At 48.8% G+C, this 60,948-nt stretch overlaps 1 protein-coding gene across 4 annotated transcripts; it reads right to left on the reverse strand.

Moving 5' to 3' along the window:
• Positions 1 to 36,823: 36,823 nt before the first annotated feature.
• On the reverse strand, positions 36,824 to 54,197 carry SLC52A3 (solute carrier family 52 member 3). 4 transcript variants are annotated; one of them, XM_059896994.1, is made up of 6 exons: positions 54,177 to 54,197; positions 43,966 to 44,055; positions 42,859 to 43,471; positions 40,700 to 41,205; positions 38,525 to 38,648; positions 36,824 to 38,017 (listed from the first exon to the last, which is right to left on the reverse strand). In XM_059896994.1, the coding sequence occupies exons 3-6, from the start codon at positions 43,423 to 43,425 to the stop codon at positions 37,805 to 37,807; spliced, it is 1,410 nt and encodes a 469-aa protein (XP_059752977.1). In that variant the 5' UTR covers positions 43,426 to 43,471; positions 43,966 to 44,055; positions 54,177 to 54,197; the 3' UTR covers positions 36,824 to 37,804. The 4 variants fall into 4 exon arrangements, with proteins under 4 accessions (XP_059752977.1, XP_059752978.1, XP_059752979.1 ...); XM_059896995.1 differs by lacking the exon at positions 43,966 to 44,055 and having other exon boundaries at positions 54,177 to 54,191; XM_059896996.1 differs by lacking the exon at positions 54,177 to 54,197 and having other exon boundaries at positions 40,700 to 41,046.
• Between the last annotated feature and the right edge of the window lie 6,751 nt (positions 54,198 to 60,948).

Here is a 60,948-nt window from a genome sequence, read left to right on the forward strand (position 1 = left end):
TTTTGGATAGTTTCTCTTTGCTATGTCTTGAAATTCACTAATCTTTTCTTCTGCTGTGTTTAGTCAGCCATTAATCCCAGCATATTTTTCATTTCAGACATTGTAGTTTTCATTTCTAGAAGTTTAATTTGGATCTTTTTATATCTTCCATGTGTCTCTTTAACTCTAGAGTATATAGAATACAGTTTTTTTAAGCTTATTATTATTATTATTATTTTATTATTTATTTTGGTTGCGCTGGGTCTTAGTTGCGGCCGGCGGGCTCCTTAGTTGCGGCTCATGGGCTCCTTAGTTGTGGCATGCGAATTCTTAGTCACGGCATGCATGTGGAATCTAGTTCCCTGACCAGGGTTTGAACCTGCGTCCCCTGCATTGGAAGGTGGATTCTTAACCACTGCACCACCAGGGAAGTCCCTAGAATACAGATTTAATAATTGTTTTAGTATTTTTATCCACTACTTCTGTGTCAGTTCTGGGTCAATTTCAACTGATTCATTATTCTCTTCATGATGGGCCATGTTTTCTTGCTTCTCTGCATGACTGAAATCTTTCTTTTTTTTTTGCATGCCTGTAATTTTTGTTTGGATACCAGACGTTGTGAATTTTACCTTTATTGGATGCTGTATATTTTTATATTTCTTTATATCTTTTTGAGTTTTGCTCTGAGATTCAGTTAGGTTACTTGGAAATACTTTGATCCTTTCAAGTCTTGCTTTTATGATTTGTTGAATGTGTCCAGAGCAGTGCTCTGTTAAGGGCTAATTCTTTACCAATACTGAGAGAAGACCTTCCTGAGTACTCTAACCATCTCCCCATGAATTATGCCTTTTTTCTATTTGGCACTATATTTGATCCTGTGTGACTGCTAGGCACTGCTCTCTAATCTTTACCCACGTTTTTCCCAGCCCAGAGTAGTTTTGTCACAGAAAAGCACCAACCAGTGCTCAGCCTAATATTCTAGGGGAACTTCCTGCAGATCTCTGGAATTCTCTTTTTGTGCAGCTCTCTCCTCTCTGATACTCTGTCCTGCAAACTCTGCTCTCCTTGGTATTCCTGGACTCTCAGCTGCATTTCCTTAACTCAAAGTGTCTGTTGGGCTTCACCACCTCCCTGCACTAGGATCTGGAAACTCCTCCCAGGCAGTAAACCTGGGCAATCATGGGGCTTACATTGTTTGCTTCCCATTACACAGGGATCACTATTCTTCATTGCCTGATACCCAGTGTCTTGGAACTGTCATTTCATATATTTTGCCTGGTTTTCTTTGTTTGTGTGTTTGCTTTTTGTTGCTGTTGTTGTTTCAAGTGGGAGAGTAAATTCAGTTCCTGTTACTCCATCTTGGGTGGGAGCAGACATCAGAAGGGAACCTTTGAACACAGACTTGAAGGAGGTGATGGAGTGAACCATGGGGATATGGGGGTGGGGGGACGAAGAGGATTCCAGGTAGTGGGAACAGCCAAGTACAACGGTCCTGTGTATGTGTGTCTGAGTGTTTGAGGAACAGAAAGGACTCAGTGAGGCTGGAGCAGGGGATGCTGAGGGAAGGGAGAGGGAGAGAGGGGTTGAGGTGCCAGCTTGTGTAGGACCTTGCAGGCTATGGTAAGAGCTTTGGCTTTTATGCCAAGTGAAATGGGAGCTATGGCAGGGTTCGGGCAGAGGAGGAACATCTTTTGACTTACACTTTACAGGATCTCTGAACTGACTGAATTGACTGAATTAACTGAAAGGGGCAAGAGTGAAAGCTTGAGATAGCCAGTAACTGGTGCACTGAACCAGGTGAAAGATGATGGTGACTCAGACACATAAGAGGACAAGGGGGTATTAACTAGAAGGGGGTTAGAGGGAGGCTTCTGGGATGCTGTTAGTGTTCTGTATCTTGATCTGGGTGGAGGTTACATCATGTGCTTACTGTGTGAAGATTCATTGAGCCAGGTATACATCTCTGGTTGTGTTCTCGTCCACATGAATGCAATACCTCAATGAAAAAATTGAATAGAGAGATAAGGGTGGTTTGGACCAGGCTGTTATCAGTGGATGGGGGGAGATGTGGGGAGATTCTGGATCTCTTTTATAGGTAAATCCTACAAGATTTGAGGATAGGGACTTCCCTGGCAGTCCAGTGGTTAAGACTTCACCTTCCAATGCAGGGGGTGTGGGTTTGATCCCTGGCTGGGGAGCTAAGATCCCACATGCCTCGGGGCCAAAAAACCAAAACATAAAAAAAAGAAGCAATATTGTAACAAATTCAGTTAAGACTTAAAAAAAAAAAAAAAGATTTGAGGATAGATCTAATGTTAGATGTGAGAGAAAGAAAAGGGCCCAGGATAATGCCATGAGTGGGTTTGAGACTGTAGTATGTGTGATGGATTCTGGAGCTACTGGTGGCCACCCTTGCCTCCATGAGGCTAGAAACTCCATGAGAGTGGAAAAAACAATGAAGAAATCAAAGTCAAGATAGCAAGAGAGACACGGTCCTCACAATAACTTGTCAGCACCTGGATCCAGCCATACCTGAAGTCAGTGCTCTGGGTTTCTCAGTTATATAAATCAATAATTCCTTTCTTTTTCTTCCTTTCATTTGTAACTGAGGAGTCCAGACTGATACAACCTTTTCACTTGCTTTCCTCTGTCTGTCTACACCATCCCAGAGACCCTGTATAGAAGCTATATCCTTTCCTTACCATTTTCAACACCTGCTCTGCACTTTCTTTCCTCTGGACCTTTGTTCCTGTGGGTCCTTCTTCCCAGAATGACCTTCTTTCCCTTGCTTCCTTCATTCCCATCAAAACTGTCCTCCTGTTCAAATCTATCCTGACTCCACCAGCTGAAATTTGGAGCTGGCAGGGCCCTTAGACACCAACTCTTTACCCCCACTCCCATTTTGTGGATGGGAATACTGAGGTCACTCTGTTAGATATGGGCAGATTTGGGACTTCAGTATCCTGACTCCCTCAGGCGTGTTTCATGATCCTCCTTGTTCAGCCTTTTCTGTCCCCACCCTTGCTCAGGACTGAACCGAACTCTTCACAATGGTTTACACTCTCTTTCACACTGCTGGACTTTGCCCATGCTCTTTCTCAATCTGGGATGCATTATGCCCCCCATCCTTCTGGAAAAGTTCCCACTTGAACTTGAAGACTCAACTCAAGGATCGGACTTCTGGAAGCCTCCTTTTATTCCCAGGGTGGGTCAGCGTCCTGCCAGGTACTGCCACAGCTGCCTCTGGTACCTCCATGAACCTATTCATCCCTCAGTATTGTGGGCGTCTGTTTCCTGTCTGCCTTACCTTTTGGGCAGGTTGTTCTGACAAAGAAGGTTCCCAGCCAGTGTTTGTTAATCAACAGACATGGAGTGAGAAAGAGCACTGCTGGGGAGGAGAACCAGCACTGGCTTTGGAGGCAGGAGGTCTGAGCCGCTGTCCAGCCGCCCCCTCCTCCCCACTCTCTACCTCTGAGGCCTCAGGCAAGTCATGTCCTCTCTTTGAGCCTCGGGTTTTTCAGCTGTAAAAAGGACGGGACATCATAGTGGTTAAAACCTCAGGCAGCCTGAATTTGAATCCTGGCTGTGTGACTTTGGGCAGACGACTTAAATTCTCTGGCCTTAGTTTCCTCTTTTGTAAAATCAGGATAATAAATGCACCCACCTTGTAGAGTATTTGTGAGCATTAAATTAGTGAATATAAAGTTTTCAGAATTATATTGGCACATCATATAAAAATCCCCAAATGATAACCATTAAGCAAAAGAAACCCTTGTCTTCCTGAGCGGGGATGAGAGCTTGGCAACCATCAAGTGCTGTATGAGTGGGCTAGGATTACTCTCATTAGGTAAGCTGCCTGGGAAAGGCTGGTCCTGACACTAACTAGCTGTGTGTCCTTGAAGAAAGCATATCACCTCTCTGGGCCTCAAACCCCCTATTTACGAAATGGAGGGGTTGGGGAATTCCCTGGGGGTCCAGTGGTTAGGACTCCGTGCTCTCACTGCCAAGGGCCGTGGTTCAATCCCTGGCTAGGGAACTAAGATCCCACAAGCCATGTGGCACAGAGAAAAAATAAAATAAAATAAAATAATAAAATAAAATAAAATAAAATAAAATAAAATATAAAATATAAAATATAAAATAAAATAAAATGGAGGGGTTGGTCTAGGGCAGTTAGAGTTAAAATATGAGCCTCTCTGAGGCCCGTCACCGCAGTGGGCCAGATAACTGCATATCTGTCGTGGGTTCCTGGGGAGGATTACGTAGGACAGTGCCTGCAGAGCACATGCCAGCCATGCCTGCCACACAGTGAGTGCTCAGTAAGTGTGCCTGTCTTTACTGCCACTGTTATTCTGGCCCTGACAGTCCAGGGTTCTCTGAGGTGGGGCTGGACAGAGGATGAGGTAGGCACCCATAAAGTACCACCCTACTTCCAGTTTAGAAAAGCGAAAGCAGCTGTGTGACCTCTGGCCAGTGTCTGCCTGTCTCTGAGCCTTATCTGCTGGGCTGTGACGTCAGCGAGAAGGATGAGGATCACACCCACTGGAGAAAGAAGAGCACAGCGCCACCATGCCACAGGGATAAGCTGTGGCTGCTTTTGTGAGGCCTCGGATCTTCCAGGGCCAACAATGTCCCTGCCACATGTGACCATCTCAAAATTGTCACCTGCCAACTCTGGGGGCCTGGGAGTGGGAGGCTGAGGTGGGAAGAGAGAGCAAGGTCCAAATTCTGGCTGCTCCTCTTTCTTGCTGTGTGATCTTGAACAAATCTCTGTGCCTCTCTGTCCCGTTTCCTCACTTGTCACGTGGAGATGCTTTGAGTGTCTTAGATGGGAGAGTATACTCCAGACCTGGAGGGGTGGGGGGCGAATGTTGGCCTGGGCTGGGGCAGGGAGGCCAGGAGTATGAACTGTTCCCCTGGACATTTCCCCAGGGTGAGTGAGAAGCAATTGGGAGTGTAGAGGCCTCTCTCTGGGTCCTGTAGGTAGAGCACAGACTGGCTGGTGGAGGCCCAGGGCTCATCTTGGGATGGAGACAGATTGGCAGACAAAGGGGAGGTAGGCGGGTGGGGCTGGGGTGCCCCTGCGGAGGGAAGGAAGAGAGAGGGGCGAGGAGCAGGAGAAAAGAAGGCAGGGCTGTGTGTAGCCTCACAAACCTGTGAAGTCTCCAGCTGGATGTTGGACTGGTCCCTTCCCCAAATGGGGTGGAGAGAGATCCTTGTTGGTTCAGCCCTCTGGATTCTTGGAATAAATGAGGGAGGGACTTGGCGGGTGGGGAATTGCTGAGACTGTGATAAAACATTCCCCCCTTCCCGCAGACCCACCTGCATCCCTATCCCCCACCGCACTGCCACTATGATGTCTGAACAATAGCTCTCCTCTCTTATGGCAGTTCTGAAAGTGGAGTGAGGTTGCTGGGCCCCACCCCCAGGTCTGGGGTGAGGCCTGAGAATGTGCACGTCTTACAAGTTCCCGGGTGATGGAGATGCTATTGGTTCTGGGGACACACATTGAGAACCACTGCTCCATTCTGAGTGCCCTGTCAGTTTGGGTCATTTAGGTGCAGACACTGAGATGGAGCCAGGAGAGTAAGAGGTTTATTGGGGCTTGATGCCTATGCCAGACAAGGGGGAGCAGAACTGGACAGGGAGAACTTGAGACCACCACACAGATCTGGCACCGCCAACCCAGTGGGGAACTCCGGAGAAGAGTGTGCCCATCGGAGGAGCCCCACGCTGGGCAGAAGCTTCCCCTGCTGGTTTGGACACTGGCTGGGATTGCCCGGGAAGGGTGTGGCCTTGGCTCAAAAGCTGAGGTGGATCCTGAAGTTGCCGCAGCTGGAGGCTGTCAGCTCACTGCTCTCCTGGTACCCGAAGGGCAAGTTCTCCCTTGAAGGGAGACCGAGCACCCTGCCAAGGCTGCCATGGTGTCTACCATGTGCCAGGCTCTGGGCAGAACATTTACTTGGATGAGTGCAGTTTCAGACCCAGAGCAATCTGACAACTCAAATATAATTGTCTCTATTTAATAGATAGGAAGAGTGAGGCTCTGAGGAAGGAGGTCATCTGCCCAGAGGTGGAGCCAGGATATGAACACCTCTCGTGCCATAGTGCTCACTCCTCTCCACCTAGGAGGTGAAGAACATTAGTGCCTTTTACAGCTGGGGAATCTGAGGTGTGGCGAGGTCAACGACTTGCCTGACCTTGAAGATGAAGTAAGTGGAGGCTCTGGGGTTTGAGCCCTGCTCTGACCTGTCTCTTCTAATTGCAAGGTGCTGTCCTTGGATACTTCCAGGAGGATGTAAAAGCAGAATCTTGGGGCTGGAGGGGATTTGACCAGTGGGGACACTGAGGCCCAAGGAGGTCATCAGCCATGTCTCAATTCCTCCCTGTGCCTGTTGTGTGTGGGGTGTTACCATCGTTCATGCATTCAGCATATAGCATTGGGCACCTGTGGGTCAGCCTTCCAACCCAGGGCACTTGGGGTGGGGGAGGCAGAGGTGTACAAAGGGCTCTATACAGCCATGGAGGATGCACTGGGGATTGGGCAAGGTGACTGACTCATGTAGGGATGCATTTAGGGAGGCTTCCTGGAGGAGGTAGCTTGAGAGGAGAAGTGAGAAGGGCATTCAAGGCAGAGGGAAGAGTAGAAACAAAGGCTTGGAGGTGGGAGAATTCATGCTGCTTTTAGAGAATTGATCAAAACCCAGCAAGTCTGGAACGCTGAGATAGTGGGGGGAAGGTATGGCCAGAAGTGAGGCAGAGAGTGGAAGACTGGCCTTGGGAGTGTCGTCAAGCTCTGGACCCAAACTCTGTTCAAGGCAGGGCTACTCTCTGCAAGAGACTTCTGATCTCCAGGGCTCTGAATTCTCCAGATTTTCCTCTCACCTCTCTGACTCCTCTGTGGCCTCCAGCCCCTAAGGTGGCCCCCAAGGATCCTCTTCTCCTGAGATTCACATCAACTTAGAATTCTAATAAAGCTGACCTGTGTAACCAGTAGGATTTTGTGGAAATGGTGGAATGTGACTTCCAAGGCTAGGTCATGATATGTATTGCAGCTTCTGCCTTCGTCTCTGGGTTTGGTCACTCTGGGGAAGCCAGCTGCCACGCTATGAAGTCACTCAAGTAACCTGTGGAAAGGCCCACCTCCAGCTGTCACCATCTTGCCAGTCATATGAATGAGCCACTTTGGAAGCAGATCTTCCAGCCCCAGTCAAGCCTTCAGATGAGTGCAGCCCCAGAACCACCCAGCCAAGCTGGTCCCAAACTCCTGACCCTGAGAAACCATGAAACCATGAAATTATGGTTGTTGCTGTAAGTCACTGAGTTTTGGGGTGATTTGTTACACAGCATTAAATAATGAGGGTCCTCCACACCCCTTCTTGGCTCCTCCTGTTTGTTCCTCTGGTGGCCTTCTGTAAATTGTTCACTCATTCATTTATGAATGTTTAATGTTTACTGTGAACTGGAGACACAGGTTACAATAGACCAGGTCCCTGTCCTCAGATTTCCAAGATTCAGGCCTCCTGTTCTACTATGATTTTCTAAATTCATCTGCATTAAGTCACAGACTGTTTGAGCTGAATATCTCTGAGTGACTCTTAACCTTTTGGGAGATTTAACCCTTTTTGAGAATCTGATGAAAACCAAAGACCAGAAAAGTTAATCTATACACAGAATTAAATTGGGGTGCACTTTCAAAGGGATCCTAAGCCATCCAAAACAGAATCTTGGGCCCCCAGACTCCAGAGGCCCCAACTGACCCCCAGTGGCCACGTCACCTGAGTGAGGAGTAAGCAGGACCTCAGCAGCTGAGCTGATGTTTGCTTAATGACGCAGCCTGTGCTGACTGCAGCGGGCCTTCAGCTTGGTCCAGGCTGAATGTGAGTAGCCTGGGCTCCCTTCTCTGTGCCCTCGGCTGGGGCTGCTGAGTAGGTCACTTTAAGAGGAAGAGGGTGAGCGTGCCCATAGGATTGTGTACAAGCTGGCTTCTCCAGCTGAGCTCTGCCTGCTGCTGAAGCTGGTAGTTGGCTGGAGACTCCACCTTGTGAGGACAGAGGCTGGAGACTGTGGAGTCTGAGAGTGAAGCAGCCTCCAGGGCGGACTGTGGGCTCCAGCCCTGCACCAGAGCTTTACCAGCCCTGTGCCCTGGGGGACTTAACTTCACCTTCTGACTTTGGCTTCTTCAACTTTGAACTGGGGACGAGCCCCCCCCTGGAGGGTGGCTGTGGGGTAGAAACAAGCCCTCCAGGCCAGGCACACAGGGGCTGACAGGCCCTCCAGTTCTTAAGCCCTCAACTTCCCCTCGCTGGCTCTGGGCCCCTCAGCCCCTCCCAGGAAAGCCACTGTTTCCAGGGGCCCAATTCTCCTGGTGTGCCTGTCAGGAAGCAGCTCGTGCAGCGGGGTGGGGGTGTGGGGGGCGGCCGGGGGGTGGGGTGAGGGAGGTGAGGGAGATGGGGGTGTAGGGGGAGGGGGAGGGGGAGGGCTGGGGCAGGCAGAGGGCAGCCTCCCTCCCCCAGGCCCCCAAGGAGGGGCCTCCTTCCCTCCTGAACGTTTGCTTCTCTCTACTCCTCCACCCTTTCCACTTCTCTCTTCTTCCTCCTTCTCTCTCCTTCCATCTTCGTTTTTCTTTCTTTCTTTTTCTCTTTTTCTCCTTCCTCTCTTCCTTTTCCCTTCTCTCCTTCTCTCTGCCTTTCTAGTCATTCTTCTCCTTCCCCTCTCCTTTCCCTCCTCTTCATCTTCATAATGATTTAGAGCGTGGACCTTGGCAGCCTTGGGTTCAAATCCCAGCTCTGCTACGTACTGGTTGTGTGACTTTGGGCAAGTTACTTAATCTCTCTGAGCTTTGGTTTTCTGAGCTGTAAAATGTAGTGCTAACTAATGGGCATCTCTCTTGAGGTTGTTATGAGGAGCAACTGAGACCAGGGCCCAGCCCCCTGGGTGCTCGTGAGCGTCAGCTGCTCGCGTTAATATTTTTCCCTCCCCTCCTTTGCTCCTCACTGCGCGGGCTCCCTCCCTCCCTGCCGCCAGGCCCTGCGCTCCAACTCTTGCCCCTTCTCTGCCCGGATCTTGGGCCTGCCTCCTGCCCGTGCCTGCCCTGCTGCCACATCTTTCCTGGCCGGGAGAGGCGAGGCAGGGAGCACAGGCTTGGGGCCAGGCTGCCCCGGGAGCAGTTGCAGAGCCAGGTGGTTGGAGCTCTTCCCCGGCCCCGCCCATGACGTGCGGAGCTGCCTTTGTGCCGCCGGGCGACAGCCTCTCTCAGCGCCTCACTTGGCAGAACCGTGCCTCTGGCCTGGGTACAGCTGAAACGCTCAGCCTGGGAGGCAGCAGCCTTGGAAGGCTGGGGGGGCTCCGGGGCTCCCTTGTCATCCACTTGCTGGACCACTGGGCCCACAGGGACCCCCCCCAGTGCCCAGCCCGCTGCCCACCGCACAGCAGGAGTTCAATCAATGGGCGGGCATAGAGGGTGGTATCAGCTAAGGCTTCCCGAGTCCTTGCTTTGGGCCAGTCGCTGCTCTAAGTGCAGATTTCTTTCATCATCACAGCAATCTTATGCCATAGGGACTGTTCTCATCCCCATTTTAGAGATGAGCAGACTGAGCCACAGAAAAGTGTAGGAAGCTGCCCCGGGTTGAATGAGTGGATGAAATGACAACCTCGGGAGGGAAGGCATTTTACTGAGGGGGAAACCAAGACGAGCGACTGATCCACAGTCACACAGGTGGTGAGTGGGAAAAATCAGGACTTGAACCCAGGAATCCAGCGCTGCTTTTCACCTGCCTGTAACCACTAGAGGACAGTGTAGCTGGCGCTCAGACATGGCTCCCTCCCCAAGCTGGGCCTGAGCTAGGAGGAGCAGCAGTGAGCAGAGCAGCAGTGGAGTGAAGCACTGACCAGAGGGCCACCACCATGCTGAGGGCAGCGCAGCCAGTGTCCCAGTCCTTGCCACACTTCTTTGAGAGTACTGTCCTTATTCTCCAGGTGAGGAGCCTAAGGCCCAGAGAAGGCAAGCAACATGCCCAAGGTCACACAGCCAGTGGGTGTGACTCCCAAATCCCACTTTCTGTCTTCCAGGAGTGAGGCCTGGGGTGAGAAAACAAAGAAAGAAGGCCTTGACCGACACCAGCCCCTTCGTTCTGTTTCTGTTGCCAAGGCTACATCTCGGTGACCCTCTGCCTGCCATTTGCAGAAAGGTCTGGGCATGGGCCTCTCCCCTTTGTCCCGGAAGCCAGGCTTGGCAAAGGTCATTATGCTCATCTTTCTTCCTTCTCTTTGCTTTCCTCCCTCCCTCCCTCCCTCCCTCCCTTCCTTCCTTCCTTTCTTCTTTTTTACCTTTTTATTAAGGTATAAAATATACACACTAAAGTACCTAGAGCACACACATCTAAAGTGTGCAATTAAATGAATTTTTATGTAAGTATACACCTGTGTGACTACCATCCAGATCTATAGAACATTTCCACCACCCAGCAGGCTCCCTCCTGCCCAACCCCCAGGTAACCGCTATTCTGATTTTTATCACCATAAATGTTGCATGTTCTCAAAATTTGTATACGTATACTCACCGTGCCCATTTGACAGATGAGGAAAATATAGACCAGAGACCTGCTGGCAGCTCAGAGCCCAGCACTTGTGTGCACAGTTTTGAGCGAAGAGACATGGGTTGTAGGCACTGTCCATTCCTCCCTGGCACGCTTATGCTTTATTTATCTAGTCAGAGGGAATGCAACTCCTAACTCCCTGCTGATAGGATGGTCAGACGCTTGATACTGCTCATCCAGAGGGTCTCACAGGAATCCTGGGGTTTTTTGCAATCCAGAAAATGTGGGGAGGGTCAGTTTCCTTCAGGATCACCAGGGAGATGCTTGTTGAGGTTGAATAACATCCCCCTCCCCCAAATTCGTGTCTACCCATAACCTCAGAATGTGACCTTATTTAGAAATAGGGTCTTTGCAGATGTAATCGTTGAGATGTGGTCATAGTGGAGTAGGGCAGACCCTAATCCAATGCCTAGTGTCCTGATAAGAAGAGGGAAATTTGGACACAGACACAGACATAGAGAGAGAATGCTGTGTGACAATGGAGGCAGATATGGGAGTGATGTGTCTACAAGCCAAGGAATGCCACAGATTGTGGACAAGCCCTGGAAGTCAGGAGAGAAGGCTGGAGCAGATTCTTCCTCAGAGCCCCAGAGGGAAGATGGCCCTGCTCACACCTTGATTTCAGACTTCTAGCCTTCAGAACTATGACACAATACATTTCTGTTGTTTTAAGCCATTCAGTTAGTGGTGCTTTGTTACAGCAGCCCCAGAAAACTAATACAGTCTCCAAGCCTGAGGTCTCGGGAGCTGCCACCTTTGACCCCAAATTTGGGTGGGCTCCATTTCAGGAAAGAAAACGCTAGACCCATAAAGAAGCTGCCAAGGACCCCCTAGCAAGATCCTGGAGCTCAGGGCACAAACAATCATTGTGTTGGGGTGGAAGGTAGAAGAATACCCCTCCTCTCAGGTGCTGGCTGTAAAAGCAAGAGCCAAAAGGCATCTCAACAGATGATCTGATGTGTGACATAAGCACATTCGAGCTTTCACACAACCATGAAACTAAGTTTGCAGCTGCCACGACAGCTGACCTCTCTGCCAGGCAGAGTCTGCTTTCATCTGGCAACATCCCCTGGAGGTTTTGTTATTCCCATTTTACAGATGTGGAAATAGTGGCTCTGGGACATTATGTGACCAAGGCAGCAGGCGTGATGGCCCAGGCTTTGGGACCTTGTGACTTTGGGTGGTACGTTACTTCCCCTCCCTGAGCTTCCGGATGCTGAACCACAAGTAACACAATGCACTACTGATGGAGCTGCGTTCTCAAGCATTATCCCACTACACCTTCACACAATCCTGGGAGGCAGCTATCACCAACCTCGCCTCATAGTTAAAGCCCTATGTCTTGAGGAAAGTGATGCACAAAACTGGAAAATGTAAAAGCAAATCTCCTCTTGCAGTGATGTCATGCAATTTGAGTTGAGTAAGAGATAAGAATGTGGATGAGTCTGGCACAGAGACGGTGTTTACCTAGGTCTGTCACCCTAGAGTCAGCCTCTAAGCTCCTTCTTCCTAGTGAAGCCCTGAGGAAGGTGCCTGGCACAGAGAGAGGCTTCAAGAAAGGTTAACTGGTTCAAAGTATTATTTTCAGAAAATTGAAAACACGAAGCTCATGCAAATATATAGTAAGCACATGTCAAAGCTTTATTTAACTCATTAATGGGGGAACCAGCAGGATGGTAAAGCTGGTTCAATGGAGGACAAGACGGCCAAGTTAGGTGAATGTCTTACAGAGCAACAAAATCACAAGCTTTTGCGTTATTTTTACTATAGGACAGAAATCATTTGCAACTGTGCTTATTTATTTATCTATGTATTTATTTGTTTTTTGGCCGCATTGGGTCTTCGTTGTGGTGCCCAGGCTTCTCACTGTTGCAGAGCACAGGCTCTAGGTGCCTGGGCTTCAGTAGTTGTGGCGGGCGGCTTCAGTAGTGTCTCGCAGGCTCTTCAGTGCAGGCTCAGTAGTTGTGGCACATGGGCTTAGTTGTTCCGCAGCATGTGGGAATATTCCGGGACCAGGGATTGAACCCATGTCACCTGCACTGGCAGGTGGATTCTTAACCACTGCGCCACCAGGGAAGTGCCTGTGCTTCTTTTTACAAGATAACTTGTAAGTTCACTGAGTAGGGACATTGATCAATAATAAACAGCAAAGTCAAACAAAGGTGTGTCGCCTAGAGAATCAGGTGACCCAGGCAGGCTGATCAGGCAGGCTGATCAGACAGTGCTTAGGATGACATTGAAAAGACACACAGACTTCCTTTTGTCTCATTTCTTATGTTTTGGATATTTCTGCTTTACAGTTGCTGCTGCTGTTGTTGTTATTATTATTATTTTTCCACTTCTCTCTGCTGAAAGGCAGCTCACAGACCTGATAGGTTCCCAGAAGCCCAGAAACACACAGATCCCACCCCACCCCCATTCACACACGGACGCAAGGACAGAACCTTCTCCCACAGGGGGAAAGGCACACAGGCCAGGCAGCAGATCACACCCAGGCTGAAGGGGGGTGGGGGTGGGAGCTGACAGAGGGGGCCTTCGGTAGCGTTGTTCTGTAAACAACCCAGCCACGGAAAGATCTCTACCACATTCCTTGTCAAGTAAAGTAAAGCGACCCGTAGATAATAGGTAGTGCATGATTCCATTTAGGGTAATACATGTGTGTATATGCAGATACATTTATGAGTGTGCATGCAGAGAAAGCTCTCTGGAGAAATAACCCCAAACTGACAGTCGTGGGGAGGGGGGTGGTGAGGATGAAGGGGGAACAGTCCTGTAAAACCTACTGCATTCTTTAAATTGGTTACCTCCAGCTTGTTTTCCTGTTACTTGTATCCTCTTTAAAATATATTCCTATTAATTAAAAAAAAAAAAAAATATATATATATATATTCCTATATGTACCTATATATGTTAGAAGGTTTCTGGAAGCTTTTCTTGGGGAACTAGGAACGGGGGTGCGCTTTCCCACTGGTTCCCTCTGTACTCTTCGGCTTCTCAGCATTATTATTTCTGACCATGAACGCACCTCCACCCGCGCCGTCTTTGAGGACAGACCGCAGGCTTGCAGGAGGGATCCCCGGCGCCCGCTCTGCGGGTCCCGCGGGCCAAGGCGGAGGAAAGAGGTGCGGGCTTCGCAGGCAGCCCTCGCCGGCTCCGGGCTGGGCCGGGTCCGCAGCTGACGGCGAGGGCGGGGGTGGGGAGCAGGAGCAGATGGACGGGGCGCCGGACAGCTCTGGGTCCCCCGGTCCCGTCCAGGTGGCTCGGGCCGACTCCGGGCCAGCTGCGGGGGCTGGGGAGGGGCCGGCAGCCCGGATGGGGAGGGGACCCCGTTTACCATGACAATGCCGAGGCGGCGGGTACAAAGGCGCCGCAATCAGCGTTTTATTGGTTCGAGTTAATTATCTGAGGCGGGGAGGGGGCGGGCGGGGCTGGGCGATTCCCTCTTGGGGCTGGGGGTGTGTGTGTGGCGAGACCCAAAGAGGAGGGGCGGTGGGAAAGCGGCTCTTCCCAGTCTCTTCCACTCGGTGCTCCGCGGTAAAGCGCCACCGCCCCCTGGTGGGTACTTCATTCATTCGTTCACTCATTCATTCATTCGTTCACTCATTCATTCATTCGTTCGCTCACTCGCCCATTCACAGTGTTGCTTTGAGTTAGGCAAGTGTAAGTGCTGAGAATAGCGCCTGACAAGTGGGTCACGTTTTTTTAAATGCTGCGTCCTGGGCTGGGCCCCTCTTGGTTACCCCCTCACCAGCCAAAGGCTCTCCAGTGCTGCAGGGTGACTTCTATACAATTATAACACAGCCTGGAAAATGCTAGAGGAAGGGCAGCAACAGGGCGTGGGCTCAGAGAAGGACTTTCGGCAGAGGAGGGAGCCCGAGAGGGCTTGCTGGAGGAGGCCCAGTCTGAGATAAGGCCAGAGAGGCAAGGGGAAATTAGCCAGGTGAGGGGGTAGAGGGATGTGGCAGATGAGGGCTTTGCCCATAAAAGGTTTCAGCAGGTACAAAATGTTGCAGTAAGAGCAAGTACGGTGTACCTGGGAAGATTGGCTCGCTGGGGAGGGGCCTGGAACTTACTGTGCAGGGGGGTGGCCAAACAGGCTGGGGTCAGATGAAAGCGTGGGCTGTGGGTGGGGTGGGGTGGGAGCACCTGTCTTATCATTTCTAGTTTATCATTCTCTCCTTTAGATTTGGAAAGAATTTGGCTGTCCCACCCCATCACCCCCCCCCCCTTCCCCACCTAAACTGCTCTCATGAGGGCTTAGGCCTTATCATTCTTCCCCTTTACCACTGTCCCGGTGTCTCCCTGATTTCCTTAGCCCTTCAGTCTACTTGCACTCTGTCCCTCAAAATGACCTTTCTAAAAGCAAAGCTATGTGGCACTACTTTTCAAACTTACAAATGCATAGGATCTATAACCCAGTGGCTGCTTGTGACAGAAAACCCATATTAATAGTGATTTAAACAAAGTAGAGGCATTTCTCCCTCATGTAAATAAAGTCTGGTGGCTGGCAGTCTAAGGCTGGCAAGGTACTCCATAATTCAGAGAACTAGACTCCTTCTATCTTTTTACTCCACCACATTCAGTATATGGCTTCTACTTCATGGCCCAGAATAGTTGCTCAAACACCAGCCATCACATCTGCATCCCAGAGGGAGAGACTTCCGGTCATTAGAAAGGAGTCAAAAAGGGAGGGAAGTCCCTTTAAAGACCCTTTCTGGAAGTCAAATGTGATCCTTTTACTTACATTCTTATGGCCAAAACTTGATTCCATGGCTACAGTAAGCTACAAGAGAGGCTGAGAAATACAGTGTGTGTTCCAGGCATCATGTGTCCAGATGAAAACAGTAGGTTCTGTTTCAAAGGAGGAAGTGAAGCCTGGATTTTAGAGGACAACCATTAGTCTCTGTCACACTTAGGACTTTTACTTCTAGGAGTGTGTCCTACAGGTGCACTCACTCATGTGACATGTGACATATCTACAAGGTTATTCACAGCAGTATTGTTTGTAACAGCAAAGGACTGGAAACAACCTCAATAAGGGACTGGTTAAACACATTTTGGGACATCCATACACTGGAGCACTACACAGCCATAAACACAAACGAGGACACTCATGGTGCACTGACATGAAACAACATTTCAAATATTCCACCTTGGAAAACAGTTTAGCAGTTTCTTTCTTTCTTTTTTTTTTTTTTTTTAAATACATTTATTTATTTATTTATTTATTTTTGGCTGTGTTGGGTCTTCGTTTCTGTGTGAGGGCTTTCTCCAGTTCCAGCGAGCGGGGGCCACTCTTCATCGCGGTGAGCGGGCCTCTCACTGCCGCAGCCTCTCCCATTGTGGAGCACAGGCTCCAGACGCGCAGGCTCAGTAGTTGTCGCTCACGGGCCCAGCCGCTCTGTGGCATGTGGGATCTTCCCAGACCAGGGCTCGAACCCATGTCTCCAGCATTGGCAGGCAGATTCTCAACCACTGCGCCACCAGGGAAGCCCCAGCAGTTTCTTATAAAGGTAAACATACACCTACCTATGACCCGGCAACTTCACCCTTAGGTTTTTGCCCAAAAGAAATAAAAATATATGTCCCCACAAGGACTTGTACACAAATGTCCATAACAGTTTCATTTGTAATAGACAATAAATGGAGGCAGCTCAATCTCCATCAACAAACTGGCTACCCCACATCGTGAGATGCTTCACTGTGGCACAATCACTGAGGGATCGTGTGATCTGAAGTCCTGACCCCTGGCACCTGTGAATGTGACCTTCTTTGGAAATAGGGTCTTTGCACATGTCATCAAGTACGAGGTCATATTGGATTAGGGTGAACCCTAATCCAGTGACTGGTGTCCTTATAAGAAGAGGGAAATTTGGACACAGACACAGACACAAGAAGGGAGAAGGCCATGTGATGATGGAGGCTGAGGCGGAGTGATGAGTCTACAAGCCAAGGAACACCAGGGATTGTGGGCAACCCCCCAAAGCTGGGGAAAAGCAAGGAAGTATCCTTCCCTAGAGCCTTTAGAGGGAGCATGGCCTTGCTGACACCATGATACTGGATTTCTAGCCTTCAGAACTGTGAGAGAATAAATATCTGTTGCCTTAAACCATCTAGTTTGTAGTAATTTCTTATTTCAGTCCCCGGAAACTAATATTCATACTAGACCAGTCAACACCTGAGAAAATTCTAGGTAGTGACAAGTGCTTTGGAAAAGTGAAACAGCTTGTAAACAGGGCATGTATAGAGAGTGACTGGGAACAGCAGCACCGCGTCAGCCAGGGTGCTCAGGGAAGGCCTCTTGGAGGAGGTGGTGTTTCTAGATGAGGAGTCTACCACCTGAGGATCACGCAAAGGTGCTGAGGGCAGGGGGTGGGCTTGGGGGTTTGTAGGCTACTGGCTGCAGCCCTGACAATGGAGGACACCATGCTGGGGTCTTTGGGGGAAGTCCCCAGAAATGAACTAGGAAGAGACTGTCCTCTCTCTGCCTCTGTAGGTCTTAGAATCTGCTGCATGGCTGGTACTGGTCGTCCCTGGCCTGGGCCGGCTGGCAGTCAATGAAGGAGGCCAGCCTCACAGCTGACACTCTGCGCAGTAATTGTGATTAACTACCGGGTCCTCTTCCCTGCTTGGGCCTGAGGCTGCGGGTGTGACAGCTGCAGAGTGAAGCAATGAGGCCAGGAAGGGGTTAATGGGCTGCCCCTCCATCTGAGCCCGTCAGACAATGAGAGGAGGTGGGGAGGTCTCTGGTGGGGGGTGTGTGGCATCAGCTGGGGTGAGTGAATGGAGAGGACGGAGGCCTTGTCCCGGGGGGAAAGGGCATGAGTGCTCTGTGGGGAGAGGGGTCAGAACCCTCCCCCTGCTATTATTTTCATCCATCCCCAGCATCCTCTCCCCTCCCCCACCCAGCCAGCGCATCCCAGACAACTGCCCTCTTGGCTCCAAAGTGGGCCGCATCTTCAGCTTCACAGAATTTTGAAGGAAAGCGTCTGACAGCCAGAGAACTGGAGAATCGTGAAATGTCATCACTGGAGGGAAGCTCATCCATTCTCATCATTTTCAAACTTTTCTGCTTAATTATTAGCAGTGGAACGCAGAACGCCCACCCCACCTCATTTTTCTCCCCATGTAATAAATAGTGCATTGATTACCTTGAGAACAGTCTCAGTGCCAAGCCTGCTTCATTCATTCCCAGTTCTGCCACTTACAACTGGGGGAGGCATGACAAATGTATAAGTTATGCAACTGTCACCACAATTGATATATGGAACATTTCCATCACCCCCCAGAGTCCCTCATGCCCCTTTGTAGTTAACCTCTTTTCCCCTAATCCCTGTATAGTAGGTTGAATAAGGACCCTGCAAAGGTCCGAAATTCTAACCCTGAATTTCATAAATGTACCCTTATTTGGAAAAAGGATCTTTGCAGATGTGATTAAATTAGGGGTCTTGAATTGAAGATTACCCTGGATTATTTAGGCAGACCCTAAATGCCATCACATGTCCTTATAAGAGAGAGGCAAACATGCAGAGGAAGAGCTGATGTGACCACAGAGGCAGAGATTGGAGTGATGTGGCTCCAAGCCAAGGAATGAGCCACAGAAGCTGGAAGGAGCAAGAACAGCTTGTCCTTGGGAAACTGTGGAGGGAGTGCAGCCCTGCCAATACCTTCATTTCAGACTTCTGGACTTGGAATATTAGAGAACAAGTTTCTGTTGTTTTAAGCCACCCAGTTTGTGGTACTTTGTGTTACAGTAGTCCTCGGAAATGAATACGCCTAATAACCATGACCTGTTGCCTGTCTGCATAGTTTTGCCTTTGCAAGAATGTTGGATAAATGGAATCTTACAGTATGTAGCCTTTTGAGTCTGGCTTCTTTCACTCAGCATAATGCATTTGAGATTCATCCATGCGGTTCCATCTGTCAGAAGTCTGTTCCTTTTTATTGCCGAGTAGTATTTCATTGTATGGATACACCATGACTTATTTCTCCATTCACCAGTTGAAAGGCATTCGGATCAGTTCCAATTATTGGTGATTATACATAAGGCTGCTATGAACATGTACATGCAGGTCTTTGTGTGGACATGAGTTGTCATTCCTCTAGGGTAGATACCTAGGAGTGCAATTAATGGGTCATATTATAACTGTATTTATAATTCTATAAGAAATTGACAAACTGTTTTCCAACATGACTGTACCATTTTGCATTCCCACCAGCACTTAGTATTGTCAATTAAAAAAAAAAAAATTTAGGGCTTCCCTGGTGGCGCAGTGGTTAAGAATCTACCTGCCAATGCAGGGGACGAGGGTTCGAGCCCTGGTCTGGGAAGATCCCACATGCCGCGGAGCAACTAGGCCCGTGAGCCACAATTACTGAGCCTGCGCGTCTGGAACCTGTGCTCCGCAATGGGAGAGGCCGCGACAGTGAGAGGCCCGCGCACCGCGATGAAGAGTGGCTCCCGCTTGCTGGAACTGGAGAAAGCCCTCGCACAGAAACGAAGACCCAACACAGACAAAAATTAAATAAATAAATAAATAAAAATTAAAAAAAAATTTAGCCTTTTTAATAAGTACCTAGTGATCTTAGGGTCACAAGTTTATTGTGAGGATTAAATGAGTATATCGCTGAGAATAATGTCTAGAACATGAGCACGTGGTCCCTGACTTGGAAGCATTAGCACCTCCTTTTGTTATCACTATGGGGAGGCCAGGACACAATCAAGGATGGAGAACTCAAATGCCAGGTGGGCTAGGCCAGGGCCTTGGGGAGCAGGCAAGCACATGCCTTTCTTCAAGGTCAGGGTTCCCAGGAAACAGACCACGAGATGGAAATTTGGGTGCAGGTGGATTTCCAGGGAACGCTCTTCAGATATTGGGGGAGTGAAAGTAGCAGGGTTAGGCAGTTGCAACTGCCTTGGGCAGTCCCATCAGGAGCTCTAGAGTGGGGACAGCCTAGAAGGGGACAGCCCTTCAGAGATGTCACAGTCTGAGACAGGCATGTCGGGCCGCTGTGCTCTGCACTGACCAGTCTTCGGAGTGAGTGCCCCTGGGAAAGGTGAGCCATCAGTAGCCAACACTGTAGGCATGTGGGGGCTGGTACCTTGATCCAGGTGATGTCGGCCAGGTGGGAAAGCAGGCCCAAGTGGTCAGAACTTCCAGTTTTTCAAGAGTAGCAATAAATCTACATTTTGATGTTGTCTCCCAAATTTTAAAAACGCTGGAAACTCTTTCAGACTTTTAGAACATGCTATGAGGAGCTGACATGCCAGGCGCAAGGGTTGAAAGGGGCCTGGGGCTGCCTGCTGCTCTCCCCTGAAATAAAAGCCACTCTGTCACCAGCTGACATCTCGTTAGTGCCTGGTTCCCCATGGAGTGAGCTCCATGGGGCAGGAAGCTTTGGGTTCTGCTCCCCATTGCATCCCCATCATAGGGCAGGGCTTGGCATGGACTGAGAGTGAGTGGAAAAAGGCAGAGCCAAAATGTGTGGTTTGCTGCAGCGTGCAGGGTATATACTTGCCAAGAAAGGAGAAAACAACAACAGAAACCAAACAACCCAATGAAAAAATGTCCAAAAGGCTTTATTAGACGTTTTTCCAAAGAAGATATACAAATGGTCAATAAGCACGTGAAAAGATGCTCAAAATTACTGATCATTAGGGAAATGCAAATCAAAATCACAATCAATGAGATACCACTTCACACCCATGAGGATGATTATTATTAAAAAAGAAAAACACAGAAAATAACAAGTGTTGATGAGGATGTGGAGAAAATGTAATCCTTGTGCATTGCTGGTTGGAATAGAAAAGGGTGCAGCTGTTGTTGAAAACAGTATGGCAGTTCCTCAAAAATATTAAACATAAAATTGCCATATGATCCAGTAATTACACTTCTGGGTACATAGCTAAAGGACTGAAAGCAGAGACTTGAACAGATATTTGTACACCCGCGTTCATAGTAGCATTATTCGGAACAGCCAAAAGGTGGCAGCAATGCCAGCATCCATCGACAGATAAATGGGTAAATAAAACGTGGTATATATAATGGAATGTTATTCAGCTTTTAAAAGGAAGGAATTTCTGACATATGTTGCAATATAGGTGAACACTGACGATGGTAGGCTAAGGGAAATGAGTCACCCAAAAGGACAAACGTTGTATAATTTCGTTTACGTGAGGTACCTAGAGTCATCAAATTCATAGAGACGAAAAGTAGAATCGTGGTTGCCAGGAACTTGGGGGAAGGGGAAATGGGACATTATTTTTTATCAGGTACAGAATTTCAGTTTGGGAAGACGCTAAAGTTCTGGAGATGATTGGTAGTGATGGTTGCACAACAATGTAAATGTATTTAGTGCCACCGAACTGTATACTTAAAAATGGTTAAAATGATAAATTTTATGTTATATATATTTTACCACAATTTAAAAAAAATAAGACCAAAAAAAAAAAAAAAAGAAAAGGAAAGGAGAACAGGTTTCTTCTTATGCGGTAGCCAGCTCCAAGATGGTGCCCAGGGATCCATGCCTGCTGCCATTTATGCCTTGATGGCTGCCTGTGAAGCCAACAGGTAGTGCAGGAATGAGAGAGTGTGACTTCTGAGGCTAGGTCATAAAAGGCCCTGCATCTTCCATCTTGTTCGCTTGGTCACTGGCTGGGGGCCCAGCAGCCATCGTGTCATGAGGACGCTCGAGCTGCCCATGGAGAGGAACTGAGACTCTTTGGCAACAGCCAGCACCATGTGAGTGATCTACCTCGGAAGTGAATCCTCCAGCACCAATAAGCCTTCAGAGGACTGCAGCCTCAGGAAAAATTCTGAGCCAGAGCCACCCAGCTAAGCCATTCCTGAATTCCTGACCCACAGAAACTGTTTGAGATATAAATGTTTATTGTCATCCTAAGCCACTAAGTTTTGAGTTCATTTGCTATGCAGCACTTGATAACTAATACCTTATTACAAAATGTATGCAATATATTTTATTACATATCATAACAATTTCTCTCACACCCACATATCAAATTCATCAAATTCTGTGAGCTCGTCCTTCAAAACAAATCCAGACTCCAAATCCTTCCTCCCACCTCCAAAGCTGCCACTGGGGTCCAAAGCCGCCATCGGGGTCCACCGCCACCACCTGGGTCATTGCCACGGCCTCCTCACTGGTCTCCCTGCTTCACTCCCGCTCTTTGCCAGCCTGGGCTGCCGCAGCAGCTAGAGAGATCTTGCCTTCAGTGCATAAGTGGAGCTGCCACAGGAGGGGTGACCTCCTGGTGTCTGGGGGGCTGCAGGAAAATTTCACAGAGGAGGCTCCCTAGGGGAAATGGGAGCATTTAGCAGAGTCCTTCCAAGGGGAGGTCTCCCCCTCACCGCCACAGAGGAGGGGCTCCTGATGTGGCCAGACAGGGAAGGTGGTGTCATGGCCAGGTGAGGCGTGCGTTGTGGCCCTGTTCACTTCATAGCACCCAGGGACCTTGCACTCTGTACAGTTTGGAGCCGCCCTGGCTGAGAACGTGAGTACGAGAGGAGGGTGTGTCCGTGCATCCCGTGTGCCTCAGCAGGCCAAGGAGTGCAGTGGTTTAAAGCAGAGACTCTGGAGTTAAAATCCCAGCTCTTTTGCTTTGGCTGTGTGGCCTTGGGCAAGTTGCCCAATCTCTCAGTGCCTCCATTTCCTCCTCTGTAACCTGAAACTAAAAATGCTAATGCCTACCTCATAGGGCTGTTATGAGGATTCAGTGAGTTAATGTGTACAGAAGGCCTTGGGACAGTATTAACACATGTAGAAGGGTTGGCTGTTAGTATTATTATGGGCAAAGATCAAATCCCAGCTCTGCCATGGACTTGCTGTGTGACCTAGCACAGTTCACTTTGCTTCTCTGGGCTCATTTTTTCTCACCTGTAAAATGGAATCACGTTGGCACTACCCATAAGACAGTTGTGAGGATTCAAGGAGATCTTGTATGGGAAGGCCTCCTTCCCGTGCAAGGTCGATCCTTGGTTATGCACATATGCAAGATGCTGGGTGTGTCTGCCTGTGTGGGCATGGGAGGCACTCGTGTGGCCTGGACTACCTTCCCTCTGAATGCCCCCCAAACCCCCATCTGCAGGACCCCAGCTGATCAACCCTCCAGGCACACCCTTTTCCTGCCTTTTCTCCTGCTTCTTGGGCTGCAGCGCCACCTGCTGGCTCAAAGTTATGCATCCAGAGCCCACCACCTGTACGGAGGGAAGGGAGTAAACACGAGAGCCCTTGCTGCGTGCAGAATACATACATATAATGTATGTACTATATATGTATACACATGTGTATATACACATGTTGATGTAGGTGTCAACCTCTATCTATAGAGACTGAGCCTCAGGGAGGTCACACAGAGCCAGCTGTGAAGCCGGGATTCTAATCCACACTCCCTTTCTCTCCACTCCAAACACCCTCCCTGGGTGAGTTCAAGCTCTGCAGACGAACCCGTCCTCCCCTCCGCTCAGAAAGGAGCCAGAAGTGGAGGTCGGGGTCTTTGGGAGAACGTCACAGTTGTCCCCCAGGGCCCAGATTGAAGAAGAAAGAGCACTGGCCTGTGAGTCCTCAAGCTGGGGTCTCGCTCCGGCTCTCCCAACCACCAGCTGAATAGCCTTTGGAAAGTCCCCACTGTTTATTCTAGCGCTTGTCATTTTGAAACGATAGTTACTGCAGGGAGATCATTTAACGTGGGTGTTAGGTTCTAATGTGAGGAGAAAATTATAAAAATAAACATATTTTTTAAAACTCTGAAAAATTCTTTCAATCTCTCATAAAGAAAGGTATTGACAGTCTTCTGAATATAGTCCTTTGCAGTAATAAATACACTCTGAACATAAAAAGTGACAGTGTGTGGTAGCCATTGCATTGGTTTGCACACTGTAATTTTAGGTTCGGCTCTCACTCAGATGTGTGGGATTCTGTCCATGCCCCCAGCATCTTGCTCACAGCTGGGCTCCTGTCCAGGTGGAATCGCCCACACCATGTACTCATTCTCCCTTCTCTCTCTCTTTCTGGGCACACAGAGTTGCATTTCTGAAGTTACATAATAAAAACAGCTAACACTTATTGAGCATTTATTATGCAGCAGGCACTGTTCTGAGGCCTTTGTCTGCATTAATTCATATCATCCTCCTAAGAATGCTATGAGGTAGGTACCATTATTACAGATGAGTAAACTGAGGAGCTGAGAGATTAAGTAACTAGCCCAAGATCACACAGCTAGTAAATGGTAAAGCCTGGACTTGAGACCAGGGAGTCTGGGACCAGAACCCACCATCTTAACTGTCATGCTACCCGTTTGAAGGGAGGCCCTATGGGAGCCACGTGTATGTGTCTGTGTGTCTGTTGTCAGTCCACAAGCTCCGTTAGGCAGGCTAGAACCTGGTCTGGGTCATCTTTGCATCCCCAGTACTGGTCCGGTTCATCTGGGGCCCACTCAGAGTGTATGCTCAGTAACTGTTGAACCAATGCATCAGGCTCACTGAGCCCCAGCTTCTTCATCTGTAAGACAAGAATAAGAGTCAGCACTTCAGGGCTTCCCTGGTGGCGCAGTGGTTGAGGGTCTGCCTGCCAGTGCAGGGGACGCGGGTTCGAGCCCTGGTCTGGGAGGATCCCACATGCCGCGGAGCAACTGGGCCCGTGAGCCACAATTACTGAGCCTGCGTGTCTGGAGCCTGTGCTCCGCAACAAGAGAGGCCGCGATAGTGGGAGGCCCGCGCACCGCGATGAGGTGTGGCCCCCGCTTGCCGCAACTGGGGAGGGCCCTCGCACAGAAACGAAGACTCAACACAGCCATAAATAAATAAATAAAAATTAATTTAAAAAATGGATTATAAACATAAAAAACATCATTATCTATTAAAAAAAAAAAAAAAAGAGTCAGCACTTCAGATTGCTGAAGGGCCCAACGAGCTCCTCGGTGGGAAACCTCTTTAAAGATCCTCTGTCCTCCCTTGCCCACCTCCCGTTGACCCCTTCCTTGGGCTTTCAGTTTGCACCAGCCTGGGAGAGCTGATTGTGTGCATCTTTTCCCAATGCTGCTTTCAGTAACATATTTGTAGCTTGAAATCGGCAACAGTGAGAGTAATTACACCATGGAAATTGGCAGTGGTACAAACAGGGGGATTTCCCTTTAGAGATGTTAAACATTTACCACTGCCAGGAGGAAACGGATCCTCTAATGACTACTTTCAGGGAGCGGCACAGTGGAGTGATCTCACCTGTTGGCTCTGGAGCCACACTACCTGCATTCAAACTCTATTACTTACCAGCTATGTGACCTGGTTCAGTTACTTAACTTCTCTGAGCCTCAGTAGTCTCATCCATAAGATGATTACCTATTTCATTAGGGGTTTCATGAGAGCATCCATGTTACTCCATAATTATTGCTCTCTTTGAACAATAAATGTTACTTATTAATATTATAAATCAGCCTAGGAGGTGGAGGAACTTTCTTGTTTCCCCACTCTAGGAAAGGGAGTGATGGGAATGGGACTTGCCGTGTCAAAGAGGGAACTTGACAGACTTCCCTGGTGGCACAGTGGTGAAGAATCTGCCTGCCAATGCAGGGGACATGGGTTCAAGCCCTGGTCCGGGAAGATCCCACATGCTGCAGAGCAGCTAAGCCCATGTACCACAACTACTGAGCCTGAGCTCTAGAGCCCGCGAGCCACAACTATTGAGCCTGCAAGCCACAACTATTGAGCCTGCGTGCCACAACTACTGAAGCCCATGCACCTAGAGCCCGTGCTCCGCAAAAGAGAAGCCACCGCAATAAGAAGCCCGAGCACTGCAACAAAGAGTAGCCCCCCCTTCTTGCCGCAACTAGAGAAAGCCTGAGCGCAGCAACGAAGACCCAACGCAGCCAAATAAATAAATAAATTTATTTTTTAAAAAAAGTGGGTGGGGCGGAACTTGACCAGGGCAATGTGTATCCTCAGGTCAAGGCCCCTGTGTGGCTGAACCACACTGATTCCATTTGGCAGTTCCATCTTAGACCTGCAGTCCTACTCCCTCCCCTTTTGTGTGACTGACCTTTAACCTACTCACAAAGAATGTGCCCAAGCCAGAAAAGTTCCTTATCAACTTTTACCCTTTCCTTCATCTGATACGAAAACTGAAAGAATGCCTTTTGCTGACACAGATGGTTAATGGTCTGCAAGGAATAATGGCCATGAGACCCCCCGGGAGAGGAAAAAAACCCCGGTTCCCATCAGTGCAGACGTGCTTCTCCCTTGCTAGTCAAGATTCTGTTTTTAACTTTGGCCCCTTTAAATCCTCCTGTATCCCTTTTGGCTGCGCAGAGTGCCTCTGGATTGCTGTCTGCTCAATTTTGCCTGTCTGTAAGTTACCCACAATAAACTTCATAATTGCACTTTATGGAGTTGCCAGCTTCATTTTTAGGTCTCAAAGTTCCTTCTCAGTTTGGGGGATATTATTTAATATTCCTGCTATCCAATAGCCCTAATGGAGGGTGTCTTGAGGCACCAGCAGGCCAGATTTTTATGAACCTTTTTGGCTGTGTGCATGGCAGTTGGGGGATAAGGAGACTCCTCGAGTTCCTTGGAGGGAAAGCTGCTATTAGCTTTGGAGCCTGGAACAGATTTTGGGGGAAGCAGGTGATCTAACCAAATATTCCCTCCTCTTGCCTCCCTTCTTGCTAGTGAACACTCCTAGAGGGAGTGTTGTGGGCTTTTTAAACATATGAGATGTAATGCATATAACAAGAATAGTACAAAAAGGGGGGAAAAGAAATAGAGCAATAGAGGAGTAACACTTCTATATCTCACTGTGATTAAGTTAGTGTCAATCTGACATAGATTCTGATAAGATGTATATAGTAAACCTAGAGCAGTCATTTTAAAAAAGTGAAAAAACTATTAAAGAAGATAAAATGTTATAATAAAAATTACTCATTTAATATAAAAGAAAGCAGTAAGGAAGAATAGAGGAACAAAAAAGACATGAGACATATAGAAAACATAAAGTAAAATGGCAGATGTAAATCTAGTTCTATTCTTAATAGCATTAAATTTGAATGGATTCGATCAAAAGGCAGAGATATTCTGACTGGATAAAAATACCAAGCTCTAACTATATACTGTCTACTGGAGACACATTCTAGATTCAAAGGTACAGACAGGTTGAGAGTTAAAGGATGGAAAAATATATATCATGCAAACAGCAATATCAGAGGGTCAACCCATCAGGATGATTTTTAAAAAACTATAAACACATACACACCTAACAACAGAGCCCCAAAATATATGAAGCAAAAATGGGGACTTCCTTGGTAGTCCAGTGGTTGGGAATCCGTCGTGCAATTCAGGGGATGCCAGTCCGATCCCTGGTCAGGGAACTGAGATCTCACGTGCTGTGGTGCAACTAAACCCACGTGCCACAACTACAGAGCCTGTGTGTCACAAGTAATGAGACTGTGTGACACAACTAGAGAGAAGCCCATGCACCACAATGAAAGATCCTGCACGCCACAACTAAGACTTGACGCAGCCAATAAATAAATAAATAAATATTAAAACAAACAAACAAAAAAACCCAAAACCAAAATGGACAGAACTAAAAGGAGAAATAGACAATTCAATAATAATAGGTGGACACTTTAATGCCCCACTTTCAATAGTGGATAGAACAACTAGGCAGAAGATCAACAAGGAAATAGAAGACTTGGACAACACTGTAAACTAACTAGATCTAAAAGACATTTGTAGAACATCCCACCCAACAAGAGCAGAATACATTCTTCTTAAATGCACATCGGAAGTTCTCTAGGATAGACCATATGTCAGGCCACAAAATGAATCTCAATAAATTTTAAAAGATTGAAATCATACAAATATCTTCTTTGACCACCAACTCTAAGAAGTCTCTGAAATGGTTCCACATGAAGATTTAGCCAGAGGATTTCATGGTGGTTGTCTGAAAGCTGGAAGATTCTAGAAAACTTTCAGGGCATCTGTCTAAGCATTACCTCATGTCACCCTGTTGTGAGCATTAAATTAATTAACTCTTGAGAAGCACTTAGAAAAGTGCCTGGCATGCAGTAAGCACGTGATAAATTTTAGATGTTATTATCCTCACAATAATGTTATGGTGCAAGCTTCGTTATTTCCCGTATTTTACAGGTGAGAAGATAGAGACTCAGAGATGCACGGTATGTTGCCTGAGGTCACACAGTGAATAAGCAGGGGAGCCAGATTAGAAGCTTCAAAACTCCACACAAGTGCAGGACTGGTCTCACTGTGTTGTTTTCAGTAGCTTAAAATTGGAAACTGCAGAGGTCCATCAACAGAGCTTTTCTGTAAACCTGGCATGCCCAGCCAGGGAGTGCTTTGTGCTGGTTACAAGAAATGAGGCCACCCTACACATAGGGACATGGAACCATCTCCAAGACATTTTGTTCAGTAAAAAGAACATCTGAAAAAAAGTTCCACAACCCACAGGAAACAAAACCAAATATTCTGTAAAATCTTATGTTCGTGTGTGTGTGTGTGTGTGTGTGTGACCTATGAAGGCTCATATGAAGCAAATGAAGGTGATTTAAACAATAGGATCTATTTATAGGATGCTCCCTTTCTTTGGGCTTTTCTTTATTTTTGTCAAGTTTTGAAATAACACATGCTCAAAGAAAAAATTCAGATTACAGCAAAGTGTCAAGAAGAAAAAAGAAATCACCAGAAATCCCTTCCTCCAGAATTAACTAGGCTAACATTTCAGTGTATATCTTTCCAGGTCCTCTCCTCTTTCTGTGTGACTGACTGTGAGCGTGTGAGTGTATGTATGCATATACTCACACACACACACACACACACACACACATATAGAGAAACATACATATACAAATATGAGAATTCCACTGCTGTAACAAAATGTCCCCCACATTATAGACGCTTAAAAAACAGAAATTTATTTCTCTGTCACGTTAAATCTGGGTTCCAGGCAGAATGGTAGCTCCACAATCATCATGGTTTCAGCCTCCTTCTATATTCTTGCTGTATTATTCTCAACTTGCGGCTTCCTCCTCTTGGTCTGAGGTAGCTGCTCCAGATCCAGTCATCACATCTGCATTTCTGCCAGCAGGAAGGGGGAAATGGGAATTGGAGGTCCTGCTCTGCCTTTTAAGTATACAACCTGGAAGTTATAAGCGTTATTCTTGTAACATTTGTCTAAACTTAGTCACGTGGTCATTCCCAGCCACAAGGAAGCCTGGGAAATGTGGCCTTTATTCTGGGCTACTATGTGCCCAGCTAAAATCAGGGGTTCTATGGACTTCCCTGGTGACGCACGGGTTAAGAATCTGCCTGCCAATGCAGGGGACATGGGTTTGAACCCTGGTCCAGGAAGATCCCACATGCCGCAGAGCAACTAAGCCCGTGCACCACAACTACTGAGCCCGCGCGCTGCAGCTACTGAAGCCCACATGCCTAGAAGAGCCCCGTGCTCTGCAACAAGAGAAGCCACCGCAATGAGAAGCCTGCGCACCACAGCGAAGAGTAGCCCCTGCTCACTGCAACTAGAGAAAGCTTGCGTGCAGCAACAAAGACCCAATGCAGCCAAAAATAAATAAAAAATAAAAATAAATAAATAAATAAAATCAGGGGTTCTATGACTATGAAAGAGACAGGAGAATGGACATTGTAGCAACTAGCAGTGCTATTTGTTGCTTATCTTTGTTCTCTTAATAATAGTATCTTTCCTATCAAGAGAGAAAGCTATGTATCTTACATTCTAACCACTGAGCCCTGTGAGAAGACACGGGTCTGGGCCAAATTGCAAGTTGTAATAGAGCAGCCTTTCTTTCTTAAGGCACACCCAGAAGCCAGTTGATCACCCACCAGTTTCCAAATGAAAGGCAGAGTCCTGGAAACACCAAAAATTGTCATGGCACTTCCCCCAGGTTTTACCTCTATAAACATCATGAAGTGAATCAGGAAAGGCCATGCAATGGCAAAATCAGAATTTCAAGGCGTTGTATGTGATAAAACTCTGGCAACTTCTAGCGCCTCTGCTACTCATTCTTAAAGGGATACCACTAGTCTCTGCATGTGTAAATCACATCCTGCCTACAAAAGCACTAATTTCTTCTTCTCACTTCCAGAGGAGTTGGAGTGTGCGTGTGTGTGTGTGTGTGTGTGTGTGTGTGTTGGATGGTGATGAAGTTGGGGCCAGGTGGATTGGAGTTTTCTGTTTCTATTTCAAACCAGATGACCATGAGCCCGGGAGGGGCTGTATCTCTCTGTGGCCCAGTTTCCTCATCTGAAGCCAAGGTTTTCCTGACGAGTTCACGTGCTTTGAGACTCATGTCGCTGACACAGAAAGATCATGTAATACAGAGCCTAGGAATTCTGGGTCCTGGTTCTGCCACTCACTGGCTGTGTGACCTCATGTAACTTAACCTTTCTGTGCCTCAGTTTCTTCATGTGCAAAATAGGACTGATAATAATAGAAAGTATTTCATAGTGCTTCTGTGAGATTTAAATCAGTAAAGGCTCAGGAGGAGCCCAGGTCATATGGAGGCCCTTGGCAATGGCCCTGTGCCCTGGCATCTGGACCACCAGGAAGGGCAGCAGTGGGAAGCTCTTTATAGCCACTAAGTTAATGGTCACCATGGTGGACATGAGTGGGGGTAGACATGGTGGATGCTTCTTTTTTGGGGATTCCAGTGCTGACCAACCCCGAGGAAGCATGCTGGAATGCCTCTCAATTCCCTTTCAGATGACTCTGTGGGTCTCTCCTCAGAGCAGTCCTGATTTTATGCTTCCAAGTTCTTGGGACCCCCTTTCTCCAGGATAAAGCTGAAGTGTGATACCTCAGTATTTATGCCAACAGCTCATTAGAAAGAACCCTAGATTCAGAGCCGGTGTCTGTGCCCTGTCTCTGCAGCCCATTTTCTGGGGCACTCTGGCTCGGTCACTCCCCATCTGGACCTCTGCTTCCACATCTGCAGTGTGATGTCGGACTCTGGGGGTGACTGTCATAATGCACGTGAATGTATCTTACAAGCTTAAAGGGGCTGTGAGAACAAGAGAGGGAACACCACTGTATCCGTTTTCTGTTGCTGCTGTAACAAATTGCCTCAAACAGCAGCTTAAAACGATGTCAATTTATTATCTCACAATTCTTAAGTTAGAAGTCGGAAACAGGTCTCACAGGGCTAAATCAAGGTGTTCACAGGGCTAAATCAAGGTGTCCACAGGGGGAGAATCTGCTTCCGTGCCATTCAGGTCACTGGCAGAATCAAGTTCCTTGCAGTTGCAGGTTCCTGCTTCCTCGATGGCTGTCAGCCAGGGCTGCGCTTGGCTCCTCAGGGCCTCTCTTGGTCTTTGCATGTGGGTTTTTCCTGAATCTCAGAGCCAGGACACTTGGCATCTCTCTGACTTCTGCCAAGTCTTTGTTTTTTCCTTCCTCCCTTCCTTCCTTTCTTCCTTCCTTTCTTCCTCCTCCTCCTTTTTCTCCCTCTTCTTTCTCTCTTTCCTTTTTTCTTTTTCTTCCTCTCTTTCTTTCTTTTCTCTTTTCTCTTCCTTCCTTCCTTGCTTCCTTCCTTCTCTCCCTCCCTTTCTCCCTCCCTCCCGCTCTCCCTTTCTCTCCCTCTCTCTCTCCCTTTCTCCCTTCCTTCCTCTCTCCCTCTCTCTTTCTCTCTCTCTCTCTCTTTCTTTCTTTCTCCGTTCCTCTCTTTCTCTCTTCAGCTTTATTGAGATATAATTGACATATAACACTGTGTAAGTTTAAGGTGTATATTCTGATGATCTGATACATGTATAATATACGGTTACCACAATGAGGTTACTTAACACATTCATCACCTCAAATAGTTACTATTTTGTGTGTGGTGAGAATATTTAACATCTACTCTCTTAGTGACTTTCAAGCATATAATACAGTTAAAAAATAAATAAATTCATTTATTTATTTTTGGCTGCATTGGGTCTTCCTCATTGGGTCTTCGTTGCTGCGCGCCGGCTTTCTCTAGTTGCGGCGAGCGGGAGCTACTCTTCGTTGTGGTGCGCGGACTTCTCATTGCGGTGGCTTTTCTTTTGCAGAACTCGGGCTCTAGTCACGCGGGCTTCAGTAGTTGTGGCACGCGAGCTTTAGAGTGCAGGCTCAGTAGTTGTGGTGCATGGGCTTAGTTGCTCCGCGGCATGAGGGATCTTCGCGGAGCAGGGATCGAACCCATGTCCCTTGCATTGGCAGGCAGATTCTTATCCACTGCGCCACCAGGGAAGTCCCAATACAGTTTTTTTGGTTTGTTTGTTTGTTTTTGCTGCACCGCGTAGCATTGGAAACATGGAGTCTTAACCGCTGGACTGCCAGTGAAGTCCTCAAGTATACAATACAGTATTATTGTTAACTATAGTCATCATGCTGTACATTACTTCCCCAGGACTTACTCATCTTGTAACTGGAAGTTTGTACTCTTTGACTAACATTTCCTCATTTCCTCCACCCCCCAGCCCCTGGTGAAACAGGAGGGAAGGGGGCAGGGCACAACCTTTAAAAGAACAACATAGCCATATGACAAGACATAAATGGTTAGAACCAACTAGGTCCAGGATGGCAGACAAGACTTCCACTAGACCTTAAGCCTCAGTATACGCTGAGGTTTATACACATCAGCATGCTAAATTACATACCCACAGGTGCCATGACGGTTCCAAGGCTGACCATAAAGGTCAAAAAGTGGGCGGTGGCCCAATTCCTGGAAATCCCTACCCCTTACCCCAAATATCTGGAATACTCCTCCCACTCATTAGCCTATGAAATTACCCACCCCTATAAAAACTGACAACCCCATACCCTGGGGCTGCTCTCGCCTTCTGAGATGGTCCACGCTCTGTCTATGGAGTGTGTTTCTCTCTAAATAAATCCACTTCTTACCTATCACTTTGTCTCTCACTGAATTCATTCTGTGATGAGACATCAAGAACTTGAGCTTCATTAAGTCCTGAGACCAGGTGTGTGATCACAGTTAAAAGACCGTGGGTTCAAGTCCCAATCTGGGTTTTGGCTGGGTTCGAGTCCTGGCATGTGGGTTCAAGTCCTAATCTGAGATGCATGGTTTCACTGGCAACCACCAATCTACTCTGTTTCTATCAGTTCAGTTTTTTTAAGATTTCACATATAAGTGAGAATATACAGTATTTGCCTTTCTCTGTCTGACTTACTGCACTTAACATAGTGTCCCTCAAGGTCCATCCATATTATCACAAATGGCAGGACTTCTTTATTTTTTATTTATTTTTAAATTTATTTATTTTATTTATTTATTTTTGGCTACATTGGGTCTTCGTTGCTGCGCTCGGGCTTTCTCTAGTTGCGGCGAGCGGGGGCTACTCTTCATGGCGGTGCGCGGGCTTCTCATTGAGGTGGCTTCTCTTGTTACGGAGCACGGGCTCTAGGCACTCGGGCTTCAGTAGTTGCAGCGTGTGGGCTCAGTAGTTGTGGCTCGTGGGCTCTAGAGTGCAGGCTCAGTAGTTGTGGCGCACGGGCCCAGCTGCTCTGCGGCATGTGGGATCCTCCCGGACCAGGGCTCGAACCCGTGTCCCCTGCACTGGCAGGCGGACTCCCAATCACTGCACCACCAGGGAAGCCCATGGATTTCTTTATTTTTTATAGCTGATTATTATTCCACTGTGTATAAAAATACATTTCTTTATCCAGTCATCTGTTGATGGACACTTAGGTTGTTTCCATGTCTTGGCTATTGTAAACAATGCTGCAAAAAACATGAAGGTGCAGATATCTCTTTGAGATAGTTATTTTATTTCCTTCAGTTATGTACCTAGAAGTGCGATTGCTGGATCATCTGGTAGTTCTATCTTTATTTTTTGGAGGAACCGCCATACTGTTCTCCATAGTGGCTGTGCGAATTTACACTCCTGCCAACAGTGCACAAGGGTTGCCCTTCCTCCACATCCCCACCCACACTTAACTCTTGTCTTTTTGATAACAGTCATGTGGTAGATATCTCATTGTGGTTTTAATTTGCATTTCCCTGATGATTAGTGATGTTGAACACCTTTTCATGTACCTGTTGGTCATATGTGTGTCTTTTTTGGAAAAACATATATTGAGGTCCTTTGTCCATTTTTAATAGTATTGTTTGGGTTTTTTGCTGTTGTAGTGTATGGTGCTGCATCTTTCTTCTCATTTCTTCAACTGAATCTCTTCTGATTCTCTGTTTTTTAAAGATTCATGTGATTAGATTGGGCCCACTCAAGAAATCCAAAATAACCTCGTTATTTTTAGGTCTGTAACCTTAATTCCAACAGTAAACTCCCTTTTGCCGTGTAATGTAACATATTTACAGGTTTCAGGAATTAGGGCATGCACAGCTTTGGAGAGGCCATTCTTCCCACCACTAAGTAATATTTGCTGAGCCCTACTCAGGGCAAGGCATGGTGCTGAGGTCTGCGGGTCCAGGATAAACAGTCCAGATGCAAGCCTTCCCTCATGGAGCTCGGAGCCCTGAAGAGCATGGACCACTGCTCGCACATGACCCTATTTGCAGGGCCTGGGACCCACTCAGAGGCCTGGGACCCACTCAGAGGCCCATGTGCCATCTGTCTAAAGCATTAGAAGGTATGAATCAAACCATAACGCCATGCCCCCTGCTCTCTGCAGTTTCTCTGGAAGGTGGTTTGCAGGGTGTCTCCACTGCAGAAAATGACAGGGTGGGGCGGAAGCTGGGTTCGGGTTCAGCGCTCTTGGACAGAGGCTGGCTGGACTTGCCTAAACCTAGGGCAGCTCTGACCAGGTCAATCTCCCCAGAGCACCGGGGCCTGTGAGACTCCTGCCCCAGGTGCCACTTTTCAGGCTCTGTTTTCCAGACAGTTCTAAACATTTCTCAGAGTATACTACCAGCAAAATGGTGGGAGGGAATGTCTCCTGGGGACCCCCACTCGGGAGTTTGGGTGGCCAGCTTCAAAGCAGAGCAGCCCCTCTTGCTCTGGTTTCTTGGGGCAGAGGCTGGGACCCTACATGCTCTCCGTACTCAGATCCCTTTAGCCCCCTTCCATGGCCTGGGGTGGAAGGAGGGTCGTTCTGTCCTTTTTATTTAGAGTCCCTTTGCTCAATCAGTCATTGACTTCCAGGAAAATTTCTTAGGAGACCAAAAAGGACAAATCGTATATTTCAGTCTGTGTGATAAGCCGGCCTTTGCATGGCTCAACCAGTGCAGGGCCCTTTCTGCCCAGATGGCTGCAGTAGTTTCCAAGTCTGTTTGTATCTGCTGTGGTTCCCTGCAATATCACCACCTCCCCGCCAAAACCCACAGAGGCCAACACAACCCTCCACCCCTACACAACCTTGGCCTCTCAGGCCCTTGCCTTTGTGCCTGCCCCTGGCCTCCCTAACCTGGCCTCCTTTTAGGTGCTTGAATGTGGCCTGCTGCCTCCTGCCCCACCTCTTTTGCAAGTGCAGTTTCTGCTGCCCGGAAGGCCCCTTCCTTCTTGCTTTACCTCCTTCCCTCCAACCACCTTGAGATACCAGCTTGGGAAGCGGGGTTGTCCTCAGGGATGCCCACCCGCTGCCAACCCTAGGCAGAGTCCAGAGTCCCGCTCTCATTCTTCAGGGAAACTTCCTTGGTTGGACTGTAGAGACATCACGTGACGTGGGTCAACTGGACTTAAGTTCAGGGAGGGGGTGGGTGGGGGTGGGGTGGAAGGGGCATCCAGGGTCCATAGCAGATATTCTCTCAAAGTGGAAGCTTTTTAATGACAGTTATTGAACACTCACTGTTTGCAGGTGTGGGGCTAATTAACCCTCACAACAACCCTGAGAGGGAGGGGCTTTTATTGTCTCCATTGTACAGAGGAGGAGATGGAGGACAGCTGACTTGTGCATGGTAACTAAAAGGTTGTCAAGGTCACAAAGACTTCCAAGGAGGAGGGCCAAAGCAAAACCATAGAGAGGGCTGTCAGATGGAGGTGCCTTTTCCAAACAGCAAGTCACCTGCCCTCCCACCTAGTGCTTGACAGAGTGTATTAGCATGGCTAGGACTGCACTCTACACGTTCTTCTGCATCTGCTTCCCGTGTGTGTAATTAATCTTGGAGCATCTTCCCACGTCAGTACAGAGAGATGGTCTTCTTGCTCATTACCTACTCCAATATCTTTTCTGGGAGAGAACGACTGAAAACAACCCAAATGCCCTTGTAAGGGCAAATACAAATAAAAACATTTCTTTCTGGTGCCAAAAAGGGAAAGAGACATCCCCACTCCCTTTTCTTAAGAGCATTTACCTTAGAAAACGTAAATTCTTTCTCTGCTCCTTTTTGCACGTATGTGAGGCTTTTAAAAAAGCTGAATGAACCTCTTGACAGTTTTACCACCCAGGAATGTTTTTCTCAAGGGAACCCTCTGCAATGTAAATATCAGGAAGCCACACCCCTATCACCCAGTCTCTGGAGTGTAGGAGCTTAACTCAGGGTTTGGCTCCAAGTTGCCAAGCCACCTCCTTTCATAAAGATATGAGTTCTTCTTTCCTGTGGTTAAGGACAATTAGCTAACACAGAGAGCCACCCCAATCACTAGCTGAGTTCAGGATGACAAACGGTGTTATCTACTTCTCTTGAGGTTATCATTTGAGAACCTGATGTAATAGGTTGTGTCTGCTGGATTATACAGAAGGGTAGAGTTTCTTTCCGCCTGTGCAATCTCTTTAGCAGACTGTGATGTGCACCACAATCAGGTTGCACATATATTCAATAGTAAAACTATTTTCTTTCTTTTCTACTTTTGTGGAGAGGTTTTTGGGGTTGGTGGGAGATTTAGTGTTTAATTTTGTCTCCAGCACCTTCAAATGTCTTTCTACGGAGGGCTGGTTGAACAAACCTGGCACCTCCACACAGTGGAATACTATGCAGTCACGACAAAGAAGAAGACGGCTCTCCGCATTTTCACTGTTGCTTGAAAGTGCAAAGTACACAGTAGTTTACTACTTTTTATGTAAAAAGGCTCTATATTTGAATTTGCTTACATTTGCATAATCTCTGGAAGAGTAAACAGGGAACAAATAAAAGTGCTCATGTATGTGTTAAGGGGAACTGGGCAGAGGGGGGAGTGGACAGGGATGGAATTTTTTTGCTGAACATCATTTTATATTTTCTGATTTTTGAAACATGTGACTATATTATCTATTCAAAATTAAAAAGGAAGGGTGGTGGCAAGCAAACAAAACAAACCTCTAAAGAAAAGAAGTCCCAGGACCAGACATTCTCTAAGCCCTTGATTCTGTTTATTTCTGAGCTCGGCCTTGACCTTAGAACCAACTGAAAGCTGATTATATTGAAACTTTTTTTTTAATGTTCATGCTGGACTTTTTCTTGGAAGGCTGACCTTAGTGTAAAAGCAGGGAATGTCTTTATTTAAAAAAAGAAAAACAAAAAGTAAAACCAAAAAACTATCAGGTAGCTAACATACTCTTCCCCACTCTCCTCCTCCCCCCAGTTCAGAGGACTGCCTCCCAGTTCAGTGTCGGCCAGTGAATGGGGTGGGGGGACTCACGTTCAGAGTCTTGCTGCGGCCCCTCCGCCCCAATCCTCTCTCTGCCTCTTAGGAGGTCACTTAATCTCCAAGGAGTGGGCCTTACTGGGTCAGCAGGGGGTGACAGGAAGGGGTGCATGGGGTGCAATGTTCCTCCATACTGGGAATTGGGAAGCCAAGGTGCCTGAGATTCTACTGTTAGCCATCTGTCTTCTAGAAGCTTCTCTGAAACGATAGGGGGAAAAAGGATATGGGGAAGGGGTCATCTCTCAACGCCTCTGGCCACTTCTAGGCTTTGTAGATTGTCACTCCTGTTATTACTGTTGGGCGTCAGATCAGGCTGTGGTGGGTGCTTCTGCATTTTATCCCTGTGCCACACTTATGAAGTAGGTGCTATTTATTATAATCCCCATTTTATGGATGAAGAAACAGAGGGATAGAGCAATCAAGTGACTTCCCCAAGGTCACATAGCTTATAAAGGGCAGCTCAACCTCCCAGCTGTTCCGCTTCTAACATCCTCCAGCTGGGTGCTGCAGATCAGTTAAAAGCTCTGAAAAAAAAAAAGCAAAAAAAAAAAAAAAGCTCTGCCTCCCAGCTCCCTACAACTGGCTCTGTGACCTTGGGCACACGCCTTGCCTCGAGGGGTCCCAGTTTCCGGGTGTTAGTAATGGGGGCGGGGCCTTATGATGGACCACGCCACTTCAGTTGGCCTAGGTGGAGCACTGCAGGCTGCAGAAGTCAGCGGATGAGAAGAGCCTCAACACGTTGACCAGTGGGAACATGATAAGCGCTCCGAGGAGCGAGCCCAGCTGCACCGCCGCCCCGCACCACAAGAGGGCGCTGCGGCTACGGTCACGCAGGATCACGCCCAGCATCACCTTGACATAGCTCAGACAGCCAATGAACAGCACCCACGAAGCCACCTGCGGGGATTGGTTGGGAGAGACTCAGCAGTGAAGGTAACTTTGGGGCGAGCCCCAGGGGCGAAGGGCGCTTCTAGGGTGACCTAACAGGGCTAAGGGGACCCCATGGAATAACCTCTAAGTTCAAGGAGAGCCTTTTGGGGGTGACTCTGCTGGACTAATGGGGCCCCCTGAGTTGACCTCCCCAAGGACAAAGGAGAGCCCAATAGCTTTTCTGTCTCATGATCAAGTCAAGGGCAACTAAGAGAAGGCCACGCTGACATACACATAGTGGAAAGAGTGTGGCATTCAGGGGAGAAGCTGGACTGTCACCTTGGACCAGTCGGCTCACCTTCTTAAGCCTCTATTCCCAAATGAGAAGCATCCCTCCCCCTCCCCCCAACCTTGGGCTTCCTGAGTGAGTAACCACGAAGACTTTGGTCAATAGAAGGGGCTATACTCTCGACCTCCCAGGCCTTGGCTAGCTGTGGGGTGGGAGGCGGACAGCTCCACAGGCCAGATACTTACGATGAGGACTTCTCCACCCCAGTGGCCCTGCATGAGGGGGCAGGGGCTCATCACGGCCATGGCCATGTTGTAGGCCCCAAAGCCGGTCCCGAGCGCTGTAAGGACCCCCAGGAATGGCAGAGACCTAGGACAGAGCGGGGGAGGGGGGTGAATGGAGGAGGTGAGTAGCCTGACCTCTGTCCCTACCCCCCCACCCTGCCCAGCTCCAGGGGGCCACACGGAGGGGTCAGCGTCTCCAGGCTTAGAGGTTAGACCCACGTGGAAACTTCCAGGCTACCCAGTTCAAGTGGGTCAGCGACGTTCCTGGGGTCAAGGCTGGCCTAAGTCATCCTGAGTGTTAACGGCAGGGCCTAGCATCCCAGCAGGAAAAACAGAACAGACTCCAGTGCTGCATGAGCCTGGTTCAAATCCCAGTTCCACCTGCAGGACTGGTCCTTAAGCCTCAGTTTCCTCACCTGCGTAATGAGTCTTGTGGGGCTGGGGAGCAGAGTGTGCAGGGCCTGGCCCTGGCTGTGGGCCCACCTGGTACCATCTGCTGCCACTTCCTCCTGCGATACTCCCCAGCCCAGCCAGGACGCCGCGCTGATGAGCGGGCGGCTTGGATCATGGCACTGGCACTGCAGGGTGCGCTGTGTGACCTCGGGTGACCCTTCTCCCTCCAGCCTCAGCTACCTTGTCTACAACGTGAGGTTTGCATGATCTGGGGGTCCTGGTGGCTGGCTTAGATGCACTACACTGGCGGCCTTCCACGTAGGCCCTCGGTCTGACCACTGAGGACACCATCCTTCACTTGAGGCCTTTTCCCTGGGGTCTCCCTGGCCACATTCTTCAGAACACTGACAGGTATGCACCCCTAGGTGAGAGTGGAGGGGCTGCCCTGCCTCTAAGGACTCGTTCTGCTCCAAGATTCTTGAATTCTGGGACTCTCAGACTCTGTATTTCTAACATTCTGGGCGTCTCAGTGTCCACAGGTCTGTGGCCTCTGGTCCTGCTCCCTCAGAAATCTCCAGCTTCCCTCCACAGTTTTTAAACCTCAAGGGAGAAAAATCAGCTTTCTGGCAAAGTGACATCTTCTGTCCAGCTCTCCTGTCTTCATTACTCCTCCTTCCCGGGCTGGGGGTGTGAGGGGTGGGCAGGGCTGAGAGGCTGTGAGGCCAGGCAGGGCAGACGAGCACGTGGGAGGCAGGGAGACCTAAAGTTTCATGACCCCAAGGTGGGTGTTTCTCCTGTGCGGATCCGAAGTCCCTACATCAGAACCACTTAGGTTGCTTATTAAAATTTGAAATTGGGACTTCCCTGATGGCACAGTGGTTAAGAATCTGCCTGCCAATGCAGGGGACACGGGTTCGAGCCCTGGTCCGGGAAGATCCCACATGCCACGGTGCAACTAAGCACGTGCGCCACAACTACTGAGCCTGCGCTCTAGAGCCCGTGAGCCACAACTGCTGAGCCCGTGTGCCGCAACTACTGAAGCCCGCGCGCCTAGAGCCCGTGTTCCGCAACAAGAGAAGCCACTGCAATGAGAAGCCCGCGCACCGCAACGAAGAGCAGCCCCCGCTTCGCCGCAACTAGAGAAAGCCCGCGCACAGCAACGAAGACCCAACACAGCCATAAATAAATAAATATTTATATTAAAAAAAAATTGAAATCTAGCCTGGCTCAATCTGCATTTTATCAATTTGCCCAGCCATTCTTCTAGAACTGCAGCTGTAAGGGAGCTGACATGGGCCGGAGGCAGGAGAGCAGGGCTGAAATCCTGGGAATTAGACCACGGCAGACCCTTTCTCCAAGCCTCAGGGTTTCCATTTGTAAATGGGAAACTCAATTCCTGCTTGCTCCTCCACATGGGCCAATGGCAGTGACAGTGGACCTGACATGAGCCACTGCTCTAAAAGCTTTACGAAATTAGCTCGTCTTATGCTCCCAGCAACCTAGGAAGAAGATCTATTATTATCCCCATTTTTTAGATTCCTGAGGCACAGAGAGGTGGAGTGACTTGTCCAGTATCACAAAGCTAGTAAGTGGCAGAGCCGGGATTTGAACCCAGGCAGTTGAGCCCCAGAAACCATATTCTTAACCGCTACACATCCAGCCTGATAGGTGGGTGTGGGATTCTGGGTTCTGACATGAAGTGTGCCCCCAACCAGAGTTCTCCAGGGCCAGGTGAGGGTAGACCTGTTAGGCAGAAACATGGAGAGGAAGCAGGCGAGAGGGTTGGCCATGGAGCTGAGGGTGGCAGACAGGTGGTAGGCCACAGGCCCATAGGACAGGCAGGAGTAGGTCTGCACGGAGGGTAGCACGCCGTTGGTGAGCGCGTTCACAAAGGCCACCAGGATGTAGATGAAGGTCAGGTGGGCCAGGTGCCGGGGGGCTGTCTTCTCCTCCAGAGGCTCCTGGCCCTTGCCGCTGTCCTCCGGGCCTGGGGGGCCCAGGTCCTTCCCTTCCTGCGGCCGGATGGAGTGGAGGGTGACCTGAGAGGTGAGGAGGTCTTCTATGGAAGCTTCCCAGCGCCTGGGTTGACGCTGGAGGAAAAAGAAAGCAATGAGGCAGCAGGCCATCATGAAGGAGAGCAGGAGGAAGAAGACCAAGGGCGAGAAGTTGGCGGGGAGGTAGTGGCTTTCCAGATGGACCACGGAGGGTGCCGTCCTAGCGAGCTCAGACACCAAAGTGCTGCTAGCTCCCTGGGAAAGACAAAACAAGGGTCAGTCGGATCCCTGGGTGATGTCAGGGTACAGGTAGCAACACAATTAATGATGACAATACAGGCACACCTTGCTTTATTGTGCTTCACTTTGTTACACTTCGCAGATATTGCATTTTTTGTGTGTGTATACAAACTGAAGTTTTGTGGCAACCCTACATCGAGCAAGTCTACTGGTGCCATTTTCCCAACAGCATTTGTTCACTTTGTATCTCTGGGTCACATTTTGGTAATTCTCGAAATATTTCAAACCCTCCACTAACAAAAAGATTACGACCTGCTGAAGGCTCAGATGATGGTTAGCATTTTTTAGCAATAAAGTATTTTTTAATTAAGGTATGTACATTGTTGTTTTAGACATAATGCTATTGTACATTTAATAGACTACATATAGTGTAAACATAACTTTTATATGCACTGGGAAACCAAAAAAAATTTGTGTGACTCTCTTTATTGCAATATTGCTTTATTGCAGTGATCTGGAACCAAACCCTCAATTATCTCCAAGGTCTGCCTGTATACAATAGTATTAGGCATTATTATTAATAAGTAAGTGATGGATAATAAATGCTCACACTGACTGATTGCTCACTGGGCAGCAGCAGTGTGCATGTAGCAGCTCGTGTGTGCCTTCTGATGGCCCCGTGCAGTGGGGTCCATTACCCCTGGTTTTAGAGGGCACAGAGGTGTCAGGACGGTTTGTCTTACCTGAGGGTCCCGGGGAGTATGTGGCGAAGTCAGTGCACTTGGTTCTTTCTGACCCGGAAGCTACAGCTTCCCCCCCTTACTGCCCTCCAGGGCTGGTAACCACAACATACATGTTCAGAGGAGGGGCTGGCTGGAGACGGGAAAGCAGCCCCACCCAAAGGTGCCCTGTGGCGACTTTTTTCCAAGAGATATCATGCATCTAGATTTATGTGTGTGAAATTTCAAAAAATTTAAATGTTATCAACTAATTCAAACTCTCGAAAAAGAAAAATGCTTTCAGGCTATGGTGGCCCAGGCCACTGGTTTGCAACCATGGCTGTACTGCGGTGGTTTGGATAGTGTTAGATGTATATATTGTCCAATACCCAGTGAGGAAGTTTGATGTTGTAACAACACGAGGTATTGAAGCAATGTCTAAAGTCTATGGTTCTCAGCCCTGGCTGTACATTAGCGACACCTGGGGAATTTTGAATACATACAAGTTTACAATCCTTTATCTGCAATTCTGAAATCCAGAAAGCTCTAAAAGCCAGAATTTTTCTGTGACTCAGTTGACAGCAACACTTGAGCTGGATATGAGTCTGTTTACAGCCTTCATCTGCCTACTGGGCATGAATGCCCCGGGCTGTGGGCAGCGGGGGTCACTGTGCTGCACTGCTGAGTCACAGGCCCTGTCCCAGACTTGGGGTAAGTGTGTTCCAAAATCTGAAACTCCAGATTCCAAAACACATCTGACCCCAAGGATTTCAGAGATAGGGGTGAGGGGGGTGCCCGCTGGTATGTCTCAGCAGCTCCCCCAGGTGATCTAAAGTGCGGCCAGGTCAAGAACACTGGTCTACCCAACATCTGGGAGACACCAGCCCTCCGTATGATCTTGCTTATGACCAAGAACAGAGCTGCAAGAGCTCTGGGTAATGCCAGGTACCTGTGGGCTGTCCATGTTCCTGGTGGTCTCAGGGATCGGGGTGGTGTCAGATGTCTCAGTGATGTTGACACAGGTGGTGAGACCCGAGCCCTGGGCAAGAGCCACCAGGGCAGGCAGGAGGCCGCTGAGTCCTTCACCCACAAAGAAGGTGGTGAGGTAGTGGGTGGGCAGCCTGCTCATGAAGGGCAGGAAGGTGACGGAGGAGGTGCAGTCCACCAGGGCCAGGAAGAAGGTGAGGACCAGGAAGGCGATGCTGTGGTGGCCACCCAGCACCCAGGAGGTGACGTTCCAGAGGAAGGCGAAGAGGGTGCAGGCGATGGTGCCCACCCCCAGCACAGTGAAGATGACAGGCACCTCAGAAAGGCAGCCGGGTTGGAAGTGATGGAGTAGGGTGACCAGCAGGGGGCCGATGTTGGCCAGCTGGATGATTACTGTGAGGTAGGAGGGCAGGTACCAGCCCTCGGGCAGCTCCGTTACCAGCAGGGGCAGCTCTACCCAGAGCCCGTTGATGGCCACCCAGGAGCCCATCCCGAAGGTACAGACCAGCAGGTGTATCAGGAAGGCCATGGTGACGTCTGCCCTGGGCTGGAGGCTGCTGCCTCCACAGATCAGCCTGCAGTGTTTGATGGAGAAAAATACTAGGTGAGCAATGTCAGGTTCACCGTCTAGCGAAAGACTGTGCTTCTGGGCCCTCCCCATGAACAAGGTGGCTTTTTATCAGCAGAACATATGGACAAATTCCCTTATAAGTAAGCTTCCAGTGGGGAAGGCTTTCCTAATCATGACTTGTAAATCCAGAGACTACAAAAGAAAAATTTGATACATTCAACTGCATAAATATTAGAACACACAAAAGCAAGCAAGCAAACAAACAAACAAAACAGCCTCTGCAAAAAACGCCAAAAAATACCAACAACAAGATCAAAAGACAGATGACATCCTGGGTGAAAATACTGCAATGTAAATCACAGACAGAAGATTTATCTTCCTAATGTATAAAGAGTTTTATAGATTAAGAACAAAAAGACCCAATAGAGAAGTAGACAAAGGATATGAACAGTTCAGAGGAAAAAGTACAAATAAGTCTTAGACATATGAAAAGATTACCTTCATTCACCATGGGAAATGTCAATTAACAATGACTCCAAGGTGCCATTTCGCACTGTGAGATTGTCCCAAAGCCAATGTTTACCTGCCCTGGACAAAATGATGTATGTATGAGGTTATTATTTCTTGCGGCCTTGTTGGTAATAGCAAAATATGGGAGACAACCTCCCTGCTACCCACAGAAGAGGGGCTAGTGGAAGGGATGGCTGCCTCTTGGAATAGCACACACCTGTTACAAGGAGAGGGATGCAGGAGAGCTCACTGGCTGATAGGATAATGACAGGCCTCGAGGCCGAGCTGATAAGTGAACAACATCAAGGTAGGTAGACAGGAGAAAAGGAGGAAGAATATGTTCTCTTTGCTTGTATTTGCACAAAGCAGCCCTTGAAGGACACACAGAAACCACTGGGATGTTTGCAGCACCTCAGTATAGATCTTTTTATATAACTTTGATTTGTGAACCATGTAAACATACTATCTGGGGACTTCCCTGGTGGTCCAGTGGTAAAGAATCCACCTTCCAACGCAGGGGATGTGGGTTCGATCCCTGGTCGGGGAACTAAGATCCCACATGCCGTGGGGCAACTAAGCTCACGCGCTGCAACTACTGAGCCCACACAACTCAACTAGAGAGAGAAAACCCACACGCCACAACTAGAGAGAAGCCCACATGCTGCAACGAAGAAGCCGCATCCCACGATGAAGACCCGATGCAGCCAAAACAAAAAAATAAAATAAATGTTAAAAAAAGTCAGGGGGCTTCCCTGGTGGTGCAGTGGTTGAGGATCTGCCTGCCAATGCAGGGGACACGGGTTCGAGCCCTGGTCTGGGAAGATCCCACATGCCGCGGAGCAACTAGGCCCGTGAGCCACAACTACTGAGCCTGTGTGTCTGGATCCTGTGCTCCGCAACAAGAGAGGCCACGATAGTGAAAGGCCCGCGCACCGCGATGAAGAGTGGCCCCCGCTCGCCGCAACTAGAGGAAGCCCTCAGCACAGAAACGAAGACCCAACACAGCCAAAAAAATAAATAAATAATAATTAAAAAAAAAAAAAAAGTCAGGATCATTGTCAAAAAAACATTAAAAAAAACATACTATCTGTTACAAAAATGAGGTTATCTGATATAAAATTGCAGTCTGGAGTTTTTCTCCTCAAATTATAGAGCTCCCTCTCTGGACAGGCCCTGGGAGACTGCCTGACTGTAGCCCCCCTGGAACCATTCTGTGATCTGTTTACCACCTTCCCAGTTACCTGTCTCATACCACCTGTGCAGTTACCCTCAGTCTAAGGAAAAATATTGGAGAGGCTTTGTCAAGTGAAAAAAAAAAGTCAGCACCGCACAACATAAGGGCAGTGAGTTCCAGTTTTTATTCAGGGGTCTTACTGAGGACTATAGCCTCTGAGGAACTGCTACCGAGAGGTAAGGGAGGAGCCAGGATATGTAGGAATTTCTTGGCTGGGAAATACATGTAGTCATGCATACATCTTGGTAAAAGATTACTGCTAATCACACACACATAAACACACACAAACCCAGATAGCTCAAGTTAATGATTTTAGTGTTTTTCTATGTAAGGGAAGATGCAAGATTTCTGGGTCATTGAAATTCTTCCTTAGATATGCATCTTAACTGTCTAGGGGCTGTATATCCAAAACAGAATGCTTCATGCTGTTTTTCCGTCCTGAATTCCCCCCAGGGAGCCCTGTCGGTGGTCAACTTCTGTGGGTTGCAACTAGATCCTTGTAGAGCTGGAATGTCAGACAACATTCTTTGTTTACAGCTTTGAGTGAGACTCCGGAGCCAGCTGCCTGGACTTGAACACAGCTCTGCCTCTTAACTAACTGGATGATTTTGGGCAACTGAACTCATGCTTCTCTGCCTCAATTCCCCCCTCTGTAAATAGAGAGCAGTGATAGTATCAACCTCATGGTTTGTAATGAGATGCACTGTGTTAATGAGCATGTGTTGTCTCAGCGCCTGCCGCACAGAAAACGCTCACTAAGGGTTAGCTGTTATTGCTATGTATGGTGCAACGCCAGGTTTGGTGACAGTTATTTTTTTTTCTAATTTGCATGAAAATTAACATATGACTATTAAAATTAATAAAGGAAAAAAAGTTCCCCATGAGGTACCACCTGAAATACTGGTGGCACATGCACCATTTTGGAAAGAGATGTTGATTAGGCCAATTACCTCCTTTTACCGATGGGAAAAGGGGTAGGGTCTGCAGGGGTGTAGGGGCTCTCCTGAGGCTGGTGATGGGATTTGGAGCGGGTCCCCTGCAGCACTTGGCTCCGCCTACCTCTCCTCAAGACGCTAATCTCGGTTCTGCTCAATTCACATGGTCAGCCTTTAACTCCTTGTCTCTCTTCTAGAACCCGCAGGGGCAGCCCTGTGGCTACGCCCCACCCAGGAAGCTCCTCTCCAGGTTCCCACATACAGAACTGACTCTCCAGTTCCAGACTTCCTCCTTCCTCCTTGGAGGGAGCCCAATCCTCGGGCTGCCACCTCTTCCTCTCTGGTGGGCAGAATGCAGAATGCAGCCCCACCTGCTTTCAGTCCCACTTCACCACCTCCTGTCTGGGCGCCTTAGGTGAGTCACTAAGCTCCGTTTCCTCACCTGCGAAGCTGGCCCACTAACAGCTCAGGACAGGCCTGGTTGTGGGCATGCCCAGAGGACCCATGGAGAGAGGGCAATATTCTGCCTTTGCCTGTGCAGTGCTCCTTGCCTGGGGCACCATCCCTCTCCCGTCCATATCCCAGATTTCTGCAGGACCCCACCCCCCAGGAAACCTCCTCTGGCTGCCCAGCCCTGGGACCCAGGACCCTCCATTTAGGGTTTTCCTGGTGTGGGTGTATGCTGGTACATTTCCCGGGGAGACTGAAGCCCCTGGAGGGCAGGGGCTGCTTTGGAATCTGGCATTTTGACCGCAGAAGAGCCTTTACAGATGACCTAGCTCCGGATTTGTAAACTGGTAACTCACTGGCCGCAGGCGAGCAGCAGATGTATTATTTTGATGTGTGGCGTGTTGTATGTAAATAATTAGTTACTGAAATCCACAAGTCAGGAAGGAGGTGGCATACAAAACTCAGGATTTCTGGCTTCTCGGGAATATTCTGGAAGACCGCACCAGGACAACGTGCCCACATGGCAACAATCACCCTTGGCCCTCTGTAACTTAGGGCACCTGCCTGGGCCCCTCCGGGCCCGGTAGACACTGCAACCCCTGATCAAGCCTAGCCCTTATTTCTGAGAGCAAGATGTGGCTTGCCCAGGCTCCCCAACTAGTTGGGGGCAAAGTGGGGGCTGGGATCCAACCTTGGGCCTCAGTCCTGGACTCCGGGCACTGACTCCAGCCACCTGGAGGCAGACGCCTGGGCTCAAACTGCAGCTTCAACCCTGCGCAAACAACTTAACCTCTGCTATCTGATTCCTCTTGTGCAAAATGGGAGGGTCCCAGTACCAACATCAGAATTGTTAGGACCATGAACTTGCAAAATGCTAGCATGATGCCTGACACATAGTAAGTGCTCAATAAACGCGAACGATCATGATTACGATTTCAGCAAACATGTCAGTTGCATTTAAAAACACACAATTTTCCTGAACACGCTTCTAGATACCACAACACACATAATTCCTGATGGCAAAATTTTGTCATCACTTCCCCCTTAACGATCAACCAGGGATTATCAGGCACCTACTTTGTGCCCAGTGCTGTGAGGGATGCAAGCAGAAAAGCCACAGGGGCTATGCCCAGAGAAAAGTGTAAGGAAGAGGTGTGTGGGCTGCAGGACCCAGATGCATCATGGGCCAAAGCAGGCAGAGTTGCAGGTAGAGGGGAGGGTGCAGTGGCTGGGACTGGTTGGAAAGGCAGGGTTTCCCACCTGCTGGGAAAACTGGTAAAGTCGTCTTGTTCAGGCTTCAGAGGCAGAAGGAGGCCTCTGACTGACTTGTGACCCTGTCTGGACTGCGCTGCGTGCCTGCTTACACACTTCACAATTGTTACTAACTAGTCAAGCAGCACTTACCATAAGAAAGGGAGTGGGTCTTGGAATTTCTTGAGCCCTGGGGACCTGGTCAGTCCCCTGCGGTCTGGAAAATTTTGTGACTCACATGGTAAAATCAACAGCATTGTTACAATTGAACCAGAGCTGCATTTTTGCGCGCAAATAGATGATACCAGTTTGCCGCCTGGAATTATAAACGGAAGCCCCCAGAACTACAATTTGAAGTCTCACCCGTGGGGTGGACGCACTGCCCAGGACCCTTCCCAACTGGGACTTCAGATTGCTGTTACTCGGGACTTCCCAGCTGCTGTTTGAATCTGGATGAAAGTGTCGGCCCAATCTGGTGATGTATACTTGGTTATATCTCTCTAATACTTTTATTCATCCCCTTCTAATGACTGTATATTGAAATTATGTTAAATAATCTTCTATTAAAGAAATTAATTAAATCTGTTCAGTTGTGTGAGACGAGTGGTTATTTTGCCAGCGAATCCAACGAACCTTGAAACTGAAAGCAGGCTTCCGGCAATACACCACCTTACCTTGGCCAAGGCAGGTAACTCAACGGCTGCAAAACAGGGGCTGTCCCGCCCTGGAGGATCAGTGGAGTGGAAGAGGGAGAGGACCTTTTTCAAAAGCCAGCAATTCATTGCAGCTTCTCGGCTGCCCAAAGTGCTGTCCAAGTAGACCCAGAAATATGTGCTGCCTGCCCACTCCCACCTGAGACCAGGATCTGGTATAAAGCAGGCAGAATCCCACTGAAAAAAAGCTGACCCACGTCAGTTAAGGTAGAGTTCTGCCTAGGATTGGTGAAACAATACAGAAGGAAAGAAAAGGTAGAGCATTGTATGATATTCCAAGGCTGAGGCTACTAGCTGCTTCCCACTGGCCACTCTTCCTTCTTCCTTAGTTATTACTGAGACCAGATTTTTGGTTGGGCAAATGGCCACTGAGCTAAAGGACTACATTTCCCAGCTTCCCTTGCAGCTGGACATGACCATCCAATCAAGACCAGGCCAATGAAGTTGGAAGCGACTTGGCAAGTCTCCTTAAAGGGAGTGTGTCCTTCTGTTCTTCCTTATCCTGCTGTCTAGAATTCAGATGTGATAGCCAGAACGCCAGCAGCCATTTTGCACAATGGGAGATGACATGGGGGTTAGATGGCGACTAGACCCCCTCAGGACTTTGTGGCCCAGACCTGCCACACCAGCCCTGTTCTGTCTACCATTGGACCATTTTGCTTGTTTAATGTTGTTAAGGTATAAATAAGTTTCTATCTTGCTTAAGCCACTCTTATTTTATAACTAGCAAAGCACTGGCTAAGTGTACGGAGATATATGTTCAAGGATGTATATTGACCAGTGATAGTGAAATGGAGCAGGACCCTACGGTCCTTGCCCCCCAGGTCCTCAGCCTACCTTTTGTCTGTGGAAAAACTTTAGCCAAAGAATAAGTTTAATCAGAGAAGTGAGAAAATGCAGAAACAAAGGAAAACAGTCCAACAAAACGAAATAATAATAGTTTAGCCATTAAGCATAGTCAAGGACCTTTATTTCCTTCTCAAAGGGCTATAGATAATATTCTGAGCCATATTCTATGAGCAGTCTTATAGATAGTGAAACCCCCACCAGGTGGAGAAGTTAACCGCACGATGATCAGGATGTAGCCCTGACATAAGCTGCCACAATTCCGAGAACTGGCCTCAAGAAATGGAAACAAACCAACCCTGGAACTAAAGATTAATTGTACTTAATCAGGATGACACTGGTCAGACCACTGATGATCAATTTCAAGATGACGGTCAGAGCTGACTATGCTGTTTCTGCATGTAGCCCCCTCCCTCTGTCTGTAAAAGCGCTTTTCCCCTGATTGTTGGGGTGGCGGGGGAGGGGGGGGACGTCGGCCTTTGGACAGGCATCTGCCTGCCACCCCCACCACCCCGGTTGCTGGCATCCAAAATAAAGCAAACTTTCCTTTCCACCAACCTTGCCTCTTTATTGGCTTTTGAGCTGCGAGCAGCTGGACCCCACTTCTGGTTACAATAGTAGCCAAAAACTAATGAGTACATTTATCTCATTTACTATCAAAGCCCCGACTCAGAAACTCAGGTCCTGCCTCAACTAGGATCTGATCAAAAACCAAAATCAAACAAAATTAGTTGTTGAGACACACCTTAAAGAGATACCAAAAGGAAAAGGTTAGGAGTAAATGTGGGGGCAAAGGTCTTCCAGAAAAATGCAGAGGGTGGGGGAGAGGGAGGGAGAGGTAGCTCTCAATATGGAATTTGATGGCTAAAGTCAAAAGTAGGAACTGAGACCCAGAGTCATTTCATATTGATAAAGACAAATTCATAATTCAGTCAAAACAGTAATGAATATCTATATTCTGAATAACATTCTCCAGAAGCCTCAGAAATGCTGGGAGAAAAGGACAGAAGCACAGTAAATGGTGGGGTTTTGACTCATTGTTCCAGGACTTGAGAGCAGAAGAAGGTAAAAAATAAACAAGAATATAGAAGAGGCAATAAATGATATGCCAATAAATATGATATGCAATAAATGATATGATAGGCATATGCCTACGTCTCTTAAGGAATAAGTAAATAATTAAAGGGAGGAAGCGAATTTGCAGAAGATGGTTACCTTTTATCACTTGAACAGCTATTCAACTATGAGGTCAGCAAGGTGGCCACTTACACATTTACAAATATGTAGTTTTCCTGAATAGAACCAGTTAGAAAATAAGACTTCTATTGGGTAGTCATTTAGGAAAAATAAATAAAGCTGGACCTCTTTCTTATCTCTTACTCAGCCCCCACCCCCACCAAAAAAAAAATATCAATTTTAGCTGGATCAAATGTTTAAATATTTTTTAAATTAAAAAAAAATTATAAAAATACCCCAAAGAACATATAGGCAGAGGGAACAGCTTGTGCAAAGGTCCTGGGGCAGGAATGAGCCTAGGCCAGTGTGGCTGGAACAGTGGGCTTAATGGGGAGAAGAGGGCAGACAGGGGAGGTAAGGAACCTGAATTTCATTTATGTGCAATGGGTCCCATGCACTGAGAGCCTAAATCCCCACGGCCCACAGAGCTTTCTCTGGGTCCTTAGGAAGGTGCCACCACAGCTGCGAGGGAACTGATTTGGCTCTGCAAGTCTCTGTTTCTTCATCTGGAAAAAAGTCACAGTGGTGTATGGTCCAGCATGACCCATCCCCTTTATGGTTCCCCTGCCTTGGCTTACTCCCAGCCAGCCACACCAAGTGCCATGTGCTCCTGGACCCCGGTGACACAGCCATCAATGGCAGTGGATGGGGGATGTCCTAGGCAGAGGGACTTGCCTGTGCAGAGGCCTCGTTTCTTCAGAGATCTAAGGAGTGGCTCAGAGTGTGTTGGGGATATTGTTTAAAAGTGCACATCTCTGTTATCTGTTTTTTCTACAGTGACCTTGCAATTCTTGTTCATTCATTTATCCAGTATTTATTGGATACTTGGTGTGTGCTGGACACAATCTCTGCTCTCAAAAGTGTGGGAAGAAACAATCACTAAGCAAAGTAGGAACACAGAGCAAGTCAGCTGGTGATAGGGCTGTGGAGGGAAGAAGCTGGCCGGGGGAGCAGGCAATTGGGAAGGGTAGCTGCAATCGTAAATGGGGTTGTCAGAGGGAACTTGAAGGAAGCCTGGGAGTGAGCCATGTCAGGGGAAAGAGTGGTGGTGGGGGAGGGCGCAGCAATTGCAAAGGCCCTGGGGCGGGGCCTCACCTGTCTTGTCCCAGACAGACACAGGTATTGGTGTTGGAAGAACAGCCAGGAGGCCAGCGTGGCTACCGCAGTTCCCGTGGGGAGGAATGGGCAGGTCATGTAGGGCCCTGTAGGCAAGAGTCCGGGGGTTTTCTCTGAGCTAAAATCTCCATTGCTGGACAGAGGTGGGACCAGCTCTAATTTCGTTTTTAACAGAATCATACTGGCTGTTGTGAGGAGAATAATGGGGGGCCAGGGTAGAAGCAGGAGTGAAACCTATTAACCCATTAGGAAGCTGGTGCAGTTCTCCAGGCAGAAAAGATAAAAACAATAACAGTAACAACAACTACAACAATGGCTGCTATTTCTTGCTGCTTGTCTTGCAGGCCTGGCGCTAAGCACTTCACACACACTATCCATCAAATCCTCTCAACCATCCTGGGACAAGCATTATAATTGTCTCCATTTAAGAGATGAGGAAACTGAGGCTCAGAGAGGGAAAGTCACTTGCCCGAGGTCACACAGCTGGTCATCTGGGAGCTGAGGTTTGAGCCCAGGCATATCTGACTGTGGACCCAGCCCCATTAACCAGCCTGAGCAGGGCCCTGTGGGTGAGGGGGTTAGGAAGCTGCTGCAGGGGCCAAGCTGAGCAGGACCCCTCTCCACTCACCTCCAGCCTCCCCAGCACTTGGGCTGGGAAAGGGAGAAATGAGGTTCAGGCCCTGGAGAACCTGGGAGAGGCTCCAAGACATATCTGTTTCCCGGGCCCCTTCAGTGACTGTGGGAGACCAGAAACCTAAGGCTTTGAGTGAGACACTTGAGATGCTCCCACAACAGATAGGCAAACACACAGGGAAGCCAGAAGGACAGCCTCAGGCAAAGGTGTCTCTTTCCTTCACATTCTTGCATGGAAAGCTGAGTCCCAGGCCCAAGGGAGTGAAGGGAGTAGGGGGTGAGGGGCCAGCACACTCTCAGTGTGTGGGCTGGGCCATCTCCTCCCCAACCAGGCAGGAAGGGCCTTGTCCAGCCTTGCCCATCAGAGCCCGAGCCTCCAACCCTGCACTCTGTCCCGCTCTCTGCTTTCTCCCTTTACAGCATCACTGGGCATCAGCTTGGGGACGGCAGTTTATGTGTCTATCTGTCGAGTGCTGCTCTCTCCCACGAGTGCTGCTCTCTCCCACGTGAGTCCGGCCCTGTCCTCTCTCCCAGTGTCCAGATGGCCACCTGGTTTGCTAAGGGCTGGACCACCTGATTGAGCCTGCCTCAACCATGTGGGTTAAGTCGGCCAGGGCAGCCCGGGAAGTGCCAGGTGACGGCATGGGCACTGGCCACACACTGCTCCCAGACAAGGGTGTGAGTCAATGTTGTCCCAGGTTCCAGACTCCTAGTAAGACTAGAGGGGTGGGGATGTGGTCCAGGCAGGAGCAAGATGGCTTTGAGTGGACAGAACAGGGAGACAGCGAGGGGCAAAAACAAAAAACCTAGAAGAAGAGATGGGGAGATATAGACAGAGACTGAGACACAGAGGGACACAAAGAACCAAAAGCTAGAATCAGAAATGGGCAGGAAGACAGAGGCACAGAGGCAGGGCAAAAGGACGGGCTGAGATGAACAGGAGGTAGAAGCAGAGGGGAGAGTCTGTGTGTGCTGGAGGCCCGGCCCAGGTAAGCCACCGCCCTCGTGGCTCACATCCACGTGTATCAAGAGGGCTTCACCTCTCCTCGCCATAAGCTTGGCGTTACCCTGGGCCTCATCCCATCTCAACGTTCCCATCTCACAGGTGTGGGGAAACCAGGCCCAGAGAGGAAGCAGTGCTTGCCCGCACCTTGTCCAACCCCTGGTCAACCAGGCCTGTGCTCGCTTGGCTGTGCATCCTCAAGCCAGATGCATACCTTCTCTGGGTCTTTGTGTCTCCAAAGGGTCTGAGGATGCCCAGGCTTTTAGGGCTTGGCTGCCAGGGAGGAAGCAAGGAGATAACGGGAGCCCAACCAGCCAGTGGGGACTGAGTTCCCTTTCTCCCCCTCGCCTCTCCCAGGGCCTGGAAGGGCTTCAGGCCTCCCAAGGGGCTGACCTTGGCTGGGTTCCTCTCCCCTCAGTGCCCATCCCTCGGTCTCCGTGCCAGGCTGGTGAGATTCCGGCCCCCACCTGGTAGGAACCCATTGGCGTGGAGATGCAGCCGGGTAGAGGTGAGGGGGGTGCAGTCTTTTGGCCTGGGGAGGAGGGGTCTGGAGTCCACCCCGCCGGCTCAGGGTGCCCCAACTCCAGCCGGACCTGCGGGCCAGCGGAGGAGGAGGCCCTTCTTCCCCGCTATCCCTCCGCCTCCAAACCGGCAGCTGAAATTTCCTTTCCCCACGGCCAGGGGAAAGGCCATGGGCCACCTGCTTTCCCCAGACTAGACTGGCCCCTGGTACTTGCAGCTGTGCACTTACAGGCCTGAGCCGCCCAGCTCGGCGGGCTTACCTGCTGGTCCTGTTCCCAAGTGGCTCTGCATGGGAGGGGCCAGAGGCAGCCGGTTAGTATTAACCTGTCCCCGCCCCAAGGAGGGGCAAAGGCGGGGGCAGGGTGGGCGGGGCTCACCGAGAGCCTAACTGTGTGTCTGAATCAGCCCAAGCAGCCCAGTCCAGAGGATCCTGATGATTCAACTTAACAATAAAGGGCTCATTACCCAGCGCTTTAACCCACAGAAGACAAAAGGGCTGCCCAGGCATTGGCTCCGGCCCCACCTTCGGGCCACCGTAATTCCCTTCGTGCAGGAATGGCGCCCCCTGGAGCAGAAACTCTTGGTTCAAATAGTGGTGCTTAAATAAGTCACTTGGAAAGTGGGGATAATAATAACGCCCTCCTTGTAGAGCAGAAGTCAAAACAGCCAGTGTGTGCTGAGCGGACCCGTGCCAGGCCCTGAGCTTGACGTGCATTAATACGTTTAATCTACCACAGGCTTTTTAAAAAAATTTATTATTTATTATTTATTTATTTTTGGCTGCGTTGGGTCCTCGTTGCTGCACGTGGGCTTTGTATAGTTGCGGTGCGCGGGCTTGTCATTGTGGTGACTTCTCTTGTTGTGCAGCACAGGCTCCTGGCGCGCGGGCTTCAGTAGTTGTGGCCCGTGGGCTTAGTTGCTCCGCGGCATGTGGGATCTTCCCGGACCAGGGCTCGAACCTGTGTCCCCTGCATTGGCAGGAGGATTCTTAACCACTGTGCCACCAGGGAAGCCCTACCACAGGCTTTTGGGGGAGATACAGCTACTATCCCCATTTTACGAATGAGGAACCGGAGGCCCAGAGAAGTCAAGAGTCTGGCAGAGCTAGTCTCTGATATCCACTGACAAATACTACTCTGCCAAATAGTAATAGTTCATATCCAATTAAATCTGTCAATAATCCTAGGCAGGTGCTACTTTTATTCCCTACTTTGTAGATGGGGAAACCGAGGCTCAAAGAGGTTAAGTGACTCCCTCAAGGTGCTATAGCCGGTAAGTGCGGGTCAGGATTCGAACCCAGACTCAAACTTGTGCACACACGGTGTGAAATGAATCTCACAGGGCCTGGCTCACTGTGTGTTGAGGTCTACGAATAATTCTGGCTTGCTTTTTGTCTTATTCTCTGAGACAGACATTTACTTGATAAGCAATCACTCCCCTGGCAAATGCTTGGGGTGAGAGGTAAGCAGACCCCAGGGGAGGAGACCGGGCCCCTCTCTCAGCTGGCAGGGGCTCAGGAAGTGATGAACCCAACACTTTGGGTCGTAGGGACACAAGAATTTGCTCGTCCTCTACCAGGATGCAGCCGTGAGGCTGCTGCCCGCCCAAATCTCTCCTTCCCAGTGATGCCCCCTCCCGACTCTCAGGAAGTTCTGTCTTAGGTGTGACCCACATCCATCTCATGGGTGCTCCTTATGTCATTTTTATTTTTAACTTAAAAATATATCTTTGGGGAATTCCCTGGCGGTCCAGTGGTTAGGGCTCCGAGCTTCCACTGCAGGGGGTGCGTGTTCGATCCCTGGTTGGGGAACTAAGATCCCGCATGCCAGTGGCGCGGCCAAAAAAAAAAAAAAAAAAAAATCTATATATATCTATATATATATGTCTTTATTGTCAACCTTCAAAGACTCCCCCGTTGCTCACCAAACGAAGAGAAATGCCCAAGCCTCGCATTTACATCCTTTCTCAGCTGGGACCAATAAATCCTGACAACTTTATCACTTCCTCTTTCTTATATGTAGCCTTTGCTACTTACAACCAGAACTGCTCACAATTCTCCAAGTGTTTACAGTACTTTTAAGCCACCAAAATTTCCGTACTGATCCTTTTATTAGAATATCCGTTCTGCCCCATCTTTTTCTGCCACAATCCTACATATGTTTCAAAGCCAATCTCAAATACCACCTCCTCCAAAGAAACCTTTCTTGACATCTGTGTCTAATATAACCAGTATACCCTGGGAATTTAATGTTTGTTGCATATGTGAATGAATGAACCCCAGCCAAAATGTTCCCCCCTTCCTTGTCATCTCCAGATATTTTTATAGTCTTTGTTGTTTAATTAATAGACATTAATTAATTAATTAAAAGTTGTTAGCAGTTTTAGGTTTATGGGAAAACATTCTTTATACAGTGGGGCACATCATCCACGTCATTCTGAAGCTTGCTTTTACGGCTTAATATCTTAGAGATCTTTCTATATTCCCAGCATTGAGACCTTCATTCATTGGCTTCATTCATTCAACAAACTTTTATTAAGTGTCAGTTGTATGTCAGGCACTGTGAGAGAAGCTTAGGATATAAAACTGAACAAAATAGACAAAGCTGTTGTCCTTGGAGAGCTGATATTCTTTCTGGTGGAGCAAGATGGACAGTAAATGGTAAAGAATAAGGAAATTATTCAGTACGTTAGAGGATATGCTCTGTAGAAAAAAGAGAGAGCAGGGTGAGGGGGAGGTGGAGTGGGGAAGGACCTAGCAGGGGTAGGTTGCAGAGTGCAGGGAGCCTGTAGAGCCACTTTGAGGGAGTCTCAGGCCGGGAACGGCAGGACCTAGCAGTGTTCCATCACCTAAAAGCACAGGGATGAACTTAGCCTGCCCCTATTGCAGGGTGCCTGTCATTTGCCATCAAGAACAACGCTGCAACAAATACCGTGGCAATCTGTCTTTTTGCCCAGGTGTGAAATACCTGTAGAATCAATCCCTGGCCATGAACTACAACATACTTGAGAGCGATCACCCAGTTGCTCTCCAAGGACGCTGCACCAGGACCACGAGTCCTCCACAAAGCGCTGCCCCGGGTGCTCTCAAACAGGTAGACTCTTCTGGCCGGTCAGGAGGTCACTCACATTCCACCAGGAGAGTTTCCAGGGCAGACATCAGCTGATTCGTGGCGGGTCCCCCAAGGCAGGCACCGGAGGTTCACTTGCAGTTGCGGAGGTGTGCAGCGCTTTCTGAATGGGTTGATGGGCGATTGGATTAGGGGCTGAAGGCGCCACTGCCGTTACTCAGAGAAGCCACCAGGGGGTGCAGGAAGCCCCAAACTCCGGGGAGATGGACCTTGCAAAGGGCATCTGGACGCTTAGAACCTTCTCACTGGGGTTGTGTGGGGCCTAAGTGCCAAGGTGAGAAAAAGGTGGAAGGTGGTAGGAAGGAGGAAAGAGAGCAGGGGAAAAGAAGATGTGGGAGAAGAGGATTAGGGAAAGGGGCTTCCAAGGGTGCCTCCAGACCAGTTTCAGGACTTGTTTGCTCCCTGATCAGGGCTCGCAGCATGGTGCAGACCCCACCAAAGGGAATACAATCTCATATCCATGAATTGAACTCAAGAGTCCAGAACAGACTGGAGAAAAAATTCACAAGATAAATATGTACAGTATGATGATTCCATTTGTGTAAAAAAATTACATTCTCCACAAATAAAAGCTACATATTCTTTAGGGCTGCGTGTGTGTTTACCACATATACGTCTATAGGAAAAAATCTGGAAAGATGAATTTCAAATTGACAACAGTGGTTACCTTTGGGACTGTGTGTGTGGAGGGGGTCAGGGAGTAGGAAGTGGAATGGGAAGTGATTGAAGAGGACTTTAGACTTAAATGAAATATTTTACTTTTCTAGGAGTCTATAACCCTGTTAGTTGTGTAACCTAAAATTAAAAATTGCTGAAAAAAAGAAAAAAATGAAGAAAAAGAAATAAAAGAAACATCAAATGCCATCCTAGTGTCGCATCAATAGAAGTCTTCCATGCAGCTCAAGGGGGGGTGACAGCCTCCTCTGCTCTGCTGAGAGCATACCTAGGACCTCCTTCCCTCTCCTTGGCTCTGTCCTGTGTGAAGAACAATGACAGCTCAAGGCACGCCAAGAGTTGAAGTTGGGGGGAATTGTGGTGCCACCTGAATGGGGTGTGCAGATGGGGGAGCACGTCCCTTACCCAAGTTGAAAAAACTGGGCTGGAATGGGAACAACTTTCAGGTGTGTATGTGGCAAATGGGTCCCTGCTGACAGACCTCTGCTGGGCGCCCTGGGGCAGGATTCCAGGAGCGAATGATGGTGGAAATTCCAGCCCAGATGGGGTAGAGATTTCCCATCTAGCTAAGTAGGGAAGGTGTGGGCTAATTTGGGGATTTGGAATGTATGCAAGATGAGGCATCATGATGCTTCCTAGGAATGTAGGAATGCCAAGGATGGACTCCCAGCATCCTATGGGAGGTTGTGGGGGATTTCATGAAATGCCCACTCAGCTCTGGAAAACAACAGCTGGGAGCCCAGAAGGAGCAGCCATTGAGATGGAGATCAGACCTCAACCGTAGGTGGGCCTCAGTATCTTCATCTGTAAAATGGGTGAGGGCTGGGATATGGTCTCTGATTTTTTTCCAGCCAAGGATGTTCCAGGGTTCATACTCTTCCTTATGGCCCTCAACCTGAGGATTTGCAGTTCCAATCATTAGCCAACAGAGGTCGCCTATGACAGGCTTGAAAAAGAAAAAAGCCAGCCTGGTCTGAAGAGGAACCTGAGGCTGGGAATCTCTGTCTTCCTTTATCTCTCTTTTACGTGAATATTGATTGAGATTAACTCTGTCCCTGCACCGGGGATACAGCAAGGAACACGGTCTCTGCAATGGAGCTGCTCTCTCCTCTCCCAACGCCTGTTTTTCTCGCACACCCCACATCTAATCTCTTAGCAGATCCTTTGGGACCCAGAATCGGGCCACTCGGTACCCTTCCACTGCCACCACCCTGTCCAGTCTCCTTCATGTCCTGCCTGGACTTCTGCGGTCATCTCTTCACTGGCCATCCTACTTCTCCCCCTTCTGCCCTTCACAACACGGCTCAGAGCCTATCCTGCCTCTGCTCAGAACCCTCCCAGCCCTGCTCGGTTCCTCCCCATGGACCGGCCCTATGGGGTTCTGCTCCCATCATACTGAGCACGGCTTCCTCCCTCCTCCCTCACTCTCCACTCCAGCCACACTGGCCTCCCTGCTGTCTCTCATGTGGCAAACTCGTGCCCTGCCTCAGGACCTTTGCCCTTGCTGTTCCCTCTACCTGGGGCTCTTTCTCCAGGCAACCCCATGGCCCCTCCTTCACTTTATTAAGGTCTCTGCTCAAACTCACCCTTCAGAGGTGACCCCTTATTAAAATAGCCTGGTTGCCGACTCTGTCTCCCTGCACATGCCGCTCCCGTTTTCTTCACTGTGCCCTTGATGCTGTGTTACGTGTTCTCTCAGATACCTTGTTTGGTGTCTGACTCCCACCAGCATCAGCTCGGCAAGGGTGGGGACCATGTCTGATTTGTTCCTGGCTGAGGCCCTGGTACCTAGTTTGTGCCTGGCACACAGATAAGCTCAGGAAATATTTGTTGACTGATGAGTGACAGGGGAGACCTTGAGAAGGGACAGCTGGGCGTGAGGGTAAGAGTGACTTTCAGGTCCATGTGTGAGTGACAGGTGGAGGGGAGCTGGGCTGCACTGATGGAGGGGGGATCCTCTCCTGCTGGGGGGCACCGCACCCTCATCTCAACCTCCTCACACTTCTCTCCCCCACCCTCCCGCAATGCCCCTGACTTGCTGGGGGCCAGAGGCAGGCTTCTGACCCCTTTGGTGCCACAGGCCTTGTCTTCACCTCTTCCCTCTGCAGGACTGTGTGTCCTGGGTCCTCAGGAAGCACCCAGACCCTGGAGACAGGGCATCTTGGTCAGGCCTGGGCCTGTTTCCCCATCTGTCTAGTGAGGTAGCCAGTGAGAGGCAGATGCCCAGGCCCAGGTCCAAAGGGGGGGATGGGCTGATGAGAAGGGGCTGTGCCCTCTGCCCCTCCCCACTCCAGGCACTGGCAGTGTGGCCGGGCCCCTCGAGGACAGCTAAGCTGTTGGCTTCCTCCCTGGCTCCAAACCTGAGAGCAAATATACCGGGGAGGGAACACTCAGTGTCAAGGCCTGCGGAGCTGCTCAGAGCACCAGAAGCCAGCCCTGAGGGGAGAATCAGGGGGTCCCAGGGGAAGGAGCCCCAAGCTTCTGGTTTTCCCAACCCAGAACGTTCTTCCCACCTCGCCCAGGCTTCCTTCACTCTCATAGCATGTTCACAATTTTGGCCATGCCCAGAGTCTGCCATAATGATTGTTGCTTAACGTTTTTTCTTTAAATCAACTGGCTAAGATTGAATTCGAATAATTTTAGACACACAGAAAAATACAGAATGACACTATGAGCTACATACCCAATACCCAAATTTAACATTGGAATTTTCCATATTTGCTTCATCTATTTCTTTATGAAGTATCTTAATGTGAATTATAGATAGCATCAATTTTTGTCCCCAAATACTTTAGTTTGCATGTCCAAAAAGTAAGGCTATTTCCAGGACCACTGTTTCACTTAATAATATCAACATTTCTCTGATATCTAATATTTAGTCCACAACTGACTTCCTTAATTTTCTCCAAAATGTGTTTTACAGTTGACCATGGATTCATTGTAAAAGGAAACTTGACACACGAAATGAAAAGCATGTATCTTCTGTCATGAATAGAATGTACCTCTGGAAATGGAGACAGTGTTTCAGGCTGATGCAGTGCCCAGGCTGCAGCTGAGGCCTGCTCTCTACTTGTTATGCAGGAGACTAGTGGGCACTGGTGTTAAACACAGAGCAGCAGAGAAGACTTTCTCACTGATGTAAGGAGACTTGAAAAGGACTCAGAAAGGGAATCACCTTTTCCACGTTGGGGTCAGAGTTATTTAATGCAGGACTGGTCTGCAGGGGTGG

The sequence above is a fragment of the Balaenoptera ricei genome, chromosome 15, assembly GCF_028023285.1.
Source record: "Balaenoptera ricei isolate mBalRic1 chromosome 15, mBalRic1.hap2, whole genome shotgun sequence".
NCBI lineage: Eukaryota > Metazoa > Chordata > Mammalia > Artiodactyla > Balaenopteridae > Balaenoptera > Balaenoptera ricei.

What these genes read in the sequence shown, in the direction of transcription:
- SLC52A3 (XM_059896994.1), bottom strand. Translation starts at nt 43,425, where the DNA reads ATGGCCTTCCTGATACACCTGCTGGTCTGTACCTTCGGGATGGGCTCC. An exon ending in GGAACATGGACAGCCCACAG is followed by an intron (nt 41,206 to 42,858) that starts GTACCTGGCATT and finishes TGTCTTTCCCAG; the next exon opens with GGAGCTAGCAGCACTTTGGT. An exon ending in GGGGTGGAGAAGTCCTCATC is followed by an intron (nt 38,018 to 38,524) that starts GTAAGTATCTGG and finishes CAATCCCCGCAG; the next exon opens with GTGGCTTCGTGGGTGCTGTT.